This window comes from Chenopodium album, chromosome 6, assembly GCF_948465745.1.
Source record: "Chenopodium album chromosome 6, dcCheAlbu1.1, whole genome shotgun sequence".
Taxonomy (NCBI): Eukaryota; Viridiplantae; Streptophyta; class Magnoliopsida; order Caryophyllales; family Amaranthaceae; genus Chenopodium; species Chenopodium album.
In genome coordinates, this window is record NC_137839.1 from 50568214 (window position 1) to 50640302 (window position 72089).

Sequence of the window (72089 nt, forward strand, 5' to 3'; positions counted from 1 at the left end):
AATAATAACCTGTAATTCCAGCAATTATATTAAATATAATAATTAATAATATTATTATTATAATAACTAATAATAATAATATTATTAATTATTACAATAAGATACAAAAATAATATTAAAAACAAGAATTCAATTATATATATAGATATAAATATTCCCAAACGTAATACAAAAAAAAAAAAAAAGTTGCTTACATATAAAAATAATAGTAAATAAATATATAATGAATAATAAGTTATATGGTTCAAAAGTTAACATAAATAATTTACAATTAAAATGCCATTTACATGTTGAAGGTGATAAAAGACGCCAACATGTCACGAACTTCATTAAGCTCCTTGATTGTCAACGGACCATCCTTTTGGACCTTGCAAAACTTGAAATACAAAAACATTATGTTAAAATTAATTAATTAGGCAAAACAACATGTATTTTATCAAATATTACCTATATGACTTCTATGTAGCCCATTTCCTACATTACTTATCAAATGAACTATTTCTTTCTCATAACATGTCAATGTTGGGTAGTTGTATGTGTGTAAGCCCTAAAATTGAATAGGAGAGCATTTTATTAAGGTTTATGACGCTTTTTACTCAAAATGGCCCGAATATGGCCTATATGACTTTACTTTATCCATTTCCTACATTTCTTATTAAATGAACTTTATTTATCTCATAACATGTCAATATTATCTAGTTATAGGTGTATAAGGAAAGAAATCACATCAAAAGAGCATATTAACACAAAATGGCCCAAATATGGCCCATATGACTTCTATTCAGCCCATTTTCTACCTTTCTTGTGAAATGACCTTTTTGTTTCTCATAACATGTCATTGTTGGGTAATATTAGGTGTATAAGGCTAGAAATCACATCAATATAGCATTTCAATAAGTTTAACAACGCATTTTACTCAACATGGCCCAAATAGGGCCTTTATGACTTCTATGTAGCCCATTTCCTACATTACTTATCAAATGAACTATTTCTTTCTCATAACACGTCAATGTTGGGTAGTTGTATGTGTGTAAGCCCTAAAATTGAATAGGAGAGCATTTTATTAAGGTTTATGACGCTTTTTACTTAAAATGGCCCGAATATGGCCTATATGACTTTACTTTATCCATTTCCTACATTTCTTATTAAATAAACTTTATTTATCTCATAACATGTCAATATTATCTAGTTATAGGTGTATAAGGAAATAAATCACATCAAAAGAGCATATTAACACAAAATGGCCCAAATATGGCCCATATGACTTCTATTCAGCCCATTTTCTACCTTTCTTGTGAAATGGCCTTTTTGTTTCTCATAACATGTCATTGTTGGGTAATATTAGGTGTCTAAGGCTAGAAATCACATCAATATAGCATTTCAATAAGTTTAACAACGCATTTTACTCAACGTGGCCCAAATAGGGCCTATATGACTTCTATGTAGCCCATTTCCTACATTACTTATCAAATAAACTATTTATTTCTCATAACATGTAAATGTTGGGTAGTTGTATGTGTGTAAGCGCTAAAATTGTATAGAAGAGCATTTTATTAAGGTTTATGACGCTTTTTACTCAAAATGGCCCGAATATGGCCTATATGACTTTACTTTGCCCATTTCCTACATTTCTTATTAAATAAACTTTATTTATCTCATAAAATGTCAATATTATCTAGTTATAGGTGTATAAGGAAAGAAATCACATCAAAAGAGCATATTAACACAAAATGGCCCAAATATGGCCCATATGACTTCTATTCAGCCCATTTTCTACCTTTCTTGTGAAATGGCCTTTTTGTTTGTCATAACATGCCATTGTTGGGTAATATTAGGTGTCTAAGGCTAGAAATCACATCAATATAGCATTTCAATAAGTTTTAGGACTTACCTTATCAAGCTGTTGAGTGTCCGTACAATGAGTCACAATGTCAAGCATGAATCTCATCACATACAAAGCACAATCAAGTCCATTCTCTTGTTGTGCGCACTAGAATACGACAAACAAATCACATCAGTGAAACATGCAAAGGAAATGAGCAAATATTTACTAACATAGATTTTCAAGATAATCACAATATCATGTAAATTAACCAACGGTGACTTCCATGTTGGACCCTTTGGAGCACGACAATGTAGCTTCTTTATAACACTGTAGTAAAAAAAAGTACATTTAAATTTGATTAGTCGTATGATTACTAAATTAGTTATTATTAGCAATAATCATCTCTAGGTTGCTATATATATTTACTTTTGCAATATAGACTTCACGAGCCACTTCTCCGATGATCGAGCTGAATCAAGGTGATAAATTGTGTTAGTGGAATTACAAATCACCATGAGGCTCCAATGCTCCCTACATAAGTTCAAAATAGACAAGCAAATTAATATTTAGGAGTCAACATATAATGAGGCCAAATCGATTGAATTTGACATGGTTAGACTTACTCTCTATAACATGGGGCGAATATGAACTTGACTCCCGCACGCTCTGATTCCCTGATACTCTGTTCAACATAGTACAATACATCATGAGGGTTGCCTATGATTCTAGTAGTGGATTACTGCTCGGGGCATAACCACCCAACTTTACAAGGAGAATCAGTGTCAGTTAAGTGCTCCTGTAGTGCTCTGCGTGCATGAACATTGAATAATTAATGAGATGTAGGATAATGACCATCAATTTGAATAACTTGAAAAAAGTATAGATTATGTGGGCATTGAAGTTCCTCATGAATGTTTGAATGAGGGAAATGTTAAGCTTTGCACCACGTAGAAATTCCTTCACATCTTCTTTGCTGATCCATGCAACTGCATCCTCATCATAGTGGAACATTGCCTTAGGAAGTGCAACTTCCATGGGATTGACCAAATGACAATCACGGTTGTGAAGAAAGGTCATGTCAGCAGAGAGCGATTGAAGAACAATGTCTTCAACAAGTGGAGTAGGTGGCATGGGTGAACCTTTCGAAGAGTGCAACTTCGACGCTTGTTCACTCTTGGACCGTTGTTCACTTAGCTTCTTCTTAGGTTGATCAATTCTTTTAGGCTTCTCCACCCTCTTTCTCTTTGAAGTTTTTCTTCCATGCGAAATCTGAAATACACTAGTAGAAAAAGGCTTATTTGCGTCGCTCATTTATAGTGTATTTGCGTCGCTTCTATGAGCGACGCAACTGCTCGCGACGCAAATGACTTTTAAGTCATTTGCGTCGCTCCTAGGCGCGACGCAAATAAGAGTCATTTGCGTCGCTCCTTTATAAACAAGCGACGCAAATGACTCTTCTGATAAACTTATTTTTTGTTATTTGCGTCACTCCTTTATAAAACAGCGACGCAAATGACTTTTCTGATAAACTTATTTTTTGTTATTTGCGTCACTCCTTTATAAAAGAGTGACGCAAATGACTCTTCTGATAAACTTCTTTTTTGTTATTTGCGTCACTGTTTTATAAAAGAGCGATGCAAATGACTCTTCTGATAAACTTCTTTTTTGTTATTTGCGTCACTCCTTTATAAAAGAGCGACGCAAATGACTCTTCCGATAAACTTATTTTTGGTTATTTGCGTCACTTGTTTATATAGGAGTGACGCAAATGACTGAGTAGACAATACAAAACTGTTGTATTTGCGTCACTTGTTTGTTTAATGAGTGACGCAAATGAGGTGAATTTTTTTTTTTTTTTAATTATAATAATTGCTTGTATATGTTTGTAGTACCTGTTTTCCTTGCTAGTGGTATAAAGTAATATTCTAACGCTAATAATTGAAATTAAAATGCAATATTATTGAATGCAAATGTAAATTTCGGCAGAGTCTCCTTTGTATTTTGGCCTACCCATAAAATTGGGAATGACGGCGGCATATTATAAACCTGTCCAATAAATTTACAACTCAATATCATTGACATTATGGTCATCATCCAATACAATCACCAATACCAACCCAAATTGTTGGTAAACCAAATACATTCATGTCAAGCCTAACAAATAAAACAAGAGTCTAATAAGTAAATGGAGTTTGCTAAGTGTAGATCTAAAGTTCAACATAGCATATAAAATAGTCTGCCCAAATATCTTGAATCTCGTTTATCTCCTCCTCTTTATACGGTGTAGATCTTGAAAAATCCTATTAGCACAACACAAATAGATGAGCAAAGGTGTAATTCAAGTGTAGGTACTTCAAATTGTATTTATTAAGTAAAAATGAAATATTTGACAGCTTATACCGTAGTAAAATACTCATTGCTATGATGATTTTGAAGTATTTTGAACAGATAAAAGATTCAAATTACACTATGTGAGAATAAGAAATAATTCAGGTGACAAGCAAAAGCAAAACTTAAATTGTACTTTCTCTATTTTTATTTCATTCTCTTTGGGTTAGGAGTTATCTCTTTCTTTCTCTTTGGGCTTTTAAACTTCTTAAATCGTACTTTCTCTATTTTTATTTCTTTCTTAAAATTTAAATTGCTTGGCACAATTCATAATGAAATATGATTTAGATTTTATTGTTAATTATAATGTTATTTCCTCTTTTTCAAAGAATTTTTATTGTTATGATGGTGATTATTAAAATACAAAGAACTTAAGAAACCAACGTACAAGTGATTGAAATACCCAACAGCCCACTTAATTAATCCCAAAAGTCAGAACATACATTAAAATGTAGCAATAAAAAAGAAATTCACTAGTTCTTAGCTAAATTATCCCCCTGCCAACAGCATATATATTAGCTATTTTTTTACCGTTGCATTTAATCAAAAATATAGTAGTGCATCAAATAAGCATATTGAACTCAATTTAGCAATACTAATGGCTGAAGCTTTTATACCTGCGTTCATAGAGAACACTGCGGCTATAATGACTCTCATTCACAAGGTCTCCAAGCTTCTTAAGCATATCATCCTCCCTGTAAAGACAAGTTATTAATTATAAGAATCCAATATTTATTTATACATAAAACAACAGGTGAAAGAGGATCCTAATGCCCAGCAAATAGCTAAATTCAACTGATCACCTCAAATCCGAGGATACAATCAGGATTCATGAATGAAAACATAGTTGCAACTTACAAGGGCCTAAATACAATTAACAATCATAGACAGTCAATTAAGTACTGCAAATCCAATTGACCCAACACATTCTAATTAATGGTATTATGGCATAATCCATTGCCCGGTTCCTAAAATAACAAGTCACTAAACCTTGGGTCATGCACTATGATGCAAATATTATTGCAATTTCAATCAATTATATCACAATTAGAAATCCAATAACATTCACAATCATTATACCAACCACAAAAAATAAGATAAACTACAGAGAATGGTTAGAGTATATACAACAAGCGAAGACAATGTCGTATGTGTACTACCGCCTCAATTGTTTGTATACAATCACAAACTCGTGGAACTTAAGGAATTCACTTCCACATAGTAGAGAAATCTGACATAAATTTACATATATTAATTAAACCAACAAAAGCCAAACAAGCTAAAAATTATTTTCTAATGAACTAACACCATTTTTGCAATTAAACTAAGTACTTGTTCAAGTTAAATGCTGAAATTTATCTACCATGAAAATATTTAACATAACAACAAGAGCCAATGGGTCGAACTTAGCTGAAATTGACTTCACAAATTGACTGCTACAATGGGTCGAACTTCACGGAACTTTTCCTCTAATTAGGTCGAAATTTCTAGGGTTTATGGGGGTAAAATATAATAAGTTTTTAGGGGGTTTTGCTTGAATTTTCTTGGGTGTTTAGCACTGATTTTGAGCTCGAATTGGGGCATTTTGAGCTCGAATTGGGGCATTTTACTACTTGAGGTTGAGGTTCGAATTTCTGCTCGAATAATTGGGGGGTTTTTGGCTCAAAAATGTTTAATTTTTCTAGGGTTTTTAGGGTACGAATTTGCTAGGGTTAAGGTATGAATATTTGCTCAAATTGGGCGGTTTTTGGCAAAAAAATGTTTGATTTTTCTGGGTTTTTAGGGTTCGAATTTGTTGGGGTTTTAGGTTCGAATTTCTTCTCTAATTAGGGGGTTTTTTTTGCTCGAAATGTTCGATTTTCTGGGGTTTTTAGGGTTCGAAATTGTTGGGGGTTTAGGTTGGAATTTCTGCTCGACTTAGGGGGTTTTTGAAAGGAAATTTTTTTATTATTCTGGGGTTTACATTCGAATTTGCTGGGGGTTTATACACCGAACTTCTGCTCGAATTGAGGGGTTTTTTTTGCTCGATTTGTACGGGGGTTTTCGTGTTCGATTTTGCTGGGGATTTTGGTTTGATTTTGTGCTCGAAAATCAGAGATTTTTGGCTTGGATCTTTCTATTTTTCTGGGTTTGAAAGAATTGTGTTGTTGAATTCAGTTGTTGAAGGCAACAACAAATGGGTTAGCAAGAGTATTTTTTTGTGGGTATATTGAATTTGGAGGCAGCAGCAAATGGGGAGATGGGTGGAAAAATTAGAATTTATTACTAACCTAGACTTATTTGCGTCGCTCATTAATTAAAAAATGACGCAAATAACTTAAATTTAATGAGGTGAATTAACTATTTGCGTCGCTCATTAATTAAAGAAGTGACGCAAATAACTCTCAAATTCATTTGCATCACTTGTTCCAAAAGGAGTGACGCAAATAAGACCGTTATTTGCGTCGTTCTAATAAATAAACGCGACGCAAATAACATAAAGCTGAAGCATATCAGGCATTTGCGTCGCTTCATAGAAAATGTGCGACGCAAATAACTTATAATGAAGCTAAAATATATCATTTGCTTCGCTTGTTTCTACGAGTGACGCAAATGAGGCGACGCAAATGAAAGTTTTTCTACTAGTGATAGTTTGAGAAAGAATAAGTTTATAAGTTGAGAAATGAAGAAAATGACTTTATTTTGATGAAATGGGCCCAAAAACTTTAGAACTTTGCTTCTTTTATGTAATTTCAACACACAATCACTAATAAATATGTAATTATGATATGGTTTGAGAATGTATAAGTTTATTAGTTGAGAAATGAAGAAAATAGGCAAGTGAGTAGCCATTTCGGCTCAAATGACCTTGATTTTGATGAATTGGACCCAAAACCTTAGAACTTGGCAATTTTTATGTAATTTCAAATGACAACCACTTATACATATGTAATTATGATATGGTTTGAGAATGTATAAATTTATTAGTTGAGAAATGAAGAAAATAGGCAAGTGAGTAGCCGTTTCGGCTCAAATGACCTTGATTTTGATGAATTGGACCCAAAACCTTAGAACATGGCGATTTTTATGTAATTTTAAATGACAACCACTTATAAATATGTAATTATGAGTTGTTTTGAGATGCAAGGAGTTTATAAGTTGAGAAATGAAGAAAATAGGCAAGTGAGTAGCCATTTCGGCTCAAACTTGGTTTATTTTGATGAAATGCGCCAAAAAACTGGCAGCCGCCTGTCGAGGCTGCAGCAGACATGGCAGCCACCTGTCGTGGCTGCTACAGCCTTGGCATGCGGCTGCCGGGGATGTTGTGGCCTCGGTGCGGGCTGCCTTCGCTGTTCCGGCAGCGGGGGCGGCTCCCTCGGGTGTCCCGGGGCGGCGAAACTTGCATTTTTTTTTTTAAAAAAAATTGAGCAATTTTGAATCAACTTGGCGGACCTTGCATATTGTAAAAAAAAAAAAAAAATATTTGGCGGTTTTATTTTAAGAGTGCCTAACGGTTTAACACTTACAAAAATTGAGAACTAAATAATTTACCTCCTTATTAATCAACTTCACCCATGCACGTGGCAAATCAACGAAGCTACCTACAACTTGCCAAAGCGTTGTTATCTCAACCTCCTCTATCGGTACGAGTAGTGGGATGTCTTTGAACCCCGCAACCACTGAATCGATCCCAACCGAGTAATGATGTGGCCCCTGCCTTAGCACCCGTCGTCGGCTTGGCACTACCATACGCCACCCAACTCAACGTCGTAATGTTTGCATGCCCCGGGGCTAGAAGTGCACACCGGGTGTCTTCCTACACAAGTATATATATATAAAGAAGATAGTTAAATAGGACTTTTACAACAGCATAGATAATATAACAAAATTCATTAAGGTAGAGGGTTAAAAATCACCTGTAACTCTGGAAATTCATGCGATGTTGGATTTTCAAGCTCCCTCGAGTCCGCATGTGTAGGAGTAGGAACCTGCAACAGTACAACAATCATTGCACCTCAAATCTCAATTAACTCAGTATTTTAAAACTTTTAATAACCCAATTGATTTTACCTCAGGTGGCACATCTTCACCACGTATCTCATCTCCTCCATGTCTATCACCTTCTCCTTGCCCTTTTGGTTCAGAACATGAGTCGACCGGGGTACTCGTGAGGAACGGCAAAGTCGGTAAGTTCATCAGCTTCGCCCAAGCATTCAATTCACCAACTAACTCGTTGCGTACTTGTTCCTTAATTGATGCCACCTTGGCATCCAACTCCCCCGGTGAGTTAACACTGGCTCGAGATCTACCCGATTTTGTGTATTCGGGACCCATTACCTTATTCCATCCAAGCAATGACCCTCCCGAACCTACTACTCGTCCTGGATGGTATGGCCTTCCCAAAGCCATGGTGAAAGGGTCATTCTCCACACTTGGTTCAAATTTGCCCTCCACCATCTCTTGAGTGTGCTCAAGCTATAGCATAAGGAAAAATGAGGTCAGTTAAACAGTTAATGATTTTTACAGTGATTTAGATGCAAAAGTGACTTAATTTCAACAATTCATAGGTAACTTACAAGCTTATCCGCCAGTTTTTCAGCTTCCGGACCCTTGATGACCCATTTTCCGGTTTCCTTATCAAACGTATGGAGAGAACAAAAGAAATCATCGGCACGACTCACCAATGTAGTGATCGTGGAACTAGAGGGTTCCTTCGATGCCACTAGAAGCGCTTTAAGGTATAAACCCGAAAAGTCTTAGGACCCATACGATGGACGTATTCCTTCTTTTCTGCATTCTTTTTATTTTGCTCTCGAAGTTCCTACAAAACTAAAAATGTTAGCTGGATGCTTCAGCATTCTGTTTTTCTTTCTTCCCTCTACATGCCACCTCAAGTTTTTAGCGTCTTTTGGTATTGAGAACAGACGCTTAAACCTTGGAATAATGGGAAGATACCACAACACCTTAGCAGGAGGTCCCTCCGTGCCAGGATTGCAACTCATGCGCTTGTACCGCGACCGCTTGCATCGTGGACACTCCTGCAGTTGTTCATACTCATTTCGATACAAAATACAGTCATTAGGACATGCATGTATCTTCTTATACTCCAAACCAAAGGGACACATGAGCTTCTTTGCGTAATAGTAAGACTTAGGAATTTCATTCCCATCAGGCAACATATCACTTAATGCGGTCAACAAAGAAGTAAAACTGATGTCCGTCCACCCATGCTTCGACTTAATGTTGAAAAGTGTTAGCACGACCGATAGTTTGGAGTATTTTTTGCACCCGGGATACAAAGGCTTTTTGGAAGCCTCCGATAATAACTCAAACACTTCACCTTCAACACCTTGCAACATCTCATCCACTTGTTCATCCTCGACCTCATCCGCCTAATCATCATCGGCTCCATCCTCACCATTATCAACAGTATACTCATCATTCTCGTATTCCTCGTCCACATGAATCTCATTGCTTCTAACACGCACATCATTCCGATCAAGATCCCCACTATACTCTCCACTTTCTCCGTGCCAAATCCACACATGGTATAATTGCCTAAACCCACGACATAATACATGATCTCTAATGATTTCAACACTATTGACCACATTCACATTATTACAATCAACACAAGGACAATAAAGGCCTTTGCCTCCCAGTTTGCGTTGATAAGCTAAAGCCCTCTCGCAAAACTCTTGAACCCCATTCCAAAATTCCAATGTATCGCGTCTACCATACATCCAACCACGATCCTTCTCCATTTAGTAAATTATCTCTAAACATATATAGCAACATATAATTTATAATGTGTAAGTGCTACATATTTTATGTAAATCAAATTCAAGTACAAAACGTGAATATACCATTCATATAGTGAAAAAATGCATGTTTCCAAAGGGTCCTTATCACTCCAACCTAACCCATCCTTGAATGTCTACTCTCACTAGTGAATGTATGTCAACTTTCCAATTTTAAGGAAAATCCGGCAGCATTTCCCCCTAGTTCTCCAAGTACACGATGTAGATAATTAATTACCCACATATGTACCCAGAGAACATAGTGAGGAAATGGTAAGCCAAGATGTTCCTTAAAATCGAAAAGAAAACATACATTCACCACCTAAGTGAGAGTAAACATTCAAGAACAGTCCCAACCGGGGACTATTCAAGACTTTCTCCTAATGAGAAAGCCTTGATCGGGTATCTAGGCATATGATGATGCAAGTATTCTATATATTGTTGTATTTATTTGCAATTAAACAATACACAAGTTGCAATTTCATGAATAAACTTTTATTAAATGGATAAATAGAAAGAAATATAGCTAAGTAAAGTTTATAAGTCATACCAATATAGCAACTACCCACTTGAGCTCAATATGTAGTCCTCAAGCTAATTAAACTCGTGCTTCAATTCACATATGAATCTATATATTAAAAAAACAAAAAACAAAAATTAGATTAAATATTATGTATGTACTTCTTATAACATATTAATTCACTAATTTATTTCTAAGCTAAAACACATCATTCATCGAACTAACAATTGCTAAACTATGTATTCACTACTTTAATTTGTTCAAAATTCATTTTTTTATTCAAAATTGCTAAACTAAAAAGGTTACTAATCTCTAATTTTTTTTCATTTTATTTATTCAAAATTGCTAAGCTAAAAAGGTTACTAATCTCTAACCATTATACCAAACCAAAATTCAACTAATTAAGTAACAAGGCTAATATTCTCTACTTTATTCAAAATTACACATCAAAACAAATTAAATTAACCATTAAAACATACTAATATCCAACTAAATGAGTAACAAGGTTACTAATTTCTAATATTTTCACAATTTCCCAATAAAAAAACCAATTATTGAAACAAATTGAAGTAAAATTATATTCGAACCTAAATTTTAATTTGCCTAACAATTCTTCAACATGCAAAACAAATTAATATAAGTTCATAAATGGGAAATTATTGAGAATAAATAAAAAAAATTATACCTAAAACACTCAAATTGAGATTTTAGTGGTCAGTGGTGCGGTGGTGCGGCAGCAACCTTCAGAAGGGCGGTGGTGCGGCGTCAACCTTCAGGGATGTGGCGCAGGAAACGAAGAGATGAGGTCGGCGTGGAGGTGGTTGAGCTGAGGGGAGAAACACCACGGCAGGGGAGAAAGAGAATGTCAGGGGAGAAAGAGAAGGCAAGGGGTGGCGGCGGTGATGGTGGCCGGCGACTGTTGCGGCAAGAATGCAGGTGAGGTGAGGGGTTTCGTAGGTGAGGTGAGAGGTTTCGGGAATGGAACAGTGAAGAGAACGAATAGAACAGTGAATTGAAGCAGCGAAAATGAATGAAAGAGAAAGAGAAGGAAGAAGGAAAGAGGCGGTGTTTTCTTTTTTGAATTAGGCACCGGTTCATTTGGCACCGGTTCAAACCGGTGCCTTTTACATTTTTGGCACCGGTTCAGGCCAAACCGGTGCCTTTTCTCTTGTTCCAAAATCCCGCCCATTTCTACATTGGTTTTGGCCACCGGTTTGGCCTAAACCGGTGCCATATAGGGGCTACCTATTGCAATTTTTCTACTAGTGACCACCAGGAACTAGCATCATGCGCCAGCCACCTACTTGGCCTCCACCATAGCCAAGCCCAGGCAACCCGTCACCCAACAAGCACCCAGACCCACTCCCCTGCCCCGCCCTTGCTGTCGCTCTCCCCCTAAACCCCCATTAGGCCTGCCACGAAACCCCTCCCTCCCCCAAAAATCCGTAAAAAACAATCCTCCCCCATCTCTTAAACAACCCGTCGCCCCTCCCCCAACCCTCGAAACCCCTATTCTCTAGGGTTCCGAGAATGGGCGAGGTGGAATCGGGGGTTTTTGTGGCAGAAGGGTGGAAATCGAGGGGAGGTTTTTTCAGGGATTTTGGGGGGAGATTGGGTTTTGGGGTGGCGGGTGACGACTAGGGGTTAAGGGGAAGGGCGGTGCTGTTGCCGGCCGGCGTGGGGGAAGTCGGCCTAGGGTCAGGGGCCTTGGTTGCGGCGGGAGTGTGGTGCCGGAAGTGGCTGGAGTTGCTAGGGAGGTGGTGGTGGTCTTTACTCTTTAGTTAATTAATTGAATTTTATTTAATTTTAAATATTTTTGCAAAATTCTCTTTTTTACTTTTATTTTTAGTTTTATTTTTTTTACCAATTACGTATTGACACGTGTTAAATAACTTGTTATAACAAGTTGGATGACTGGTTGGGACCATTGGAAGCAAATTGATATTAAAGTTCGGATTATTAAAAAATAATCAAAAGTCGGGATTATTTTAAGCGATAATGACAAAGTTTGGATTATATTCGTCAATTTTTCCTAATGAACATTCCCTCCGTTTTTAAATAGTTGCTCCAATTCTCTTGGACACGCATGCCAATGCTAATTTTTTATTACTAATATTTTGATTTATCAATAGGTATAACTTCTAACAATTGAAAATTAATAATCTATTTATTGAGATGATCCCAACAAGTACCCACACGACTATATTTTTTCTTATGTATAAATCACAAACATTAGTCAAAATAGGATAAATGAATAGTTCAAAAAATAGAAATGGAGCAAGTATTTAGAAACGAAGGGAGTATGACACTTCATGTTATTCAAATTAGTTTAAATGTTTGAAAAAGCTAACAAGGTTGCAGATTATGTCACCTCGCTAGTGCCCTGTTCACATTTACTTAATTCAGTTCAGTTCAGTTCAGTTCAGTTTTGTTCAGTTCAGTTCAGTTCAACTCCAATCAGTTCAATTCAGTTCAGTTCCTAATTTCCCTCTCTTATAAAATATTCATTTCAGTTCAGTTCAGTTTAGCTCAGCTCCAATCATTTCAGTTCAGTTCAGTTAACTAAATGTGAACAGACCCTAGGTCATACACGAGATATAATCCCCAACATATATATCCCTTTTCGGACATAAAATTTTCAAATTCATTTGACCTAAGTTTCAAAAGTAACAAGCCTAATTGTATTTGTCTATCTATCTTTCTAAAATTTTTATGTATTATCAGTAAATCTGAATTTTATTAAATATTCTAGTTGATTGATGTAAAATAAAAAAAAAAATTAAAATTCAAATTCACATGTTGTCTCCCTTTCGGCAGTGGTCAACCTAAAATAAAACTACTCCTTAAGGGTGTGTTTGGCATTGTTTTTTGTTTTTAGTTTTCTGTTTTTTTGAAAACAAAAAACCAAAAACAAGAAACAAGAAAAAGTTGTTTTCAATTTTTTGTTGTCAGTTTTCAATATTATCATGATTTTAATGGATTTGTCTAATTTTTGTTTTATTATATGATATATATCATATGAGTTTGAAAACCAAAAAACCAAAAAACAGAAAACCACAACGATGCCAAACGAACCCTTTACAATTTGTGTCGCTTTTAAATGTTTCATCCATTAATTGGGGGTGCCCTTATTTATTTATAGTGTTCAGACAGACACTCATTCTTAGATTTCATTACATACGGACGACTGGACGAGTGGTTGGGTAGATTAGGTCTTGTGAAGTCATTTCAGACCCAGGAGTTTCAATATTATTTGCATGTTTTCAACTGATTAAAATAAATAATAATGAAAATTTCAAAAATAAATTAAAAAATGTACTTTTCTGTGTTGACTGATACCAAGATATGTACAAACAACAAGGAAAACTTTAATTTTGATTCTCAAAATTTATGATTGACATACATTATTAATGCTTTTTGTCACCAAATTCTTCCAATTACAGAGTATCATTTCATTGACTATATTGTAGTGTGATAGTCGTGCATTCATCATGTATTAAATGACTTTAAAATTGTATATAAGTCAAAAAAATATTATACTTTCAAAGGAATAATGACAATAGTCATGAATCCATCATACAGCTCCCTTTGAATTTTTCTTCCCAACTTTTTAAATCGATTGCAAAATGGGACGTAGGATACGGGAGAACTCGACCTCTATAAATATAGGAAAACAACGTTTTTATCTTATATTTGCATTTCATTTAATACTGATCACTTTACGAACTCTTACAATGCTTAGATTATACTTCCTCCGTTTTTTATTACTTGATCCGCTTTGACTTTTACACTATTCACCACCCCTTCTTTGACTGTCTTTTGTGAATAATATGTGAGGAAAAATATATTCATACATGATCTCTTTAGATTCGTCTCAATAAGTAATATCTTAATATATAACTTTTATAATTTTTACTTATAGAGAATTTAAGTTATTGATCGTTAAAGTTTTGCATTGACAAGCGTGATAAAAGAAACAGGTCAAGTAAAAAAAGAACAGAGGAAGTACAATCTAATTTACCAATAACTTAATTTTGAGGTACCACTTTTTCTTTTTCTTCTTCTCTCCATTAGAGCTATTAGCACTTGATCCAAAATTGAAAATAAACCTGAACTTAATTATGAACCGACTTGTTTTAACCCAGAAAAATGGTGACCTAAACCCGATATAACCCAACTTGAAACCAACCCTAAACCGAGTTAACTTAAGCATTTGAGATCCGAACCCATACATGAACCAACCTAGAGATGACTTGACCTGAAAATAACCCATAGATTATTGACTTGAACCGAAATCGATTTGGATATAGATTTACCCAAGCCCGTTTTAACTTGTTGAAACCCGAATTTAATCCAACATGTTGCTAACACGACCTAAATTCAACGGTTCAACCCGACCTGTTACTAACCTGATCCGAATTCGATCAACTCAACTTGTTATTAACTTGATCCAAATTCAACCCTCCTTGTTCCTGACCCATCTCGAACTCAACCTGACCAGTTATTGACCCGACCTTATTTCAAATTACCTCAAATTCAATTTAAACCATAATCTAGTTATATAGTTACATACTCTCATATATATTATTTCTACTTAGAATTTGAAGTTCGTAACGCTAATAGGAATATAAGATAATATTGTATTAAATGAATGACAATTCGTATCAGTTCCTTGTGTGCTTGTGCAAGCGAATTATTATGAGAAGTTCAATAGTCAGTAGTTGAATTTACATACTGCTTACTCCTTAGTCCTTACTTAGACAAATTGCAACTATTTTTCTAAGTGTTAGAATATATTTAGCATATATTATCTAATTATTGTATATATATTTATAATTTAGCTAGTCAACATTTGATTAACATAGTTCTAGACTTCTATTAATCAGTTAGCTATTTTAATTAGTCAATATTTATTACCATACGTTCAGCAATTTATTACCTAAAACAGCTAACTGATTGCTAGAACTATGGAAACCAAAGACCCGAACAGGAAATAACCCAACTTGAAACGAACCCGAGACTCGAATTAACCCAGGGTTTTAGACCATAACCCAACATGACCCAATCTGAATAAAACCTGGAAATTATCGACCCGAACCGAACCTGGGAATGACCCTAACCCGTTATAACCTGAATTTAACTTGATCTGTAATTAATTCGACCCAAATTCAACCCGACCTATTATTTACACGACCTAAACCCGACCCAAACCCAATAGATTGCATGACCTATTGTGACCTGACCCAAGCATGACCCAACCCTAACCCAACCTGCATAGGTAGTGCTATTAATCCGACCAGAGCTGACCCGACCCATATTGACCCGATCCGACTCAAATTTGACCCAAATACCCGAATTGACAGCTCTACACTCCACTACCACCAACACTATCATTTAGGTTGACACAAGGTCCTTTTGCAGTACAATACAAGTGGATAGTGAATTCCCTTCGAATACCGACAAACAATATCCCACAAAAGTGGGTAAGGATACTCTAGTTAACAAATTATGAGAATGCTTAAGACTACCAATCTTCAAATATGGAACCGAACCCGTCAATTCATTAAGCGAAGAAATATTTCCTTGAACATTGCTGGTGTTTCGGGTAAAACAATGGGACCTTCGGCTAGGCCCTCCTGAAGTGGTTGAAGACTAGGCTCGGTCCAATTGATGTTGGGCCGAGGATTTCCTGCACAACTAACACATATAAACTGGCCTCGGGGGTTGTGCCGAGGAAGGCCCCTCCGATGCCGAAGTCAGTACAATGTGTAGAGAGAGAAAACTATGCAAGAGAATTAATTGCTTGAGGCTTGTGTGTATGAATATAAAATGGTACAATTGATGGCTTTTATACCTTCACTTGATAAGAGAATGGGGCCTAAAGCCAAATGGGCTTGCCATGTTGACCGGACCTTGACTTGACTTTGACTTGGCATGGGTTAAAGGGTTGAGCCTTTGACCTTGGGCTTGATATTGGATCATTTATGGACCGGGCCCAATAAGGTTAAATTGGACCCAAACAACTTGCCCCCCAGACCCGATTTGGAAGCATAACATATCGGGCTTTGATTGACAAAAAACGAGGGAAGTAAATGATTTAATTAATCCAAAAAAAATAAGTTTAAACTGCAATTAATGACTTAACAGCAGTTAGGAGGATAATGGAGGAAGTTGAACAGATATTGGGCAGTTAATTTAATGGGAACGTGTTTGACGGTTACTTAACGGAGGATTAATAAGAGATTGGAAGCGCAGACTCCTAGAATTCCTTTTTCTGGCAATAAACACCACGTTGTGTACTCTCTCTCCTCATTCCTTCACCAGAAACACCCCCACTTGTGTAAAAAACTCCCTTTCTCCGATTTAAGACTTCACTGAATCCCCGAAATTAGGGCTTCGAAATTAAAATTTGTTGCTTCAAACTTGTTGATCGGCAAATTCTGCTTCAGACTAAGATAATTTTCTTCGAATTTTCCTTGATTTTTCTCTCTTTTCGAAGTATTCTTCTTTTTTTAATTTTTCTTCTTGGATATCCGCCATGGCTTGAGGTCGGGAACGACACCCAAGGGATAGAATCTGGCAGACCGGGGAAGGTTCCCGTGCTGGCAGAGGGGAAGCGATTAAAGTTGTCTCGCTGAATACGGCGCCTCCCCGAGAGACGGGCAAGGATAGTACCTCCAGGGCGGCGACGCCTCGAGGGGTAGAGGAGGCGAGCACCTACAATTAACAAGAGGAGGTGGCCGTCACGGTGTGGGACTTACCCCCAAGGGCTTTTGAATAGGGGAGCCACGAGGATAATTGGGGTCTGATGGAGTTCCCCCCATATCTCTGGTGGACGAAGAACGACGAAGCTTACTACTGTCGAACAGCTTGAGATCTTGTACAACATCTTGGAGGCTGATGGGTATTGGTGCTGAGTGCCTACCCAAACTGATAGGATCCATCGTCCACCCCCAGGCTATTTGGGGGTGTATACTCGACAGTTGTAGTATGGGCTTCGGTTCCCGCTGCACCCCTTCATCACGGAGGTGCTGAGCAACTACAACATCTCCTTGTGCCAGTTGGCTCATGTTAGCATCCGAAGGATCATGTCCTACCTATGGGTGTGCTTGTTCTATCGCTTGCAGCCGAGCGTCCACTATTTTAGAAGCTGCATCGGCTGGTATCAAACACCCAGAGTAGATATGGCGACATGGCCCTAGCTAGTGGAGAATTGAGAGTCTGCCTAGGTACCTGACCATGTGGCCGAACGATAGTTCGGATAAGGATTGGCGAGGTCGGTGGATCTGGGTTAGAGCCCCCTCAGACCTTGGGCATCCAAATTTTTTCATCGCGCCTCGCTACCTGTCGCGGCCTGACCCTAAGATGCAAAACCTAAGGCATGAAGCGGTTGGTGGTGAGGATGACATGTAGCTGAACTATTTCAGGAAAGTGGAGAATCCCGGGGGAACTAGCCGACTGAAGTTCGTACTAGAGACCTGGCTTCCAGATTCCCACTACGTCTTTCAGGAGCGCATGCTCGCTGTTGTCGGCCTCAGTCGAAAATACAAAGACAGTAAGTACCTTTGGCTGGGGCCGATGACCCTTTGTCTTTCTTTTAAATTCTTTTTAGTGCTTCGGCGTGCTTTTTGCTTTGCACTTATGCTTTATTTTCCTCTTTCTCAGTTTTTCACGAGGGCAATGTCAACGTGAACTACCGGAGGCTCGGAATAAACGCTGGGAGGGTCGTGACTAACAACAAGCACTCCGTCACCGATTCCAAGGATCGACCTCTGCACATTCACTCAAAGAATTTTGTTATCACCCAGGCCTTCGAGTATATGAAGAAGAAGCCTTAGTGGCAAAAAGAGGACCCGCTCTTTCGCCTAACCCCTGAAGAGGCCGAAGTTGCTGCCACCGCCGCTAAGGTGTTTCATGCGGCTAAAGTTGTTGACGGCGGAGAGGGGACTTCTAGTGCTGGTGAGGAGCCGTGAGAGGACTCCGAAGACGCAAGGTTGCTGGAGACCACGGTAATCTCTCTGACTTAACAGTTTGCTTTTGTTTTTTTTTGGGTTCTCACATCTTGCCCCCCTGTCCTCTTCTAAAGCAGGACGAGGAGGAAGAGGAAAGAAAATATCCTTAAGGGGAGGATCAGCCTGAACAACAGAAGGATCAGCTTGAACAACAGAAGGTCCGGCTTGAAGAAGAGGTTCCTTCAGATGAAGAGGGGCTGATACTGAACCGCAAAAGAACTGTCATCAACCCCGGGAGATTCTGGGAAGCTTCGGTTCCGAAGAGGCCTCAGATTGACGATGACGCAACTCTTGACCCACAGGGGGTCGATGCTCCTCCAATGACTCTGATCGCCAAAGGTGGTGATCTTGAAAAGACTCCTCCCCCACCTGAAGTTCATGGGGAGGAGGAGGTTACCCAGCAGACCCCTCAGAAAACTGCTGAAGCTTAGGGGGTCCAAGACACCATGCCTTCTCCTCGGCACACAACAACTTCCTTCTTAGCCAAAATTCAATTTGAGGCCGCTAAGTTAGGGTCTACAGCTGAGGAAAAGGAAGATGATCCTGATGTGGAGGTCCTTCCCGAGGCTCCGCACATTTTTACTGAGAAAGAGCATCAGGATGCTGCTGAAGCGCAGGGAGCTTCTGAACAGCGCAAGACCTACAAGCCTCCCTCTTTAGCGGCCGGCTTTTTTGGGACTTTCCACTCTTCTGATATGGGGTTTAGCACTGCTCTAACGGTGCCTTTGCCAACTCAGGCTCGGCGAGTGCTAGATGAATGGCGCCCCAGGCCCTTGTTTATTTGGGGATCCTGCCAACAATTCAGAGTTGGAAAGGATGAAGTTTTGAACTTATGGAGCTACTGCTGGGGATCTGATAAGGTCCCTGACCCTTTTGTCAACAGCCGAAGGCTCTTGATGCAGGTAACCTCTTCAGCCTTCCTTTTCAATCTTGGATCCTTCTTCTTTTTTTTTTTTACAACTCCTTTGCTTTTTACAGCTGTCGCATAACCATTTTGTTTCCATGGCCTTTCGCGATGAGCTGGAGGCCAAGCTGGATGAGGTAGAGAAGAGGAAGGCTGAAGGTGAAGCTTAGGCTGAGGGGATCGTCACTGCCTTCAACACCTTCTGCAACGGAATAGAGAGGGAGGTTTTCCCCTTATTTATCGAGGGAGAGAAGCTGATGAACGAATACGGGGCAGTTGACGTCCCTACTTTTCGAGCTCAGATCGAGCGGAAAGTCCAAGCTGAAGTCGATTCTCGGATGGCTAGCCGAGAAGGTGAACTTGACCAAAAAATCAAGGCATTGGAGTGTGATACATCCCGGCTAAACCAGACCATTGCAGACAAGGACAATTAGCTCTCTAAGGCTCAACTCGCTGCTGAGACCAAAGAGAAGAAGCTGCAAGAGTTGGAGGACAAACTGAAAGGAAAAGAGACGGAATTGTCTCAAGCTCAGTCTGTAACAAACCTTGTCCAAAACCAACTGAAATATCTGACGCATGAGGCAGGCAAGGTTCAGCTCTAGCTTGACGAGACTAAGAAACGGCTGGCTGAAGCTGAGGATGAGCTAAAGGTCAAGATTTATACTCAGGACGAGTATGACGTTGGCTATAACACTGGTTACAAGGTGGCTTGACGCTTTTCTATTCACGTTAACCCTGAGATAAACTGGGACCAAGCTGAAGAATGGGTCTTGAATGGAGATAGCTATTACTTGGATAACGCCGATCCAGCTGAGAGTGAGTTTCTAGCTCGCTGGGATGCCAAGCTGGAGAAGATGGCGGCTAAAGCTGCTGCTTAGGAGAAAGAGGCCAAGGCGCAAAAGAAGAAAGAAGCTGAGAAGGCTCCTGCTCAACCTGCCTCGTCTTCTGCTGGCACAGGCGGTCCCTTAGGTTCCAGCTTAGCACAACCAGACCTCCTTGAAGCATAGGAACTTGGGCAGCCGTCCTCAAAATCTTACGGATCAACATGTGCTTAACCTTTAAACTACCGCGATCTGATTTCAGCCTTTTTTTTTGCCTTAAATGTTTTTTGCTTTAGTCTGCCTCATTGTACAAACTCTTAACTTGTTTTTTTTATTGGACTTGGTTCGGCAACTGTAATTTTCTGCTTGTGGGCGGCTGTCGATGTTTTACCATGTTCTGATACACTTTGAACTTGTAGCTCGGATCTCGAGCTTATTTATCATGCTATGAATCTATTACTTTCTCTCCATTGCTCTGCTTTAAAACCTGCATATTTGCTTTTAAAGGTTTTTTGAAAATTTGCAAAAATTTGCTAAGTAAAAATCTTCGGCTTGGAAGATTTTCAGCTGAAGATGATATGCACTTGTATGCTTATTGCCCCCTAGAAATCTGAAGAATTTATCTTCAGATTTCTAAGATGACTGCTTGTTCTTTTTTGATTCAGACAATTCTTGATACTTAAAAAATTTCTAACACATAATGCATATTATTCTTGGTTTTCGGCTTATCTGAATGAATGGATATCTGAGACACAGCACCAACTTAAGGCAGTGCCTCGGATAATAACCCTCTGGGATACAAGGCTCAGTAAAGGCAATATCCTAGATTCGTCCATGGACTCATTGCCTTGGAGAACAAGTCTTACCGAAGCGTTCGCTTTGGCTGAAAGACTGATATGCTTTAGGAGAGTTTATCAACAATCTGAAACCTGGTGCCCTTCAGGCGAAGGTTTTAGACAGTGCTGAAGAAAACCCTTAAAGAGTAGATAGAGAAAAGAAAAATGAAAGAATAAAAACTTGCAAATATTTATAGAAATGGTGGCTCTGAGGCCTTTCATTAATCACTGAAAATGTACTTACAAAGATTGTTCTGCCCTGAAGGGTTTACACATGATATTTCTTAAGTACATCTGCATTCTAGTGATTCTTTAGCTCAGTTCCATCCAAATGTCGAAGTCGGTATGTCCCTGGCTGAAGCTCATCATAGATCTAGTAGGGTCCCTCCCAAGTAGCTGAGAGTTTCCCATGAATTCGGCTTTTCTAAACTACTGCAGCATTCCGAAGGACAAGGTCCTAGTTCGGATAGGCCTCGCATGGACCCTTTGGTTATAAAACTTATTGATTATTTGCTTGTATGTAGCCATTCTGTCTCGGGCTGAGTCTCTTAATTCGTCAAGGAAATCAAGAGATTCCTTCATAAGATGCTCATTCTTAGCCGAAAAGTGGTGCACTCGCAGACTTTCAGAGCCGATTTCCACCGGAAGAACGGCTTCGATACCATACACCAGCTCAAAAGGCGAGTGGCCCGTAGCCTCTTTTTCAGTTTTCCGAAGTGACCAAAGAGATCTAGGAAGTTCCTCTAGCCATTTGGACTTTTGATCCTCAACCCTCTTTTTGAGAACGTTAAGAATCTGCTTGTTTGCAACTTCTGCTTGTCTGTTACTTTGCGTATGGCATATTGCTGAATATACCAACTTGATGTCGAACTGATCAGTATACCTCTTCAGCAGCAAATTATCAAATTGCCTTCCATGATTAAAGACAAACACTTTTTGGATGCCGAAGCGAGTGATAATGTTTTGCCAGATGAATTTTCTGAGAGTTTGTTCTGTAATGTTCGAGGCTGCTTCAGCCTCGATCCATTTGCTGAAATATTGTATGCTGACTATCAGCCATTTTTTCTGATAAGGAGCATCTGAAAAGGGACCCAGGATATCCAGCACCCATTGGGCAAATTAAAGCAGATTCAAGATCGGCTGAAGATTCCGGGCTGGCTGATGGATAACTGGTGCGAATTTTTGGCATTTTCTTACCAGCTCCTTAGCATCCGAGACCATGGTAGGCCAATAGTACCCTTCCCTTAATGCTTTTCTAAACTAGCTGAGAGTCTGTCTTGAGACATACATGTTCGGCTTCCAAGGAGATGCACAGTTTTAGGCCAGCGATTACTGCCTTATATTCGGTCTCGTTGTTCTAAGCTTTGAAAGAAAATTTGAGTTTATACTCGAAGGATTCGCCTTCGGGAGAGGTTATCACTACCCTTGCCCCCAAACCATTTACGGTGAAGGATCCATATATATTAACGGTCCAGACTTACATTCCTTTGTCTAGCGTCTCCTGGTATAAGCATTCGGCCAGGAAGTCCCCTAGAGCTTTAGCCTTGATGGCTGCTCTCGGCTGCTAGCTGATGCTGAATTCAGTAAGCTCGAAAGCCCACTTGGCCAGCCTACCAAACTTTTCAACTTTGCCAAGGACTTTTTCCAGCGGCTAATCGGTTAAGACCACTATTTAATGGCAATCAAAATAGAGCCTCAACTTCCGAGCGGCTACCAATACTACATAGGAAACTTTCTCAAGTAGGGGGTAGTGGGTCTCGGCATCCGTCAGAGTGTGATTGACGAAGTAGATTAGCTACTAAACTTTTTCTTCTTCATTCAGCAGCAGTGCACTTATAGTGGCTGGCTTATTGCCACGTATAAGTATAGGGTTTCCCCTTTGGCTGGACGGGCCAGCGTGGGAAGCTGAGCAAGATGCTCCCGAAGCAGCTTGAAGGCCTCTTTTTGTTCGTCTCCCTGGACGAGCTCTTTTGTTTTTGGGAGTTTCAGGGCTTTAAAGAAGGGTAACCCCTTGTCCGAGGCTCTAGAGATGAACCTTGACAGAGCTGCCATTCTTCCGGTGAGCTGCTGAACATCCCTCTTTGTTTTCGGCTCGAGAAGATCGAGCGCTGCTTGCACCTTAGCTGGATTGGCATCAATCCCTCTTTTTCTAACCATGAAGCCGAGGAATTTCCCAGACTTCAGGCCGAAGAAACATTTCTTCAGATTTAGCTTCATTTGGTGCTTTCTTAAAGAGGAGAATGTTTTGGCTAGGTATGTAACATGGTCTTTATCTTCTTTACTTTTGACGCTAGAATCGTCAACGTAGATTTCCAAGTTTCGGCCTTTTTGATCGGCAAAAACTTGATCCACTAGCCTTTGATATGTTGCCCCCGCATTTTTCAATCCGAAGGACATCAGTTTGTAATTGTACACCCTAGCGTTCGTGATGAAAACCATCTTTTCTCGGTCGTCGGGGTGCATGATGATCTGATGATACCCCGAGAATGGGTCCATGAAACTAAGCAGAGCATGCCCACTTGTCGAGTCAACCAACTGATCGATCCTCGGCAAAGGATAGAAGTTCTTCAAACAAGCCCTATTTAGGTCCGTGAAGTCAACGCACATTCTCCGGGTACCATATACCTTCTGAACCATCACCACATTAGCTAGCCATTCTAGATATTTTCAGGGTTCGATGAAGCCTACGTCCCACAATTTTTTGACCTCAGCTGCGATGTCTATGTTCTTTCTTGCGGAGTAATTCTGCTTCTTCTGCTTAACTGGCCGACACGTGGGGTCGACATTAAGCTTATGAGAGATGAGGTTCGGATCAATTCCAGACATTTCAGCTGCCGAGAAAGCAAACACATTTTGATTGTCCCGAAGGAGTTGCATGAGTTCAACGCGGACTTTCGGATCGAGATCCAGCCCGATTGTAACACATTTTTCAGCGTCCCCTTCGGCCAATTCAACCGTTTCAGTCTGCTGATCCAGCTCCATTGCTGTGGGGCTAGATTCTTAACTATCGGGTCTGCTGTCAATGTTAGCAGGCTTCCCAAACTTTTTCTTCGGCTGCTCTTCTGAGTCTTTCGGCCCAGATGAAGAACTATCCTTCTCTTTCTCTGGTCGCTTTTCTTTAGCCATAGAATCTTGATCCGAAGCGTTTAGGCCTTTTGGATTCTTCACACTTGGCCCCCTTTCTTTTTCTTTTTCCTCCTCATCCTCATCATCGTTGTTTTCTAAACGACTAGTGGATGGCTTGAGGTAATTGCACCTTTGGGCCTCCTTTTGGCTTCCCTCGATTCTTTCGGGGTAGCCGGCGTTTAAAACATATGTCATCATCAGATGGTACGTGTAGACTACCCACTGAATCTCGTGAATCAATGGTCTCCCCATGATCACGTTGTACACTGAAGGAGCATCGATGACAAAAAATTCGGCCATGACATTCATGGCTGCTTCATCACAGCCGATGGTGACAGGGAGGAGAACCTTCCCGTCGGGAAACGTTGAAGCCCCGTTGAATCCGAATACTGGGTAGGGTACGGGCGTGAGGTGCTTGGGCTTCAGCTTGATTTGGTTATAGGCCTTTCGGAACAAAATGTTTGTTGCGCTGCCACCGTCTACGAGAGTTCTCGAGACGCTGTGGTCGGAAATTGTAGTGACGATCACCAGAGGATCCCCATGAGGGAACGTCACCCTCCGTTAGGCGGCGGTTGAGAACGTCATGTTTGGCACCGGCGACAGGGGGGGTGGCACCGGCGACTGGGGGGGCAAGATGTCAGCATTGTTCACCTGGTGGGTGACAGGGTAAAGTCGTATTTCCTAATCAAAGGTAATTTCTAAATCCTCTAACTAATGTAGATAGGGAAGTAGGGTCGAATCCACAGAGAAACGAGTCTTTCTATTCCTAATTAAATATAGTAATCTAAATTATAAAGTAACCAATATGTAATTTTGGACAATAAACTAAACTACGGAGATTAAAAATAAGGAGAAAACAATATACAAAATGGATCTAGGGCATAGGTGCACCAATAAATAATATTCCAGGGTAGAACATAATAATCAATCATCAATGCATACATTAATCAGATCATAAAGGGCTTTCGCTACGTATTACAATCACACAATTAATTTACCGGTATTAAATCTCATCTTTCGAATCTCGACTCAACCATTTATAAATTAACCTGCCTATTGAAACTAGACCTAAACATCAATTCTCATCTGTCGAATCTCGAATCAATATTGTTAAACTCATGCATAAAAGATCTGCTCAAATCTAGTCACAGAGCATTAAATCAATCAATAGGAAATTAATCTAGCATTGATAATTAACAACATTAAATTACCCCTTCATATTATTTATGGATCCCCATAAACCCTAGAAATAGAACTACTCACACATAATAAAAACTAAACTAATCAAAGCAATAAAACAAGACATGATCAAAGGAATAAAATAAATAACTAAAGTTAAGAGAAGAGAAATCGTTACCAAAGAAATCTAGAATTAAGAATAAAGTTAAGAACAAAGTATATGAGAGAGAAACTAATCTAAAAGCTAAGTAGAGAGAGAAAATCTAAGAAATAATTAAGAGAGAGTAAAGAAGAGTGTTAAACTCGTTTTACGGAAAAGTATTTATACTCCGTAAGAATCCTAAACTAAAACAAACTTAAACGACAAATAATTAACTCCTAACAATAACACGCGCCTGATCAGGCGAGGCACCGCCCGATCGGGCGCGCCTTTTTCCTCCAAGTATGAAACTTGCGCCCGGTCGGGCGCGACTTCGGGCACCGGCCTTGATTCCCTCGCCCGGCCGGGCGCGCCTCCAGGTGCCAGTCTCTTTGGCCGGGCGGCTCTCTTGGCCACTATTTGGACTATGATTGGGCTCCAATTCTTCGGGCCAATCTGGATTTCCTCTTCGGGTCTTGAATACTTGGTCCAAATGCCCCGGTATCAAATATACAGAGCCCTTAATCACCGGTTCGATGGCTCCAACCGTCCCTGAGCTATAGAAACTGGTCGTGCTTTCTCCAATGCTCGTAATTGCTCCATAATATCTCGGGAAAATGCTCCAAAAGTTCAAATCCTTGCAAAAGTCAACAAAATCTACGAAAACACTAGAAAACACCAATTAGTAATAAAAGTGGCTCTAAAGAGCCAAAAACACTACTAATTATGACCAAGGGACGGGGGTAAAATACTATATAAAATAGACACATCAAACTCCCCCAAGCCAAACCTTTGCTTGTCCCTAAGCAAAGATCTCATCAATGAATAAGTAAATATGTTTCACCCCAAAAAATAAAAATCAAGCATAAACAATTCAGGGTAAATAAAATAAACATGCTTCAAAATCAACCAATCAAATCCATCCAATTACCTTTCCTCCCTAGCAATTGTCAAATAGAGCTAACCACAAGAGCATATAGAACTCAAGACTAGTGCTCACACACTCAACTCTCATTTATGTGGCGAGTAAAAGATGTAATGGATCGCTCTTCAACCAACCCCTTTATGTGAACAATGCCCTCCCAACTCACACTCTCGTGTGTATAAAAAGATGTACGCTCAACCTACTAGTCGACTCGAAATATGTCAAATCATAACTTGCATTGATAAACAACACTTTCACATTCATACAACTCTATGCACAAAGGTTGGAAGGTCTTTAAAGCTTGTAATGTAAGGCTAGGGTAAAGGGTAGGAATCATTTGGGAACAAGTGAGAGAAAAGCTATGCTTAAGGGAGCAAATCCTAGTAAAACCCATGATCAAAATAAATAATGATCAACATCTCCTACATAACCAACTCTAACAAAAATCCACCAAATATACTCCAATCAATATAAATAATCCCAACTCTTACAATTTCACTCATAAGATATAATAATAAAGAACTGGAGTGAATAAACAAACTTTATTTTCCAACTTGAATATTTTTCATAGAAGCTCAATTTTTTCTTCCTTTTAATCAACCTCCAACTAGAACATTTGAACATTGAACAAGTTTTTTTCTTTTGATTTTTTTTCTATTGAAGTTCACTTATTTTTTTTCACTTTTTTTTCCTTGAACTTCTCTTTTTTTTTTTTTTTTTTTTTTTTTTTTTTTTTTTTTTTGCATAACATCATGCTTTTTTTTTTCTCAAGAAAATATAACTTTCAAACTCATAAAAACTAAACATGATAAAAAACAAAACAACTTCTCAAATCCCACCCAAATTGTGTAAATAATAAGCACAGTACAAACTCCCTCACCTCACTCACTAATAGCTCCCCCAAGCCAAGCTTGGGACTAGTAACCAATGGGGCAGAATAGGCTTGTAATGTGGCTAATAAACAACAAAAAGTCAAGGAAACAACATGGGTAGCAAAAAGGAAACAAATGTATCTACAATCATCTTGAGGCTACCTAAAAGAATGAACGCCTTCGTCCTCCACAATGTGCATAATAATGAGTCATACAAACACTACTTATAGTTGCAAACCAATACTCAAATTCATTGACATACCAGGAACTAACACACATTCCTAACCAAATCAACTAATCAAGCACTATATTTACAAATAGTTGGCAAAATTGACTCATGTTAAGGTTTCAAGGCAATCAAATATCAAATCATGATCAACTAATCCACTATGCTTATCATCATATACCAAGAATCAAAACAATTTTTTCAAGTAAGGGGCACATGGAAGCATGATTTATAAGTCATTCGAACGTATTTTTGATTTTTTTTTTATTTTTCAATTTTTTTTTTAAAAGAAAAGAGAAAAAGAAAGATATCAAATCCAACATCTCTCCCAAGCCAGAATCAGACAATGTCCTCATTGGCTCGGGAACTAGCCCAGCATAGCTAGTCCTGAGCATCCTCATCCATGGAGCCGAACCCTGCACCTCCACTGCCACCTGCACTAGAAGAGCTACCACCAAAATAGTCAGCATGAAAACTCCCCCGAAAGGAATGCCCTGGCAGTACCCATGGAAGGCAGAATAGTTAGTATAAATGCCATGGGCAGTGGGATCCCTATCGTATCCCTGGGGTGGAGGCTGAAACCAGTCAGGGTAAATAGCATCGTCGGGAATGTTGCCCCGACGAGCATAATCATCGTACATAGGGTAGAGAGCTACCCTGGTTCCTCTCCAGGTACCTTAACCTCTGGTCTATGGAGCCTACTATCCTCCTATGGTTAGTGTGAGAATGCTCGATACGGCCTAAAGCCTGACCTATACTCTGAAGGTCCCAAACTGGGTCAGAGTCAACATGGGGGACGGAGTGAGACATGCGAGGTGGAGAAAACGTTACCTCGGGCTGAGGCTGGGGTGGTGGAACTGGTGGTGGTACTGGTGGTGCTTGCCCCCTAGTGTTGGAAACTAAAAGGTCATACGTGTAGGATGGTTGCCCGGGGGAAAAAGCGGTCAAGTTAGGACTAGGTAGGGGAAAGATGGGCAAAGGCTGCTCGATCCCAGTCCTAATACACTAGTGGGGTGTCTGCTCACTGTCCAGTCGTACCCACCCAAACTCCTCAAAATACCTAGCAGTCATATAGGTATCCGGTCCACAGTTGGTCAGTTGGTGGGGTCCACCCTTAACAAAACCGACCTTTTTCACTGCTATTCTAGTGATAAGGCCTCCAATACGAATTGGGGTGCGAGACTGGGTACTAGCTGTGGCATGTCTGCTCAAATGGTGGATGATGTACCTACCCATGTTTAGTTTCCCAAACCCAAACACATAGTGTCCTATAACAGCTAATTAGTTGGTTTGGGCGTTATGGGGCTCATTCTTAGCTAGAAAACACAAACCCGCAAATCTTTGCCAGATTTTTGGGATAGGGTGATGAATAGGTTTGGTACTAGCATGTTGGGGGTCGGGGGTAGGCAAACCAGTCAGAGCATAATAAATGTCACCCATTTTATATTCAGCATGCCATTGGTATGGTAATTCAGAATTTAATTCAAACAATTTACAAAATTCCACGTAAGTTAAACTAATATTTCTATTGTTCAACCTAAAAAGTAAATTCGGTCCATTTCTACTATTTACAACTTTCAAAGAAGACAAGAATTCACAAGTTAATCGACGGTATGTAGGATAATGCATATCAATGAATTTTCTCATTCCTATGTCATTCAAAAACCGTTTAACAAAATCGTACAAACCATAAGTTTCTAAAGTAGGGCGGTGTAACCACCGTGAAGGAATTACCTCGCGCTCGGCTAGGTGTACTAGCCGCTCCTTTTGCTCCTGGCTAGCAATACGGATCGTTAACCAGTAGGAGAGTTGTAAATCCGGATCATACTCCTCCCTCGAGCTAGAACTCCTCCGAAAATAGATCGAGTCCTCTTTGAAGCCATAGTATAAAATGGGTATGAAAAATAATTTGAATGAAATTCGAAAATTTTTATATAGAATTGTAGAGGATGAAGAGAGGATTAATAAAATGTAAAAATATTTAGACTTGGGTGAGAAATGGAGAAGAAAACTTAGAGAGAAGGTAGAGGTTTTAAGGTTTTAAAGAGAGAAAGTTATGGAGGAAAGAGAATTAGAATGAGAAAAGAAAGAAGAAAGAAGACAAAGAAAGGGAAGTAACCCCGGATGTGCGTCGCACCTGGTCGGGCGGGCGTTCGCCCGATCGGGCGATCAGGATATTTTTCTGCTATGCTCTCGCGCCCGGTCGGGCGGCCTTCGCCCGATCGGGTGATCTAAATACCCGATTTTCCTCTACTCTCGCGCTCGGTCGGGCGATCTAATGCTAAAAAATTACTTGTCTCTTGCGCCCGGTCGGGCGGCTTCCGCCTGATCGGGCGGAAAAATATGTCCGTAAACGTCAAATCTCGCGCCCGGTCGGGCGAAAATTGAACTTTTTCCACCCTTGCTCTCGCGCCTGGTCGGGCGGCACTTGGCCGATCGGGCCCGAGGCTAATTGGACGATTTTCTTATTTTCTTATTTTCTTTAAATTTTGGCTAACTCTTTTCCTTCAAACCTGTATAAACACTCATAAAACTCATTAAATTCCCTCATCTCTCCTCTAATAAGAAAAAGAAAGAAGAACTAGTCTAAAAAAGCATTAAAATATGGGTTGCCTCTTGAAAGCGCTTGTTTATGTAGGTCCTGCACGACCTTCTTACCAAGTACAAGAACTAGGACCCTTTGCCTAATGCTTGGTCGGGCGGTTTCTCACCCGATCGAGCGGTGTTTAGGCTACGTCGCGGCTTCCTGACATACCCTGTGGGACGCCAATTCACCTTATCTGGTGGATCCTCCTTGACTTGGATTGGGGGCTTTTCAATGCTACGCACTAAAGATCCCTCTTTGATCGAGGGTTGCTTCAAATTGTCATTGCATTTAGCACTTGCAACTCGATCTGGTGGAACATTCTCCGTAGGCTCAATTTCCACAACTTGCTTGATTGCTTCCACCTTTTCGTCCTTAAAACCAAGACCGACGGTGTAGAGGGCTCTTTCTATTGCATCAACTTCCTTCTGCCATTTGTCTATCTCATCTGAAAGGGATGCAACACAAGATACCGCCTCCAAGGGATCTTTTTCAAGAGCTTGGGGCTTGTTAGAATAATTCTGAACCACATTAACACTAAAGCACTTCTCCTCTGTCATGGGGCTTTTAGGGGTATTATTAAGATTAAAAATAATTTTATCATCCCCTACTGATAGTGTTAATTTATCACTTCTCACATCTATAATTTCTCCTACAGTGTTAAGGAATGGTCTACCCAAAATGGTTAGGGTTTGCATATCCTCAGCCATATCAAGAACAACAAAATCAACAGGTATATAAAATTTACCTACTCTAACGGGAACATCCTCTAAAACACCTAAGGGGTATTTGAAAGAACGGTCAGCCATTTGTAAAGTAATATTAGTAGCTTTTAATTTACCCATATTCAACTTGGAACACACAGATAATGGCATAACACTAACGCTAGCACCCAAATCACACAATGCATTATCAATCATTAGATTGCCAATATGACAAGGGATAGAAAAGCTACCCGGATCTTTTAATTTAGGTGGAGATTTATTTTGAAGTACGGCACTACACTCTGCAGTGAAAGCTATTGTCTCTACCTCACTAATAGACCTTTTTCTTGTCAATATTTCTTTCATAAATTTTTCATATGCAGGAATTTGTGTGATTAATTCAGTGAAGGGAACTGTTACCTTCAAATCTTTTACCATCTCCAGGAACTTACCAAACTACTTATCCAAATTTGTTTTCTGTTGACGATTGGGGAATGGAAGTTTGATAATTGGCTTTGGAGCATTATTGCTCTTATCTGGAGTGGCCACCTCCTCTGGAGTCGTACCCTGCAATGTAGAATTAGATATATTAGTACTATGCTTTAGCCCTGCAGGGCTATTAGCTACATTGTCTGGTTTAACGGAATCAAGATTAGAATTATTTATTAAACAGGTTCATCAACTCTAGGCATAAGGGGCCCTTCATAGTTTGAACCACTCCTTAGAGTAATTGCATAGGCTTGATCCGTAGGCCTGGTCGGATGTGCTGGCAGAGTTCCCTGTTGGCGGGCTTGTAGAGTAGCAGAAAGTTGCGCAATTTGATTATTTACAATTTTATTATGTGCTAGAATTGAATCAATTCGGGCATCTCTACTCTCCATGTGCTTCTGCATATTAACAAGCATCGCTCTAATTTCTACCAAAGCAGGGTCGGAAGATGAGGAGGGTTGTTGTGGTTGGTTCTTCTGGCCGGCATTGGGGTGGTAATATTTCTGCTGTTGTTGCTGTGGCGCCTGTGGTTCTTGTGGTGGTGGATTCTGAACATTAGTACTCCGGTAGGAAAGGTACGGATGATTCCGGTACCCAGGATTGTAGGTGTTGGAGTATGGGTTATTCTGCCTATAAGCTTGAAAGACATTAACTTGCTCCACGGACCTAAAATTCCACAATTTTCATAGAAAGCCTCATTAGCATTATTATTAATTGCAGAAACATTAGCTACATTAGCAGTGCTAAGATTATCTAATTTCTGGCAGATAGAAGTTAATTGAGCTTGCAGAAAGGATACAGAATGAACACTATGCTTCCCCTTGTTAGCAAAGCCTCTAGGATTCCCATATTGGGAATTATGTATCGCCATATCTTCAATAACCTGACCTGCATCATCAACATTAAGATTCATAAACCTCCCACTAGCTGCAGAATCTAAAATTATTCTAGATGAATTTCCAATGCCATTGTAAAAGGCTTGGATTAACTACCATTGTGCCAAATTATGGTGGGGACATTCTCTTTGTAGGTCCTTGAACCTCTCCCAAGCCTCATATAAAGTTTCATCGGCTTCTTGGGCAAAGTTCTGAATTGCACTCCGTAGTACGACTGTTCTCTCTCCAGGATAATACTTGTTATAAAAATTCAAAACAAGAGTTTCCCAGTCAGTTATACCAAGTGCAGTTCTATTTAAACCATTGAACCATAATTTGGCTTTTCCAGTTAAACAGAAAGGAAAGAGAATCTCCTTGATTTGGTCTTGTTTGACCCCGGCTTGCCTAATGGTATTACAATACTGATAATAGTCTGCAATGTGAAGATTATGATCTTCACCCTTAGCTCCACTAAATTTCTTCCTCTCTATCATCGTTATAAATTGGGGCTTAATCTCAAATTGAAGCCCATAGAGCCTGAGTGGGAGTGAGATGTGGAAAATCTGTAAGCTTTGGTTGTGAGTAATCACTAAGCTTCTTTGGAGCCGTCATCTCTGATCCTGGATCTGATGATACCTCTAAATCGCTAGAACTAGTTGGAGGATCTCAGTGATTATTATTATCACCAGAATCTGCCAGAATTTGCTTGTAAAGATTCTTCTGTTTATGGAAGGATCGTTCGATCTCAGGATCGAATGGGATGTAACCTGATCTGGAACACCTGGGCATAAACAAAAAAAAACTAAAAGCAAATATGAGACGAAAAGAAATAACCTAGATTCCCAAAAAAAAAAATAATCAGAAACAAAAATAAAACCGTTTCCCCAGCAATGGCGCCAAATTTTGACAGTGTAAAGTCGTATCCCCTAATCAAAAGTAATTCCTAAATCCTTTAACTAATGTAGATAGGGAAGTAGGGTCGAATCCACAGAGAAATGAGTCTTTCTATTCCTAATTAATTAAAGTAATCTAAATTATAAAGTAACCAATATGTAAATTTGGATAATAAACTAAACTACGGAGATAAAAAATAAGGAAAAAAAATATATAAAAGGATCTAGGGCATAGGTTCACCAATAAATAATATTCCAAGGTAGAACATAATAATCAATCATCAATGCATACATTAATAAGATCATAAAGGGCTTTCGCTACGTATTACAATCACACAATTAATTTACCGGTATTAAATCTCATCTTTCGAATCTCGACTCAACACTTTATAAATTAACCTGCCTATTGAAACTAGACCTAAACATCAATTCTCATATGTCGAATCTCGAATCAATATTGTTAAACTCATGCATAAAAGATATGCGCAAATCTAGTTACAGAGCATTAAATAAATCAATAGGAAATTAATCTAGCATTGATAATTAACAATAAAAAATTACCCCTTCATATAATTTATGAATTCCCATAAACCCTAGAAATAGAACTACTCACACATAAAAACTAAACTAATCGAAGAAATAAAACAAGACATGATCAAAGGAATAAAATAAATAACTAAGTTTAAGAGAAGAGAAATCGTTACCAAAGAAATCTGGAATTAAGAATAAAGTTAAGAACAAAGTATATGAGAGAGAAACTAATCTAAAATCTAAGTAGAGAGAGAAAATCTAAGAAATAATTAACAGAGAGTAAAGAAGAGTGTTAAACTTGTTTTAGGGAAAAGTATTTATACTCCGTAAGAATCCTAAACTAAAACAAACTTAAACGACGAATAATTAACTTCTAACAATAACACGCGCCCAATCGGGCGCGCCTTTTTCCTTCAAGAATGAATCTCGGGCCCGGCCGGGCGCGACTTCGGGCGCCGGCCTTGCTTCCCTCGCTCGGCCAGGCGCGCCTCTGGGCGTCAGTCTCTTTGGCCGGGCGGCTCTCTTGGGCCACTATTTGGACTAAGGTTGGGCTCCAATTCTTCGGGCCAATCTGGATTTCCTCTTCGGTTCTTGAATACTTGGTCCAAATGCCCCGGTATCAAATATACAGACCCCTTAATAACCGGTTCGATGGCTCTAACCGGCCCTGAGCTATAGAAGCTGGTCGTGCTTTCTCCAATGCTAGTAATTGCTCCATAATATCTCGGGAAAATGCTCCAAAAGTGCAAATCCTTGCAAAAGTCAACCAAATCTACGAAAACACTATAAAACACCAATTAGTAATAAAAGTGGCTCTAAAGAGCCAAAAACACTACTAATTATGACCAAGGGACGGGGGTAAAATACAATATAAAATAGACACATCAGTGGGTCGGAGCCCTTAGGTGATGCTTATGCTCCATCCGAGAACACATGCCCCCGTAAATGACAAAAATCAGGGGAATTCTTTCTCAGACTTCTCAGCTTCTTTTTTCTCGCGGTGATCCGCGATATATTTTTTCAAGTATCCCTTCCGGACCATATCCTCGATCTGGTCCTTCAGCTGGATACATTCTTCGGCGTTGTCTCCCGGTGAATCGTGGAACTCACACCATTGGTTTTTATGCTTCTGCTGATACCACGGTGGAAGTGGTCTCGGCTTTCGGTAACTCTTCTCCCCCTTCGTCACGCTATAGATTTTAGCGCGTGGGAGGGCGAACGGAGTGTAGGATTCATATTTTCCCAAGTAAGGTGCAGGCTTTCGCCTTGCCCTTCGCCTTCTGGCCATGGCCTTCAGACGGGGTCAGTTGTTTTTTTTGTTTCCCACCCCCGGTTTGAGGATAAGCTTTCTCTTTGTTCCACTCTTCAGCTCGGATGAATTTATCCGAAGCATTCAGAGCTTCCTCCAAGGTCTACGGGGGATGCATGACCATGAAGTCGAGAAACTTGTCAGGCTGAAGGCCGTTTTGCATAGAAAAAACGGCCAACCCTTGATCCAAATGAGAAATGCTGGACGACTCGTTGCTAAAGCGAGTCAGGTAGTCGCGGAGGCTTCCAGCCTCCCCCTGCTGCAGAGCCATGAGCTCTGGGGTTGTTTTCTCTCGGCGGTTTTCCATGGAGAATTTGCTTTTGAATTTGGTGGACAGGTCGTCCCACCCCGTTATTGAACCTTCCTTGAATTCTTTGGAGATCTACGCTTGCGCAACCCCCTTGATAGTAGTTGGAAAGTATTTGCACCAGGTCACTTTGGACCTGGGGTTCAGATGCATGTGCCCCTCATAAGCGAAAAAATTGTCCTTTGGATCCGAAGTACCATCATAAGTGGTGTGTGATGGGATTTTAACCATCGGCACATGCTCTTCCAGTATCCATCGCTCAAATGGAGAGCTAGTGGGTAGAATCACAGCCTTTCCTTTGTTCTTGGCCGAAGGGACCGCGTTTCGCCCTCTCAGAGAGGTATAAGTGGTTTTTGTCCCCGGCCGGGAAGATTTAGGATGAGCCTCGGCCTGGTCAGGAAAAGAGAGGCGACTATGCACACTCGGTTCCCTAACGCTGAGACAATCGTAAACATTTCGGTGAACAGTCTCTGGCCAAGAGGCAGAGCTGTTGCTTTTGTTGGTTCTGCTATGAACAAGCTGGGCGTCAGACTCTCCGAAGAAATGCGGGTTTTTTTCTTTTTTCCCGCTCGGTTCTCCATGTTTCTTCTTCCCATTGATCCTCCAATTCCTTAAAGGATTGGGGCTTTCCCCCCTCTTGCCCAATTCTCCTCCGCTGATGCCTGGTATGCGGAGGTGATCGGTCACGAGGAGGTGGCATCATTCCCACCTTCATGGCCACCATGAAGACCGCTACAACCCTCGCTATTTCCTCAGTTGAGGGTCCCGTCTAAGGGGTCCTCCGTTGATTTTGAGAGAGAGAATGAATGCTTAAAGGTGGACTTCGAACGTCAAAATGGTTCAGACGTTGAGAATTCATCCGATGAGAGTGATGAGAAGGAGAACGAGTTCTCTCTCTTAATGCCCCCCTAAACTGGCTCCCCGAAGGAGTGCCGGCTCGGCGATGGCGACGGGGATGGTGGGTCTAACGGTCTTTTCTCGGGCGTCAATTGGCCATTCTTGGCTGAAGAGCCATTGTCCGATTTTTTGTTCTTGCAATTCTTAGCCATTGCACTAAGACTAGAGTAGAACGATTAAGATTGGCTTAAAGATTTTTTAAAAGTCTTCCCCACAGACAGCGCCAAATTATTTCGGGTAAAACAATGGGACCTTCGGCTAGTCCCTCCTGAAGTGGCTGAAGACTAGGCTCGGTCCAATTAACGTTGGGTCGAGGATTTCCTACACAGCTAACACACGTAAACTGGCCTCGGGGGTTGTGCCGAGGAAGGACCCTCTGATGCCGAAATGAGTATAATGTGTAGAGAGAGAAAGCTATGCAAGAGAATTAATTGCTTAAAGCTTGTTTGTATGAATGTAAAATGGTATAATTGATGGCTTTTATACTTTCGCTTGATAAGAGAATGGGGCTAAAGCCCAATGGGCTTGCCATGTTGACCGGACCTTGACTTGACTTTGACTTGGCATGGGTTAAAGGGTTGAGCCTTTGACCTTGGGCTTGATATTGGATCATTTATGGACCAGGCCCAATTAGGCTAAATTAGACCCAAACAGTTGGTATTAGACCTATTAGTCCAACCCTAGGTAAGATGATATAATCAATTTTTAATTGAACTAGTGCGAATGCACCGCGCGCGATGCGAATGCACCGCGCGCGATGCGCGCGCACCGGCTTGTAAATTTTATAAAGAAAACCTTAAGCAAAATGTATAAATAAGATAATTAGTTTCATTTTTTGTTAAGCTTACATGATTTAAATTATTAGTATGATATATATGTAAGTTAATTAGTTTATTTTGTTTAAAATTGTATGTTAGAAATTGCTGCATTATTGTGTAAAGTATCATTAAGTTGGACCAATGTATACTAATATTATTATTTATTGATTGCATATATAAATTGTAGATGTATAAAAGATTGTATCATGTTTATTTGTTCATGATGTTATTCTACTCATGAATGTGTCTAATAAAAGAATGGTTATAGCCCAACAACTTTGTTATATGCATATATAATACTATAGGCCCAATTATAACACTTTTAAGTAAGCCCATGAATAGACCAATATATATCCAATTTAGCTAAGAAGATCAGATTAGATTTAATATATCAACATATTACATGTTTTATGTAAATCTCTTATGTTTTTAATTATTTATCAATAATATGATTTCCTATACTAATGGTTGCAAGATATTTACTAAGTAAGAATGAGATGATAAAAAAAAACTAAAAGAATGCTAAGCTACAATGTTAGGAGATTAGAAGAAAGAGCTAAAATTAGTTGAAAAGAATTAATTCTCCATAAAAGGACATATATATTGTAATTATTAAGCAAATTAAAAACCAAACATAAATTAAAGAAGGCAAAAAAGGCAGGAAAGCATTTACAAAAAAACGTTATAATATTACATAAATATTAAAGAAATATAATTTAAATTTTTAGAAAATGTTCATGTAATTGTTTTGTATACCAAGAATGGGATATTTATTTTTGGTAATTCTAAAGGCATTCTCTGTTTACGTGCATTGGGTGAAACAATACAATTTTTGCTTTTTTGCATGCTATGAAATACAGTCGAAAAGACACCATAAAATTGACGGTTAGATTTGCAAATAAATACATCGAATCCACATTCCTCTACAACACAAACATCTTTTCATTTCTCTTCAGCAGCACTTCTTTCATTTCTCCACTCAACACTGCAAATTCACTATTCTCCATGGCTGAACACGATGATGACACTATATTTGATGATTGGTATCGAAATTTCCTTGTGAAAAGGAAAGATAAACTCAATGGGAAGTATTTGGCTTATGATGAAGTGCGCATAGAAGCAACAAAAAAGCTTGATATGCTCACAAAGGAGATGAAAGACATCGATGGTCAAATCGCTAAATGCGATGAAGTTGCCCGACGAAAAAGAAACAAGGGTAAGATTTCTAAAATTGGGAGTTCTTTCGACTGTCCTATTGAAATTGACAGCGATACCGATGAGAAACCATCTAAAGTGACGAAAATTGAAGGGTTTATAGGAATGTCATCTAAGAGTAAGGGCGAGTGTAGTAAGCAAATTGAGGGTAATTGTGGTGGCGTGGAAGGTGGGGAAGCAGATATGGATATTAGTGGTGAAGAAGTAGTAGAGAGACAGGTCATTTCTTCAACAGTGGTTGTGCAGGCTGAGCAAGTTCAGGAACATAATGCAATTGGTGGAAACAATGTCAATGTGATAGAACAGGAACAACAAGAGCCGCATCAGGGGGGTCAAGATGACGATGAGGAAGAAGATACAGAGGAAGAAAGTGAGCATCAGCAGAATGAAGAGAGTGAAGAGGATCCTTGGGATCTTCAATCAGAAGAGGATCTTGGTGTTCCCTACCACTATCACTCTCCTGAGGGTTTTGGAACTGATGATGATGCATATGGCTTTGATTCTGATTGAAGTTTGTAATCAGTTTATCTTAATTTAAGTAGTTAGCAAATTAGGGACCTTATAGCCAATTGTAATTATATATATTATTAAAAATGCAATGTTGCTTTATGTATTGGTCTCTTTTTACTTATAAATCTTTTGGTTAGGGTGTTTTGTATTGTAAGATGTATGAATATTTTGGTTAATATTTGCTAATTAGTTATATAATATGAATTGTCCTGAATGAACTACTATGTTTTAAATATTTGATGCACTTTCGTTAAGCTATTTTTGGGTTGTTCTTGTTTAAGTGAGTTTAGTGTTTGGTGCTGGCTTGTCTAAATTAAATAATTAGATAAAAAAAGCCAGGTAATGTTGGTAGCATTTTAGCTTAAGTGTAATTAGGCTTATTAGATTGCTAACTTAGTATGCCTATTCATATGCTAAAAAGATTTATTTTGTTAAGAGAATCGAAATGATTAGAATGAAATTATCACATAATAACATGCCATGTATATACATAAACGAATGTAAATTAGAATGTCTAATTTGCACTCAATTTTGTCACACCAGATTGTTTGCAAATTAGAAAATGAGTTTTCTTAACTTCCAACTTCCTTAGTGACATTTATTTATTTATTTATAAAATACAAATAGAAACTCATTGAAGTTTCAATTTGATAGTGACTTTTGCATAATAAGAGTCTTCTTTTAGTAGTTTAGTGTACTAAATCATGTTGAAATGCGGGAAGTTTAACTAAGTTATAAATCAGTCAACACTAATCAAAACACATGTCCTAATACTTTAAGATATTAGCACATTTCAAGGGTTTAATATTTAATGTTTTGAAAATTTTATATGAATTCTTTGTATTCATTTTTAGAATGATCTTCTAAATAATAGATGTAGCAGCCTGTTTTGCAATTAGGAAAAGAGCTAATGCATAGAAATGTAGCTAGTGAAAGTGCAATAATAGCCGTTGTTAGTTTTCTTCCTTCGTGTGTCTTCCAAATAAATCACAACTCCAAGAATATCTGCATCAATTATTAGAAAGCCAATAAAATCAGAAAACATGTCATAAAATAAGAAACAATACAAATCACAGAACAGAAAGTACCAAAGCGACCATCTTCACTGCTGGTTGGGGGCACTTCAGCTATAGGAGTGTAGTTTGGTAAAATAGGACCAGCATTAGGGTTAAGAGGCTGAATTGCAGTCGAGCCTCCAAATGACAAGTAATATTCACCTTCTTTATGGCGGTACATTGGATTGGTGTTTCTGATTGGTGCATCTGCTATCACATATTCTTTCTCATGTTCTAATATACCTTCAAAATTCTCAATTTCATCATCAAACAGAGTTCCCCTTATCCTGTTGCCCTGTATGTGCACCCAAAAAGCACATCAGATCATATTTAATACAAACACGTAATATAAGGATTATATAATGCCAACAATATACCTGATCATCCTCAAAAACAAGTTTTTGATAAGCTTTTTTATTCTCTGGATACTTTGCTGGGGACTTTTCCTTAACCTTAACCTTAATCTTGTACCTTTTGTTCTTAGGAGTTAACTTATCCAGAGGAACATATTGAGGCTTCATCTGTTATTAAGCAATGCTACAAAAGTGCTAGTCAATAGTTGTCCATGATGGAAGCTATGCAGTTTATCATAAGACAAGCATTAAAAGAATGCTTCCATGCATGCAAATATAATGCAGAAACATAAATAGCAAATTAAAGTATGACATATGCATTAGGGTTATAGTGCACAACCACCCTTACTTAAATACTAATTAAAATCCTAACAACTGTTACATGTGCTTAAGCAATTAACAAGGAAAAAGAACTAAACACAGCATGAAGAAACTAACAGCATCAACCAAACATAACTACATCAAGTAATTCAGATGTATATGTATGAAAATAGCAAACCATCATGATTAGACTACAGATCCTGAAGCCTGATTATATAGACAACTAACAACAGAAAGCAAGCAGCAAGTGTAGATCTACAGCAGCTTGTGTAGGAGCCAAAAAAAAATCAGAACAAAGTCAATCCAGTTACTAAAACAACAAAGACCAAGCATGTACAACTATAAATTTCATTTACATCAAATGATGCTTGACATGTAAGTAAAGTACATGAAAATGACAAAAAATTAGTTCAAATAGAATGACTAATAATACAAAGAAGTATCAAGCACACAGAAACATTATATTTACTGCCATAACAAGCCTAACAACTTCAACAATATAACATGGACAACTTAAATGCATTATAGCAAGATATCAAATCAGGGTTTTATTCTATAACTCAATTAATAAGCCATGCTATTCTGTGCACGACTAACAAAAGATATGCTCTTTAAAAAGTGAAAGAACAACAACAGCTAAACTACTGAGATATGGTAAGGAATTTATTATAGCAGAAAATAACAATAAATGCAAATAAACCAGAATTGAATAGTATAGAAATCATGATATAAAACCATTAATGAACTAACCTGAGCAGCAGAAATCAGAGAGAATAATCTGCAAAAAAACTTAGCTCTAAAAGAGGAGAATGTTCATGTTTTGACAAGATAAGGAATCTTTACATAGAATAGATGAATTAATAAGGTTAGAAAAGTAACCCTGTGTAATATCCACTGGAAATAAGCAAGGTTTTATTTTACCTGGATAATAATGAGCTGCATTTTCAGGTTCTCCAATATTACAAGTAATGTCAACTTGAATATACTTTATTGAGACATGTGATTAATTTGATTTAGACTTTTCTGCCATAAAACTTTATTAAAATATTTTGTACCTATAATGTTAATACTAAACTACTATATTTATTATTCATTGCATATAATCTATTGCTATTTTAAAAATCTAAATTTGAAGAGCTAAGCATATAATATTTAGTGATAGGTAAATATAAATTTACACTGCAACAATACAAAAGAAGTAAATATAAATATATAAGAAGTCAAATATAAACAACATACATATCATAAGCAAAATCATCATTAATTTGGCAAAAGTTACAACCACATATCTAACCAAAAGCGGACGTATATTTCTAAAATAAGTTCAAATGTTATAAGCTAACTTGTGAAATGCAATAGCCTCACCAAGTAAATTATGCTCATAAATAAACCTACATAATGTCTGCAAATTCAAGAAATAAGATCAAGTCAATATATAAAACTAAAAATAACAATTCTAAAATGGCTAAATTAGTCAATGTAAAGAAGATATCATAATTAAAAATAGCTTAACTTACCAAACTTCACATGTAATAATATTAGCCAATCGTAGCACATCATATGATACGATATTCTTGACACTGCTTCCAGTACAGGTTGCTGGTGGCTGGGGTGTATAGACAGATACATTATCAGATTTCTTGGCACGAGAAAGGGCCACATATAATTGACCATGAGAAAAGCAAGGTTGTGGCAAGTATATCAGTACTTGGCTTAATGTTTGCCCTTGAGACTTGTTTATTGTCATAGCAAAACTTAACTTCAGTGGGAATTGCTTGCGTTCAAACTGAAAAGGATACTTACAAGAAGATGAGGGTCTTAAGTTAACCCGTGGCACAAAATATAAGGTCCCTTTATAATGACCTAATACTATTTCACAAATAATTCAATTAGGAAGAAAGCGTCTACAAATAAGACGAGTGCCATTACACATGCCCTTAGAAGGCGCTAAATTGCGCAGCAAAATAACAGGGCTTCCTATCTTCAGTTCAAGCTGATGAGGACTCATTCCTCCCGGACAAAGCGTGTTTAGAAATTCAGTAGGATACAGTGTACAACTGTCATCAAGTATTGAATCATAGCTTTCATACACAGTAGATGTGCCTGGAAACAATTTAATCATATATTCATTGATGGCATCAACATCCTCATTCATTGGTGTAAGAATTGCACGTTCATTAAAAATATTGCTATCAAACCCAGGAACAGAAATTTCAGGGAAAATTGTAGCAGCCAACTTAGAAACAGGATCATCATTCATAGCATAATACCTAATAATGTGTTGTGGAATCTGCACATAAGCACTTTCAACTGACTGTAATTGTCCATTTCCAAGAGCAAGCAAAAAAGCTGAATACACCAGATCTTCTCTAGCTCTTATGTTTTCTGTTAATCGGAATTTTGTCAAAATAGGCCAAATGTAGGAACTAAGAACACTTACACCAACAACTTCCTTTTGTGTACGGCGAGGCAGAATAGGCAACACTTGCCTAAAATCCCCTCCAAAAACAATTACCTTCCCACCAAAAGGCTGATCAGGATAACAAAGATCCCGAAGTAATAGATCTAATGATTCAATGTTTTCTCGCCGTGCCATTGAAGCCTCATCCCAAATAATAAGAACAGCCTCTTTTATCAAAGCAGCCAAACTTCCTTGCTTAGGAACATCACAAGCAAGTGATATTTCAGAATCTAATGGTATCTTAAATCTTGAGTGTGCTGTTCTGCCAGAAGGAATATTAGATGCTGCAATACCTGATGTAGCTGTTGGCAAAACTATTTTTCCTGCCAAACGAACCTCAGCATATAAAGCATTATATAAGAAAGTTTTCCCAGTTCCACCAGGACCATCCACAAAGAAACACCCTGGTTTGCCATCTTGAATATAACACATAATACTGTTAAATGCAGCTGCCTGAGCTGCATTTAATTTGTCTCGACAATCAAGACACTCTGGAGGAATAGGTGCTTCTAACGCATCTGCAATATCTCTTGTCACACGCATCCCATCTTGCGCTTCCTCTACTAAGTGGCCTAATTCAAAATATTCCAACGTTTTCCCCATTGCTTCTAAGCTGCTCTCTAACTCTTTCACAGTCAAACTCTTTACTTTAGATGGGCAGTCTGGATATTTATGCTTGAAGTCTTCAGATAAAGAAATATAGAAGTGCAACCAAAGTGCATTTGGATTACTTGGCTGGCAGAATATTAACAGGGTTGCAAAGAGTTGCCTCATCGCTGAAGGCATTTGAGCTTCTGCTGCCTCCTCCAAACATGCAGTGATGGTATTGTCTTCTTGAAACAATCCCAGCTTAATAGCAGCTTCTTGAAATGTTGAGTATAAAACTCCAAAAACAGTTTTTAGATGGTCAAATGAAACAGGACTTTTAACTTTACCCAGCAACAAGCGCAAGAAGAAACGCTCACCTACGGAAGGAACAACAAAAGCCATCCGACCTACATTATTCTTTTTATAACTTTTCTTAATCCACTCCTTATTGCAGCTATCCCATCTGTATTCTGTAATCATTTCAGTATATGTAAGGCCTGTGCCTCCAGGCAGAGATGCATTTTTGCTAAAAAATTCAGTCAAAGCAGTTTTGCACCTCTTTTCATTTCCAATGACTGAATCAAGCTGTTCATGAGCCCTCATGTAAACAGTTTGCATATTTGGCATGTGCACAGGTAACAACATGACTGAAGGGGTCATCTCAAACAAATCAAACCCAAATATTCTCCAGGCTGCCTCACATGGAGAAACCCATCTACCAGCCTGAAAATTCTCAATCTCATCTACACCTTCATTGCCTTCTCCAGCAACATTAAAAGAAACACGGTCATGGCCCTTATAGACATACTTATACAAATATTTCACTGCTTGAATAGTAGAGCACACCTCAACATTTAAATGGCAATCAAATAATAAAGATAGGTATGGATTATATGGGATAACCCATCGATTATCAAGATTAGCACCACGAATCCTAACATGTTCTCCTGTGTTCCGCCTTCTATATAATGGATAACCATCCTCATTAGTAGTAGTTTCTTCTACATATGACTTTGGATAATTATATTTACAAGCAAATTCATCCTTAACTTTCTTTTTCATGCACCCACACTTTGGATTTAAGCTACCACAAGGGCCATGCATCATGTGCTTGAGTATAATTTTGCGCAACTGAGGAGAATCAGTAGAAGGTATTTCTGCACTAACAAATGTATCATAATCTGCAGGACCAGTAAGCTTGTACCCATGATCTAAGATAATAAGAAAATGAGCATGTGGGAGACCTCTTTTTTGGAACTCTACAACATACACCATAGCCACAACCTTTCCAAAAACTTGCTCTTCTGTGATTTGCTTTTTCAAAGCAATTAATTTACTTCTGAATACACGAGCAACAACATCTGGACGATCAGCTGCAGTTTCAGTGTCAGCAAGTTCAGCTGTTATCTCTGGCCAGTTAGCGTTACATGTCATAGTAACAAAAAGATCAGGCTTGCCAAACCGCTGAACAAGTGCCATAGCATTTAAATAGCGTTTTTTCATATCACGGGGCCCACCAATGAAAGAAGGTGGCAAAATAACTCGTCGGCCAATATTGTCTGCACTTTTCTCTCCATCATCAACAGTGTCTAGGATACCCTTATACATATCTGCTCTGATTGTTTGCTGATTCCTTCTAAAAAAATCAAGTCTAGTATTTTCAATCTTCACATACATATCAACAATGTACTGTTGGAAACAGCGACCTCCAAGAAGAAGCATGTTCCCTGGCCTGATCTGCAACTTATAAGCATAATATTCTCTAGTAGAAATATGCCTGTTAGAGGTGCCTGAACAGTCTGCTGAACCTGTATGTCAAAAAAGACGCCACATTAGTTAAGTTATAAAGTAATGCACATATGAGAGCTAAATGAACTAAATTAACAATGTGCAACTGAAAACCTACGTTTAGCCTCTTGTTCTAATAAACTATCTTCTGAATGAACGACACATGAAGAAACAGGACTAACGTCCATTAAAGCCTTCTTCTGTGTACTTTTATAAGTTTTTCTCAAACCCTGAGTCCAGCCACAGTCACCATATGGGAAGAGCAGAGGGTACTGCAATGGGTCATAGCATCCATAATAATGACATATTCGATGCTTCCTAGTAGACTTCCCTGATACAATTATATGCGGACCACTATAATCGCTTGATGACATGCTATCTGGCCATATAGCAGCAACCTCATCAGTGGAAGGTGCATTATACACTCGCTGGTCTAACACTGTGCTTTGACTAATGACAATCTGTGTACTATGGGTAACAGTAAGATCTCGCAATGACCTGAAGAATCGAGCATACGGATTTATACTTGTAACGCGCATAAGTATGTCTACTATGTCTCTCCTAACTTCAGGGAACACTTTTGATCTATTCACAGCTTCAAACTGTGCATCATAGAAGTAAAGCTGCAAGTACTTAGGCTTTTCATTTCCAGGAAGTAAATCAGGCAAATTGTGATAGATCTGCCCATGCAGCAAAAAGACATAAATTCCCTTTTCAGTCTTTGCATTATAATTACCTCCAAGTGAGCAAAATGCAAACAAACTATTGTACATGCGAACATATTGTCTAAAGTGCAATGCATCCTCGTCTTGAGATGTAAAGAGTCGATGAAGTTCAGGAGGAAAATCGTTTGAAGCAATCTTAATACTTCCATTCCCGCAACAAAAATGGAGCCATTCATATTGAAATTTCTTAGCTCCGCATTTAAGACAGACATGAGGAGCCTCCATCTGTAACGGAGCTGTTGGAAGTGGCTGGCCAATTGCAGCAAGTGGTTCTTCTGGAAGCAATTATTTAAAAATCAACAACTGGCTAACTCAAATAGTATATACTAATCAAATAAAGAATGAATTAATATGCATACTCTTCTTTTTTGGAGCAGGTGTCTTCTTTTTGGCTTCCTTAGGCTGTCCTAGTTTAGCTTGATTTCTAAGTGCACCCTGCGCACTGCTCTCTCCAACCTCACTAATGTCACAAATACAAACACAACAATAAGACAAAGAACATGTAAATTCTATTAGCTAATATTAATAGTTAATGGAAAATGACAACCTTACAGAGTCCATTAATGATAATCCATTTATTGGCTCTAAGTAAGTAACAGCAACAATTGCTCCTTCTATAATAAAAAACCTGACACTGTCAAACAAACCATAGTACAAATCTCATCTATAAACTTACACAATCAAACAAAGATACTTACTTGCTTTCCTTGGAGAAGATTGTTTAACTTCCTGTCCTGAAACTGTTTTTTTCTTCTTCTTAATATTAGTACACGCTTTCCTCATAATATTGTCAGCCACCTGATTATCCCCATTGATTGCTCCCTTTATAACATTGTAAATCATAGGTTAGCAATGACTAAACAGATAACACTTAAGCAAAAACAATGCCAGATAAAAAATCTCACTGGATTTCCTTGAATTAGGCTGCTTAGGAGCTGCATTGGCATTTATCTTTTTCTTGTCATTGTTCATGCGTGCCTTCTTTGCATTGTTGTCAACCACCTGACCATCTCTAACAATAATAAACATGTAACTGTAATTTAGTGCTGAACCATTTCACATATAAAGCTACAAACTTAATAACTCAGCCCAACCTGATTCCACTTAGTTCTGAAAGAGCATCAATTGCAAGTGAGCGTTTGCTAGCACGCTGCCTTACGTAAGTCCCATAACTTTTAGCTTTTTCTGTCATATATTTTTAAAGCATTTTAGAAATAATCAGATACAGGACTATTTAAATTCTTACAGAAAAGTTCTATGTAATCTGTGTTTTTTTTAAAGGCTAAATTAAGGCCAAAATCATACCCATGAAATAATAAACTGAGTCAACAACTTGAATTGAAACAAATTAATGTTTGCTCGTATTCTGCAAGGCTTGCAAAATTCAAAAGAAATAAGAATGCATAAATAAAAGAACAACAACTAATATGTACAACATGATAATAATGAAAGAATTCAGCAAGATATACAAAAGAGAGAACCAACATAGATAATTCCATTCAATTAAAGCAACACTGCATTGCATACAAAGACACTGTCTTAAACCATAAGATTACATCCCATTAGCTAACACTACAAAGAAAGGCAAAAGCAAGCTGGGATGACTTAGCAATACAATTTCCACACAAAAAACAACACATTATGCCAACCTAACATAGACTCTTAGATTAAGTACTACAAATTCCCAGCTGAATTACAAGTTTCAATCCAAGCTAATCTAAATCTTCCTACGCTTAAACACAGTTTCCAAGTCATTTGGAACTGGAACAAATAAGCCATCAGGTATTGGAGCAGAGCGTGCAGCAGCATGCTGGCCAAATGAAGAAGAAGCCTTTGGCTTGGCAGGGGCTGCTGGAGGTAAGGCAGGAGTTGGGATCCTATGATAGCCTGACTGAGGCGTGAGGCAGTCACTTCCACCAATATAAGGAGCTAAATGCAGCTCTCCTTGCTTTCCAAGTGCACGTTCCCTCACTGACATATAACTCTCCCTGGCCAATGCACACTTAATACCAGAGTAAACCCCTTTTCCATAATTAAGATCAATTATGTCGACATTGTAGCGAATGCGCAAGACCTTAACAGCCCGCTTAGCAGCATCTTGCTTTGCTTCCTTGCAAGTACTGGACAAAGCACTATAAACACATTCCAAACCAACATTGTCACCAAAAAACACTGTCAGCCAAGACACCCACTTTCCTGCAGAAAGTTCAGCAACCTCCACACCAGAAACCCTTGATTTAGTTGCAACAACCAAAACACGCAGCACATCTATGTAGTCAATGCATATGCACTTATCTCCAGTAAGCTTGGCTGGCGGAACAGGCCACTTAGCCACACCCTTTGGCAAAGGCTTATTCAGCGAGTTTAATGCAATGCGCTTCATCTCATAAAGAAAAGCACATAAATCAAGCCTATACATAGCATCAGCAGTTAAATCATGAATCAGCAACCCATAGTCTGCTCGTAAAAAACGAACAGCTTGTTCAGCAGCATTTTCACGGGAAGCATCCAAGGTCAGAGCAGAGCCACCCTCAAACGTATAAGGGGAGAGAATACAACCAGTCACAAGAGAAAGTTCAACAGCATTCCCAGATTCACCAGTTAAACGGTAAACAGGTGGTGCTAGCTTTAGGAAATCAATAACCTGATTCAACAAGCATTAAAAAGAAACGGCAACTTTCAATGGCTCTGTCCCCATAACCTGTGGCCATGATCAATGTATACCATCAGAAGCTAAGCAGCCACAAAACATCACCTAAGCAACTTATAACCCTTAGAAATGCTCTAATGTACACACATAGCTTCACTATATAAACCCGACCACACCCTTAACAAATAATCCTTATGGTAACCACACATGCATACCTACTAACAGCAATCAAACTAACATCTCATAGCACTATAAGAACATAGAAGACAAAAACCCTAAAACAAATCAAGATACACTGTAACACAATCACACCTTATTCAGATTAATCTAAATAGCAACACAAATAAGAAAGCATAAACACATACAGCAGGTTCTGAAGCACCAAAAACTGCCACCTTAGATGCTGGATACCTACATAAACAACCAAAAACAACAAAGAACAAATTAACCAAATATCCTTTAAGCAACCCAAAATATAAGCAAAACAATACAACATAGCAAAACAAAGCAATGACCATAATCAGAACCTAAAAAAAAAAAAAAAAAATTAAAAATTTAAAAAAACAAAAACAATAATCAACCCAACAAAATTATTTACATAGCATCCCACATAACCAGCACAAAAAAAAAAAAGGTAAACAAACTAAAAACAGTCAGCACAATAAAACCAACAAAATTATTTGCATAATATATACCAACAAATATGCACTATAACAATATTATTAATTCAAAAGATCAAAAATTTTGATTTCCTTGACTAAGCAATTATCAAAATAATGCTAATCTAAACAATGATCAAATCATCATCTGATATAATAACAAATAGAAGCATCAAAACCAGATATAAATTTTTCCATCCATAAACCCCTTAAATTCATAAACAAAAATAATCAAAAGTCCATATTGCAAGTTCAATCAGTACAAGCTTTGGTTATCAATGAATTTGTTCTTTGAAAGTCAATAATTTGAGCCCAATTTTAATGTGATATCAGAGCAGTACATCAAGAGGTAATACAATATTGTTTCTGTACAATGCTGTGCAATTTAAGTCAAATTAGTTAACATTGTATAGCATAATAATTGAAAATAATCTAATATGTTTTTACCAAATTCTTATATTTTCCTTTCACCCCCCGTTTTTTCCCCTTTTTCTTGCCTTTGTTTTGGTAATTAATCACCATAACATAAGTGGCTTTTATACATGGCAACACCACAGCATAAGACCTTCAAGTACAAGATCAAGTAGCATGCGAAGACACCTGAAAATCCACTGAATAATAACTTGGGAGATGCAACCCACCTTAATATCTAGATTATAGCCGAATAACCACTGGATAAGCAACTGCACCTTACTTGGAACTCCCAAAAACAATCTCTTTCTGCACCTCATCTTATTATCCAGCTAATAGCCAAATAACCACAATATAATGGGCTACATTACTTATTATCTACACCCCTTTTACAATGGAACTTTTTTTTGAAACCAAAGACATACATAATACAAATTCATTAGTAGTACATAATACAAATATAGTAATTAGTATCAATCCAATATTCTGTACAAATTCATTAGCAATCCTCTAACAGCAATGTTAAGCAATTCTCTAACAGCAATGTTAAATGACATGCAATCAGAAATTCTCAACTAATAATAATAAAACAATAAGACCATGCTAATCAAAATGTTTAAATTATACATTATACAAGCAATATTATATAATTATGCATCAAAAACAAACATAATGAGATAATAATGAGATGAAGATTCTCTAACAGCAATGTTAAATGACATACAATCAGAAATTCCCGACTAATAATAAAACAATAAGACCATGCTAATCAAAATGTTTAAATTATACATTTTACAAGCAATATTATATAGTTATGCATCAAAACAATCATAATGAGATAATAATGAGATGAAGATTTAATACAATGTGTAAATCATTTTATACATTGACAAGCAAACCCAACATCAAACCCAATATTTTTATGCAATTTGATTCAAGATTACAAGCAAAACCAAAATCATAAGTACACAAAACATATCAAGAAAATCAGTAGCTTTCTCTATGCACTAATCCTAAGCTAAACTTGATTGTCTTCATAAAACCACGTGTAAACATCTTCAATCTACCACCTCTTCAACTTGTCACCACACGTGTACCTCCATCACCTACCAGCACACCAAAAAGAATTATTTTTTTGTAAAGAAAGAAGCAGCAAGAAAGAAAGAGGGCAAAAAAGGAAGAGAACCATTGCAGCAGAACCAAAAAAAAAAATTTGACAGGGGCAAATCCGTCCTCACACTGTTCATAAGGAAAATCCTGAAAGCAAAAATTCCCCACCCCAATTTGGCTTTTATAAAGGGTTATGGATATATATAATCACTTTATAAATCAATGTTTGGTACAATCATCTAATATGGAATCAACTTTCTTGGTGTGCACCGAGCTTATTTTAGAATTTTTAATATGCTTATATCTTACTATTACCCATTCCCAAGCAGCCTTTCTTGTGTATTCGTACCAGTTTTCATGCAAGAGGTTTTGATCCGATATAGGGCGAGGGCGTCTTTTCCTTATCTTAACAAAAAAATATATCTTAGTTCTATCTATGTGGTATCTTCTTTGAAATTGTATGATATTAACTTATTGTAAACACATACTTTTAAGGTAGAGTAAAGAAAATGTAACTTATGAGGACCACACCCTTTATTTATTATTTACTCCCTCTATTCTAAATGTATACATTTGGTCGACACTAAGAGCTTGTTCTCATTGACTGAACTTAGCAGAACTGAAATGAACTGAACTGAACTTATTAATTAGTGATTTTTAACTACAGATTAGTGATCAATGATTATTTATTATTATAAGTATGAGTATATATTATTATTATTAAATATTATTATTATTATTATTTAAATGTTATTATTAAATATTAGTATTTTTAAATATTATTATTATTATTAAATTTTATTATTAAATATTATTATTATAATTATTAAATATTATTATTATTATTATTATTATTATTATTATTATTATTAGGCGAAATTGGCCTCAACAGCACGAACTTTTAACAAGGTGCAAATAGCAGCATGAACTTTGACTATTAGCTATAACAACACAAACTCCTTCATTAGGTGCACAAAATATCATAAATGTAGCTCGATACCAAAAATTTTATCGAGACATGGTATCTAACATTTTATTATCATAAAATATCGTTTGGTCTCGTGCCTCGATTTGTATGAGGAAAAAAATATTATCAAACGAGGTTTTGAAGGTCAATTTAGTCAATTTTGAGATCAAATTTATTAAAAAATTACAAAAAACATCAATTTTCGTGCTATAAAAAAGTCTCGGTTAGGGTTTTGGGTCAATTTGAACCTTGAGGATTATATATGATATCAAAATTTGCAAAAAGTTAATAAAATATTAAAGATTCCACGTATTCGATAAAATTTCTGGTCCTAGGTGTCATTTATGATTTTATGATGTTTTGTGCACCCAATGAAGAAGTTGGTGCTGTTACGGCTACTTGTCAAAGTTCATGCTGCTACATGCACCTTATTAAATGTTTGTGTTGTTGAGGCCAATTTTGCCTTATTATTATTGTTGTTGTCGTCGTCGTCGTCGTTGTTGTTGTTCTTATTGTCATTGTTGTTGTTGTTGTTCTTATTGTCATTGTTGTTGTTGTTGTTCTTATTGTTGTTGTTTTGTTGGTGTTCTTATTGTTGTTGTTGTTGTTGTTGTTGTTGTTGTTTTGTTGGTGTTAGTAAAATATTGTGTAAGAGAGTAAAAATAAAGAATTAATTCAACAATCCCGTTAAAAAAAAAGAATTAATTTAACAACTTATTATATTTAAAAGTAAAGAATTTAATAATAGGAGAGAACTAGGTGACCGATACAAAGTTTTAAGAGAGAAAAACGAGAGTTAGTTTAACTACTTATTCAAAGTAAAGAATGTAATAATAGGAGAGAGATAGTTATGAAAAGGAAGTGTAAACCTTGAGATGTGATATATATTGGAATGAAGGAAGAAAATGGAATGTTGACCTTAGCATATTTACCCAATAGGGCGTGAGAGTAACCGTTGATTTTAATGATAGTGATTAATAAATAAATGGAATGCTTGACAAGCCGCACCACCACAAAAATGGAATATAATGTCCAACCTAGCACACAACCGAGCAAATTTTAAGTTAGAAGTTCACCCGATCGAGCGAGGTACACCTGATAGGGTACGAGAGTAATCGTTTCTAGAGATGTTCCATCGCTCAGTCGGGCGCGTGAATGTGTCAGGTTACTGTTATAAGCTCCAACTCTTTCTCTTCCTCTTCTCCTTGTAACTTCCTCTTAAATCCCAATTAATGGGAGGTTAAAGGGGTTGTTAACATGTCTTAATCAGAGATTAAGGATTGACAATATAGCCTTTTGTACTCTTGAACTTCTCATGCACATTATATATTTCATAGTTGTAAAATTAGATAAAGATACAATCATCAAATACATTAAGCTAAACACATTCCTCTTTTTAGGATAAGTTTATGACAGCAACCTCTCACCTTAAAGTGCCTTTGTGTGAGAGTGTTGTGTGATTCTTAGGGAACGTGCCGGTGAATACAATTGAGCACCACAGTTGCACCGGAATATCGTTTTTAAGTCATCGATTTGCATCACGACACACCAAATTTGTTCCATTATTTATAAGATTAATTCTTTCGATCTTATTGTTCATTTCTTTCTCGTAGTCTTGAAATTAAAATACCTTAATTTACAACGATATATATGAATAATAAAACAAAAAAAAATAATAGATTTTTGAAAGAAAAGGTTTAGCAATTACAGAGTACAAAAAATGAAGGGCGTATCAAGAAATATAGGGTGCCAGTTTATAAAAATTTAGTAAAAAAGAAAGCATTAGCATATGTGTATGGGCCATAATATAACCAACACCACTACTATTTTCATTCAACTTTCATTGTAGATAGGTAATTTATTAAATAAATATTGAATAAACAATTAGGTGTAAGATGAAGTAAGAGTTAGTGTAAAAATGTGGGTGGGTGTAAGCAAACCCACAATGGAAAACTCACACCCTCCCACAACCTATATTTCAAGTCACTGATCTCCTTTGATACACGAGTCCAATGACAAACAAGAAGATCACAAGTGGAACTCTACAATTTTTTTTTTTTTTTTATTTTTTAATTGAAGAAATAATGGTAAAAATATAAACTAAGAAACTATGTAAACCTAAAAAACATCAAAAGTCAGAGGAACAAAGAAACTATTCAACTTAATCCGATACTGGTTAGCTATGTGGTGGGAGAGATGAACTTCTGCTCTATCAACCTTGAGGATGATGCAATGCTAAAAAGTGCTTACGATCTGGGCAATCTCCTTCAACGCCCAGAGAAGGTGAATATCTTGGGTCCCTTGCTTTTAAGTAACGTGACAAGTAAAGCAAAGTCATTTAAGATCTTAGTTGACCTATAACTGGCCCAATTTAAAGCATAAAGACAAGTCCAACCCTTTGAGGTCGCTAATCCAGAGTTGCCCCTAGCCTCCATTTCACCATGGTTAGGCATCTCTATCATCCATCCTACCCCATTAATATTTAATATTTTTATTGTAATTATAATGGATTGGTGCACCATTGTACATGTACATGTATATATATATATATGTATATATATGTGTATATATATATACATATACATTTGATGAGCATTTAGGTTGTTTTTATCTTTTCATAGCTTTAGATTCTCCAAGTTCTAGATCTTGCGCTTTCAAGCCGCGCTTTCATGAAGATGGGGTGTTGAACCCACTGTCAAGTGCTCTTTGGGACTTCTACTCTTGGTGTCCATCATCATCATTTGGTGCGCTCATTCGAAGCCATCAGCGAACGCACGAACCCTCTAAATGAACCGAAGAAACCCAGAGGAGCATTGGCGCGCCTCCCTGATTTCCCACTTTGCTCGGTTTCGTTTTGCGCCTCCTATTTAAACCTTTGCAACCTAATTTTTGTAAAGAGACTTAGATTGAAATTAGATCATAGTTTTATCTTAGTTGAGAGTTTCTTTTTCTAGTTTTAGGGTTAGTTTAGGAGTAGATTTTAGAGAGAGAAAGTGAGGAATTTCAATGGTGATTGAGAGATTGATGATTCAATGGTGACAATTGTGTTGAAGATCATCTCTATTATCAACGAGAATTTCTAACTCTATCTCATTTTATTGATTTGTTTAATTTTCAAGTTTGTTTGGATTGATTTTGATGTTTGATGCTGTAGACATCTACTTTTAGCCTCCTGTCCCGACAAGAAGTGCAATGACGATAAATAAAACCATCTTCATGTTGGATCAAAGTAAAGAATGCTTATGGATAACTGGTTAAGCCACAAAACACAAAAGACTAGCCCAGATAAAAGAACAAGGGCAACACAAGGTCCAAATTAACTAAACCCGATCATAATTAAGCGTAAGTCCGTGCTTAAAACCCAATAATGACGGATTTAGGAGCGTCTAGGTTAAAATAAAAGCTGTCGCGGAAAATATCGCGCACATCTCACAAAGTCGCGCTCAGCAGTCGCGCGCAACTCGCGGCAGGCCACGCAACTTTCAGAGATGTGCTCGCGTAAGATTCAGAATATTAAAATATTGGAAAATCGAATCTTACCATAGAGCTACACGCAAGACAAATAGTTGCGCGCGTATACCGCACGCGACCTATTCACTTGTGCGCGACACCTGCTACGGCAGACTGCTCTAAACCCTTAACCTAATCACTCCCTATAAAAAAGACCCTAATCCAAGGCTTCAAGACACATAAAATTAACCTAAACTTTGGCAGAATACTTGTGAACTTGTGCATCCAAACCCTCTTATCCTAAACACTCACCCTTTTCAATATTTTGTTACTACGGTGGAGGTTCCCCAACAAGAAGGAGTCCATAAGTGTTCTAAATAGAGATCTAGCAAAGAGAAGTGGCAAATTCCCGAGCACTTAGTTAAATCACCATTATTTTTATTGTTTAAAAGAACTTTAATTAATTAATTAGTGTTGTTTGATCGCCTTAAAATAATAAATTAATTGATTTCACATAGTATTCTTTCGTTAATCAAGATTAGAATTGAATAAAATAATTGTTGGTTGATCACCTAAGTCAAGGTGAATATTGTTTATTTTATTGTTCTTTTCACGAATTTGATTAAATAAGAATAACGACCTTACAATGTAATTTCTATGTGAATTAATGTGTGTAAATAAAATCAATTAACGTAGTTTTTAGGTATCACGTTGCATATATTTCTTGGCAATGAAATTGTGCAAAGGAAGAGCTAGTAGAGGCCGCACTTGGGCTAGGATCACGATTCCCCTCTAAAGGGAACGTTATCTTAGTACCCTCGCTCTTGAACTCATTTCTGGTTTTCTAGACCAATTTGGGCATGGGTAAACTTATGATTCATGCTAAATATCCCTTGAACTCTACTTGGGAGAAAGGCATGAACGAGGTTTATGGGTTTTTCTTAAAACTCATTGGCGACTCCTACTTGTTTCTTACAAAAAAGCGTATATGATAGAATCATCTCTAATTCAAAGGTCTCCCAAACAGTCAGGAATTCAAATCCTAATACACCCTAACAAGTGTAAAGTCCTAGGCTTTAAGGGACCATGGGCATCTAAGGAGAAGGATCCCCTACGATGGGAACACCCTCCTTACAGTGGCGACTCCACTAGGGACTTAGAGATTACATGATTAGTTCGTAGTTATGGTCCAAGGTATCCAACACCAGGTTACCTATGGGTTATAATGAGAGCTAACTTGGATAATCTCTAGTTAGAGAGCGAGACTTGAACGCATAATATCTTCCTTTTGCACAAAACTAAAAGTCAAACAAGCAACATTGCATCATGCATAAGTATAGCACACTTAAACCATGGAAATTGGCTCATTGACTAGGGGTTGCCAACACCAGGCTTCTATCCTGAAATCAATAACAATCATCCCACCCATATCACCAACAAAACGTTGGGAGAGCGATGTCATGAGTCAACTCGTTGAGTGATTGATTTGTGCGTTGTTTCTTAAGATATGGTACCTTGGACACCCAAGCCTTTTAGACCTTAGAATGGCAATATGTGGATTATAACTTGTGGCATGCTTATGTGATTACATGACTATATGCAATGTGTTAGGATAGATTTCTTACTTCTTTTTAGCTTGGTCTAGGTTCCCAATTACGAAGTCGACTTTTCGTAATTTAGAGTCATATTCAACGGGTAACATAAAAAAAAATAAAAATAAAAAAAACAAACAAAAAAAAAGAACGATGTAAAAAAAAAGAAGGGAAAATAAAAAAACGCTCGAACAAAAAAAAAAGGTCATACGAGCAGGTGGCGCGCGCAACTCATAGAGTTGCGCGCCCATGCCCAGCGCAAGAAAATTAGTTGCGCGTGACATCCGCGTGAACCTCAATTACTTGCGTGCACCCACTGTACGAATCAGTTTTGATTTTGCAAAAAACAAGTTGATTCGTTAAAACGATATCTTTATTTAAGAATTATTGGGGGCAATGTTATCCGTTCGAATATATCTTGTGTCATTTTCTTTTTTTTTTTTCTTTTTCTTTTCCTTCTTCCCCTTCTAAGCAAGCATATTGGTTTACTTATCCTTTCATACTTCTTTAGGGCCGGTTTCCAATCTTGGGAAAGAAGAATCCCGGGCGCTCGCCTTCTACGTTTACCACCTAAAGATCCAACCCTTTCAAACCATTCTCCTTCGACAACTAGTCCTACTCCAATAATGATGTCTACCATTCAAGAACTTCAAGAAGAGATTCTTCGTTTCAGAGAAGAAAAGGCTCAAGAAGCCGAGGAAAAGAGAATTAAGAAAATTGAAAAGGCTAGTAAGAAAAATGTTGAAGCTTTAGCCTTACAAGAAAAGATGGAACAATTATCCATCAAAGAAAAGTCGTTAGAGAAGCTAGTTCTTCGTTCTATAATGGTGAACAAGTACTTTGACGTAGAAAAGTTTGCTCCTCTCGCAGTACTTGCTTTACCGGAAAAGTTCATAGATACGGACTTACCAATATTCAAGGTGACCAATAATCCACAAAATCATTTAATGTGTTTTTCTGGCACCATGGAACTAAAGGGGGTTGATCATAAGCTTTACGCTTTGACTTTCCCCTTGTCTCTAGAACCAACCGCAAGAGAGTGGTACTATGGGCTAGACCCAAAATTCAAAGCAACATGGGAAGATGTAGTTTCGGCTTTCATTACCCAATATGAGAGTAACGTAGAGTTTAAGTCCACTCTACGTGAACACGAAATGCTTAAGCAAGGCGACGATGAAGGTTTCCTTGCTTTCTATGGTAGATGGCGAGAAAAGCGGCCCACCTTGCCCAAAGGCCGCCCGAACTCGAGCTAGTACAAAAGTTTATTGACAATTGTCATGAAAAGTATAACAAGCATCTACGTTACCTTGGTTTAGACACTTTCCAAAAGGTCTATTCTGTGGCTACTAGGATTGAAGATGATCTTGCTAAAGAAAAAGCAAATAAGCCTCATCATCATCAACCTAAAAATAAGTACAAGAAGGGGAATGATGGCTCATCATCCTTTATTGATGTTTTTGCGGCCTCCACGCAATACCACAACACAAATCAATATAATGATCCTAAGAAAACATGGACAAAAGAAAGAAAATTTACTCCATTTCCTATAAGATATAAAGAATTGTTAGAAAAATTAAATAAAAAGGCTTACTTGCACCAACAGAACCAACACCACCCACTCCACCAAAAAGAAGGTTTCCTAATTAGTATGGTAATGCTTATTATGCTTATCATAGAGGCAATGGACACGACACTGAACGTTGCTTTGTCTTAAAACATAAAATACAGGATTTGGTAGACGATGGGAGAATTCTCACGCCTAAACCAAACAATAATGCGTCCCCCTTGGGGGTCACATTGATGAGGACCATATGGGAAGCGATATGTTCAATCCATTGAACTACATCACACCTATATGAGAACCTCTACCCACAATACTCATAGGGGCAACTAATGAAGTATGTGGGCTATGGGACGACGACTTTCAAGACTTATATATCTCTAAGTATGCCGCCGTCCCACCTCCATCTTGTTTAAAAAATGAAACAAATGGAGCGCTTGATTGGGATCATTTCTTGGGGAGGTCACAAGAATTATAAAATCTCTCCTTGGATGAACAATGACATCAAGCTCAACTCATGGAAAATCTTGAAATGGAGGCACGCTCAAAGCCTCTAGAAGAAAGTTGGTTCATAAGTCCTACGACTAATCCAAACGAGATAGATCATTTAACTCGTTCTGGACGAATTTACCAGGCACCACCACCAAATGGATCTTCGACCACGCAAAATCATGGTCAAGTACAAAATACAATATCACCTCCTCTTGAGGTGAAAGATCCATTGGTCAAACAACTTCGCCAATCCAAGGTGAATGTTAGAATTTGGGAACTCCTAAGTACTTCTAAAGAACATAGGAATTCCCTTATGAACGCTCTAACGGCTTTGTCTGTAAGCACAGACACAACCCCTTAAAATCTCGTTAGCTTGCTTACTAGCGAGAAATCTGACAAGTCAATCATTTTCACTAATGATGATTTGCCTTCAAAAGACACTACCCACAACAATGCATTATACTTATCTGTGGGGTGCAAGGGATATAACATCCCTATAACTTTGGTAGACAATGGGTCAGCTTTAAACGTATGCCCATTGCGAACTGCAAAATATTTAGGCCTTAATCAAGAAAAAGATTTTCAATCAACAACACAAAGCATTAGGGTCTATGACAACTCGAGAAGATCGGTTTGTGGAACTGTTAAGCTACCAATTACCACAGGCCCAATACAAAAGATGGTTGAATTCCATGTTATGGACATAAAACCTACATTCAACCTTCTACTTGGACGTCCTTGGATACATGAGCTTGGTGCAATACCTTCCTCACTTCATCAAATGATTAGGTTGAACTATCAAGGGCTTCCTATGACTATACATGCTTCTCCACTAAAAATAGCAATAAACGATCAATCACTCCTAGAAATAAACCATGACAATGATGAAGAGGAAATGTGGGGATTCGCCGCGGAGCCAATCTGCACAATAGATATGGAAGAAGACTTGGAAGAACCTATCAAGCTTGATCCATATTCCACCCAGATAGTAAACAACATCTTATTTAAGAGTAGTTACTTTTCTGGGATGCCTTTGGGAATAGGAATGAAGAAATCTTTCTTACTTCCTATCCCAAAGAAAAGCTTCTCCTGTGGATTGGGATACAAACCAACTAAAGAAGAATTGAAGTCTCACGATGCCAAAAGAAAGGCACGTAAAGATGACAACAACAAGGGGATAGTCACTTTACTCCCATCCGATCAACAAACCCTTAATGGACAATTCATTAGGGAGGGAGAAGACTACCCATGCTATGACTTTCCAAAACCATTGGTTTTGGAAGGAATCAAGAAGCCTGGATTCGAAATATTTCACGATTGCTACTTCTCGGATGACGATTTTAGTATCGTTAAATCAAAGTACCCAACTCCAGGGTGTTATGATAGGCAAGCATTCAACTTGCTATTTGGACTAGAGCAAAATCATGTCGCTACAATGACCAATCAAAATGCCATCCAGGATGAAGCTTTTGACCCAACTTCATTGATCACCCCTTCTAATGAAACCTTGGAGCATGGATGGAAGAAAACTTTCAAATGGACCAATCACAAAGGCGAAGGGAAGATGTTTGAAGAATCGGACGATGAATCTATTATAGACTCTAGGGAAGCTGAAAATTTAAGCCTTGTGGCCATTACTGAGTCTTTATTTTCTAGTTCTAAGGATGAAGATCCCAAAAAGTATTCTTCTCTTAATGTACTTTCTTTTGATTCTAATAATATGAGCTCTATTTCCGAGTATATGCCTTCTTTTGAATCTTTTGAATGCTATAATAATCAATCTAATGAAGATGATAACATTAATAAGTTGGTTGAACTAATGAATGAACGAGAACAAAAGAACCCTATCATTGAAGAAACCGAAACAATCAATATAGGAACTAATGAAAACAAAAGAGAAGTCAAAATTGGCTTAACTCTAAATCCGGAAGAGCGATCGACCCTCATATCGACGCTCAAAGAATTCAAAGACGTGTTTGCTTGGTCATACAAGGACATGCCTGGAATCGATAGGGAAATCGCGGAACATACCATTCCCTTGAACCCTACCTCTAAACCAGTAAAACAAAAACTTCGACGAATGAAATCTGACGTCGCACTAAAAATAAAAGAAGAAGTACAAAAACAATTGGACGCAGGTTTCATTCGCGTATGTAATTACCCAGAATGGGTAGCGAACATCGTCCCAGTCCCTAAAAAGGATGGACGACTTTGCATGTGTGTCGACTTTAGGGACCTTAATAAGGCTAGCCTTAAAGACGATTTTCCTCTACCACATATTGATATATTGGTAGGTAACACGGATGAACATGCGATGTTATCCTTTATGGATGGATACGCAGGTTACAACCAAATTTTAATGGCAAAAGAAGACGAAGAAAAGACATGCTTTATTACCCCTTGGGGGACGTATTGCTATACAGTCATGCCATTTGGTTTAAAAAATGCAGGAGCTACGTACCAAAGAATGGCTACGACTCTCTTGCATGATATGATGCATAAAGAAATAGAAGTGTATGTGGATGATATGATCATAAAGTCCAAAGATAGAATGGGACATATAAAAGCTTTACGCAAATTTTTCACTCGCATAAAAGATTATAACATGCGATTAAATCCACAAAAATGCGCCTTCGGGGTAACTTCTGGCAAGTTACTCGGATACGTAGTAAGCACTCGCGGTATTGAGATTGATCCCTCTAAAATAAAGGCAATTGTTGACATGCCTCCCCCTTAAACAGAAAAAGAAATTAGGAGGTTCCTTGGAAAATTGCAATACATTAGTCGATTTATTAACAAATTGACTATGACTTGTGAGCCAATATTCAAAAAATTGAAAAAAGAAGAAAAACATGAATGGGACGATCAATGCCAAAGGGCCTTTGAGAAAATAAAATATTATCTCAAAAGTCCACCAATTTTAGCACCACCAGTTCCAAACTACCTCTTAGTATATACATAACAGTTACAGACACGGCCATAGGAGCCATGTTAGCACAAGAGGTAGAAAAAGTCGAGCGTCCAACATATTACATAATTAAAAAATTCATCCAATATGAAACAAAATATAGCACTCTAGAAAACACGAGTCTAGCATTAGTGTGGGCAACTAAAAAATTACGACATTATATGCTACCACACACCACTCATGTGATTTCTCAACAAAATCCGATAAAGTGTTTGTTTGAACAACCACCTATACAAGGAAGAATATCCAAATGGTTGGTGATGTTGACCAAATTTGAGTTAAAATATATTCCAGAAAAATCAATGAAAGGAAAAGTAATTTCCGACTTTCTGGCTCAACATCCAATTCAAATAAGTCATGCAGAAACTACTCATCTTCCGGATGAAGAGATTCTCATAACACAAGATGACAAATGGGTAATGTACTTCGATGGTGCATCCAACCAAAAAGGATGTGGCGTAGGAGTGTTACTCATAAGTCCAGAGGGAGCACATACTCCAATCTCTGTAAAATTAGTCTTTTAGGTTACTAATAATGTCGCGGAATGTGAAGCGTGCATTATTGGATTAGAAGCAGCAGCTAGCATAGGTGTGCAAAAATTAGAGGTATATGGAGATTCCAATTTGATTATAAATCACATACTGAAAAAATGGAAAATAAAGAACTCCACAATGATATTATACCAAGCACACCTAGAGCAACTAATCGAGCATTTTGAACATATTGACTTCAAATATCTCCCTAGGGATGGTAATCAATTTGCGGATGCACTAGCAAAATTAGCCTTAATGATCAACATTCTAGATAACTTAAATATGATGCCATTATGCGTTGGTAGAAGAGAAGAACCATCATATTGCAACGCAATAGAGGAAATAAATGACATCAAAGTATACAATCCTTGGTACGATCATATCCTCCAATATATTACTCATGGCACATATCCCGAAAATACTTCATCGAAAGACCAACGAGCCTTACGAACACTTGCGGCTTAATACAGTCTATTAAATGGTCAATTATGCAAAAAAGGACCTAATGGTCAAAGTTTGTTGTGTATAGACCAACCCAAAACCACACGCCTTATGGAGAATACTCACAAAGGTGTTTGTGGACCTCACACGAATGGTAAAATGCTCGCAAAAATAATTTCACGACAAGGGTATTATTGGTCCACTATGGAACATGATTGCATACAATATGTCAAGAAATGTCCAGAGTGCCAAATGTTTGCTAATTTACAACACCTTCCACCATCTAAACTATATAATCTCACTTCCCCTTGGCCCTTTTCAACTTGGGGAATTGACATAATTGGAAAGGTCTCTCCAACAAAAGCAGGAGGGCACGATTACGTATTAGTAGCCATTGACTACTTCACTAAGTGGATTGAGGCTGCTTCTTACGTTAATATCACTTCTAAACATGTCGCAAAGTATCTCGAACGAAAAATATTTTGTAGATATGGAGTTCCACACGAACTAATTAGTGATCAGGGATCACAATTCAAAGCTGAAGTTGAGACCCTCTTAACTCGTTATAAAGTAAAACATCATCACTCATCCCCATACAGACCTCAAATGAATGGAGCTGTAGAATCGACAAATAAAAATATAACAGTAATCATTAAGAAAATGGCAGAAAATTATAAAGACTAGCCGAATAAACTACACTTTGCACTATGAGGTTATAGAACGTCTATACGAACATCAATAGGGGTAACTCCATACTCCTTAGTTTTCGGAATGGACGCAGTTCAACTAGTCGAACTGGAAATACCATCCCTACGCATCGTACTCGAAAGTAAGCTGCCGGAAGCTGAATGGGTAAGAGCGAGGTATGAAGAGCTCTTATTGCTCGATGAACGACGATTCAGAGCTTTGCATCATGTACAAGTCTACCAAAGGCGCATTGTGCGTCATTTTAATAAAAGGGTAAAACCTAGAAACATAAAAGAAGGTGACTTTGTACTAAAGGAGGTTAGGGGTCCACCTACTGATCCAAGAGGAAAATTTAAACCTAATTGGATCGGTCCCTAGCGCGTGATCCTATCAGGAGGAGCCGTCAGATTAATGGACATTGGAGGAGATGAAATTCACCAATTAATAAACATTGATCGACTTAAAAAATATTACATATGAAATCCGGATTACTCGTTCATTCATACAACCAACTTTAAATTATCATTCAACTAAAAGATTCTAAGTGTTATGTATTTTATCGAACAACACGATAAAATACATAACACTTGGGGGGGTAATTCAAGAATAATAAACCATTCTAAGTGTTCAGATTTTCTTCGAACTTCACGAAAAAAAACTTCAAACTTGGGGGGGGGGGGTAAATAGCACAAAAATTAAAAAAAAATTGAAACACTCGTAGTACAGGTGTCGCGCGCAACTGGAATAGTTGTGCGCGGATACCACGCGCAACTGATTAAGTTGCGCGCGACATTCCCGCGCAACCTCAGATGTTTCCCGCGCCACCTAACTGTCAAACTGCGAACCTGAACTTTTTTGTTTGAATGAAGTTGTAACTTCTACTTACAATGAAAGAAGGGCGTTTCATAAACATAAACGTATACTCGAAAAATAAAAAATTAAAATTTTATTTAACTCTCTATTAAACAAAGTTTGATTAATTTTTTCATTTAACTTTTACCTAAGGAGTTAAAGAAAAAAATAAAAAAAAAATATACATAAAGAAAAAAGAACTACGCAATGACCTGATTTCGTGATGCGAATACGTAGGCAATCTATAAGATTCGGTCATATCAAAATATCGAAATATAAAGCTCATTTTATTTCATTCAAAAAAATAAATAGAAAGGACATTATTGAACTAAATTGTAAAGCAAAAAAAAAGAGGCATAGTAGTGATTACACTTTATTAAAAAAAAAAACATAAGAAAATTGTGTAACATTCTAAGGCTTCACTATATCCTCGATTGTCACGGATAATGGAGGAGTAGTTTCCATCGCAGTATTTTCAAAAACCTTAGAACTCTCCCCTACATTCTTCTTCTTGACCCATACAATGTTCTTCAATTTAGGAATAGGAGCCTTTTCAACCCTTTTTCCTTTTTCCGAAGCTTTTGTTAGAGTCCTTTTTTGGGTTTGTTGCGAAGGTTCCTTGATTATCACGCCTTTTTGTGCGAGTTTGGAACGAGCTTTCCTTTTGGATTCCTTCCAACGCGCCTTAGGAGATGAGAAGTCCAATTTTCTTCTCACTCCTTTGTTTTGACCACTAGGAGGAGTAGTGGTGGTCGAATGCATTAGAGGCTTAGGTGGATTGCGAGTTGTGGCAATTTGATATTGAGAACGGGCTTTGTTTAACTCACCCTTGTCCGCCGCATTCATCCAAGCCTTATAAAAGGAAGATAATGCAATGCTCGCAGTAGGATTTTGTACTACCCATCTTGGAAGACTTGACCAATACTCTATCCAACGGAAAATTCGCTCAGGTCTAAAAGACACATCCTTGGGTGCGTCACAATCTTGCAAGGGTATAATCTGTTTCATCCCATATTGTCTCATTACCCTGCAAAGAAAGATGTAAGTAGCGCTAGATAGGCCTAAAAGCCTAATGTAAGGGCAATTTTGACTACTCCCAACCATACTATTTATGTTCCACCAAGGAATCACAAAGCGTATGTTAGGAACCCCGTGACAAAAGAACGACGTCCACTCCTCTTCATTCTTATGCTTGTAAAGGATTCGACGTCCAAGGAATGTCCGCACTCCGTTGGCCTCAATGTTTTGTGGCTGGTCGACTGTTCGCAAACGCTCCATGAGCCAAATCTGAAAAAAAAATAAAGTAAAAAAAAAAATCAGTTTGCGATTTTACACGAGCAGGTGGCGTGTGCATCTTGAGAAGTTGCGCGCGCCATCCATGCGCAGCATAGGAGATTGCGCTGGAACTCTTTAACATGCGCTCAAAATACGAAAAAAAAACTTACGTATAATAGGAGTGGACTCCCCGTGAAGCCATTTTCGTTAGGATCTCCTCTAAGGCGATTCAATCATAGAATGGTTTCCGCCAAAGCCAAAGGAGCGGGTGAATGACATCCCTCTATTTGCTCAACCACAGACACCAATGAATAGTCTCCATATTCTTTGCCTGTCCTAAGTAAACAGTTGACAACAAGACAATAACATAAAGCACGAATTTTAAAGCGTTGTTTAGTCATGTTGTCACGAGGGGCGACGAAATGTTCAATATATTGAATTAAATTCACGCCTTCATCCGTTCCAATATTAGTCATGTCATTGTCAGACAAGCCGAAAAATCTTTGGAATACAGGTTTGGGATCTGACAATGGAGGCGAATAAGTCACGGGGAGAGTATTTGTAAGGAAGCCTAGCAAGGCCTCAAACTCACCAGGAAGGGGAATAATTTCGTCCCCTTTAAATAAGAAAAGATGGTGGTTGGAATCCCAATGATTAACCGCGGCATGAAGGAAGTCAAAATTAATCACTAATTGCATATAGTTCAATAGAGGATCTAGGTGATAAATTTTGAAAGCTAGTTTGTCCTCGTTTGAAAGGGAGGTGACCCATTGCTTCAATCGTTGTTCAAAGGTTTTTACCATTGTTCAAAATTATAAATAATAAAAAAAAAAAAAAAAAAAAAAGATAGAGAAGAAGAAAATAAGAATTTTGAGAGATTATTTCTTTTAGTTCTTATAAAATTACTAAGCGAATGAATGCGAGATGATCAGAAACCTATACGAAGCCATGCTTAAATAGACCCAAGAGGGGCAAATTATCGGCAATTTTCGCCCAAAGGAAAGTTCAGAATCAGGTGGCGCGCACAACTCATGAAGTTGCACGCGACATCCGCGCGCAACTAAATCACATGCGCGCAACAGCCGCGCGCAGTTCTTTCAAATGCGCGCGTCTCCTCTGTCGCGACATGTGGTTTAGGATTATTTCCGTATTTTGATTTACATAATAACGGAATCTTAACGAAATCTTAAGACTAATATTATGCTTGCCTTTTGCTAACTCTTGTGTTCTTTATTTCTTTTTTTTTTTTCTTTTCTTTTTTCCTTTTTCTCTTTTTCTTTCCTTTTCCTTTCTTTCTTTTGTCATTTTTTCGAGGGGGGTAAGTCGAGAACCCTTTTCCTCCCTCGGGAATTTTTTTTTTTTAAGTACACATGGAAACAAAAAAAATAATAATATGACATATTCAAAAAAAAAAAAAAGAAAATGTGTGTCATATGTAAAACAAAAACAAGAAATATATGTACAATGTTTCCTAAAAAATAATAATAATAAAATGTGTACAAAAGGGCTCAGGGTGCTCTGCGACTGCTAGACGGTTGCTATACATCCTGTAAAATCCCAAATCGAAGATAAATACATGCAATGTAATAACTTCGTCAAAAAAATATATAAATAAAACTTACCGTAATCATCCGAGGATCATGGCATGACAAAGTCACGAGGGCTCTCCGATAAGCAGCTCGGAAAGCACGTAAGGTCCTCACCATGCCGTTCACGGTTTCCCGCGGAACCTGTTTAAAAAAAACACAAGGACATTTAATAGATAAATGTATATGAAACAAAAATAGCAGTATTTTACGTACATATACAAAAGGACATACCGACTCAACCGTCTCAGGAACAAACGGTATCCCCTCATCATCCTCCGCTACTGGAAGGATCTCACGAATTATCGATTTAATGGCATCGGTATACGTGATCGATCTCCGCTGAAGGAGGCACCCAACCACCTAGCTCGACCCGCTAAAAAATATAAAAAAAATAAAACGATAAAAAAAATTGGGTCGAAGTTGCGAAAAAAAAATATATAAACAAAAAAAGAGAATCGAGATACTAACCGGAATAAAAGCAGGGAAAGGAGTCAGCCTGGATGCAATAAAAGCCAGATTAGAAGCATCCGGCAACACCAGCTGATCCGCTGGATAACCAAGGATCGCCTGAGCTCGATCCTCGGTCGACAGCAAATCCGGACGTAGCATCCGTACCGGAGGATCCATAGGGACCACAAGCTCCTCTAACGAATGCTGCCAAAGAACGCGCTCGCCTAAAAACCAAGCGTCCGTCCTCTGCAGCACTGGAAGTCCCGAGTAGAGAGCCCGGAACTGGCAACGAACCATGCCAGACCGGATATCCTCATGAAATCCAACGATCAAACTCCAAGGAGGGAGATCGATCTAACACAATCACATTAAAATCATCAAAACAAAATAAAAAAAAGAGATATACATGTGTTGTCTAAATACTCACCGACGCACGAGTCGCCAAAAGAATCCTCTGGCGAAAGTCGTCGGCTGAAGTAGCTCGCTTCTTCTTAACCATGGTTAGTCGATGGCCGATAGGAAAGCAAGCTGCCCCGAGCCCCTGGGGGCTAAGAAAGGCAGGTAGGAGTATCCCCAAGCCTAAACAAAAAGAAAAATGGCTAAGAAAGAAAAAAAAATGTATATATGAGTTAAAAGGAAAATTTAAAGGTACATACCTCAAGGATACGACCATACCATGTAAGGGAAATCCGAGGCACCTCAATAGCTGCCGCAGGATCCACTACCCGGGTCGCCTTGCCCATAGCTCTAAGCATATGGGCATACGACACCTCTGCCCAGTTCAGGCTACTTACCTGCCCCAAGTCTGAGAGGCAAGTAAGTAACCCGATAGGGAAACGCTCTCCCCGATCACTCAAGAGAGTGACGGAAAGAATGTAGGCAATGTATATCCAAGCCAGCTGCTCAGGTGTGCACTGCCGATCAACCTCATCAGCTAACAACTCGTCGGCAAGAATCGAGTACGGACAAGTCTGAGGATACACATGAAGGACCGCTAGACGATCCCCCACGAGGTCCCTAAGTCTCGAGTCCGACCCCGCTACGGTCTCTATAACTACAGACTCGCCTACAAAAGGGAAACCCATAATAATAGAGAAGTGTATGGGGTGACCGTCATCTCTCTCAACGGAAAGTTAAAAGTGTTGGTGGAATCCCCACCAAAACTCCAGCAATCCGCGAAGGAAAGCTGACGAAGCAGACTGACTTGACAAGTCCCGAAGAGCCGCCAGCGCGCGGCCATTCCCGGAAAGCTCCATAACGTCCCCGTACAGTCTCATACTAGACTCACCCTAAAAAAATAGAAGAAGAACCAAGATGATAAAAGACGGTTCCTAAAAGAAAAGAGGGAAAGGAAAAGAGGCGTAAGAAATTCACGATGCCACGCCACCCTCGAACCGAGACGTGATGGTCTGAGTCCCACTTAAGGACCCTAGGGTCCTAGTTTAGAGGAGCCTCCCAGACCACATCCTCCTGGCGACGCCGATCAGCAGCGGCACGTCGCTCTCGAACCTCCTCATGAGGCCGGGTCACCCTCTTTCGAGGGCGAACTACCTCGTCAGGACCTACTAAAATCTCCTCAGCATCGACGAATGGAGGCGAGTCCATGCTATGATAAACGAGGTTTCTCTATTAGTTTACTTTCTAAACTAAGCTAATAAACGTGTTCTAGATCCATTTCGGCAGCCTAACAGCTACCGATAGGATGAAACACGAAAATCGACTGCCAGCCATGCTTGGGGGCTACGATCCTGCAATTAAACTCAGTAAATGGGGGCTTTCAAACATCCACAAAAGCCATCTTATACCAGTTTCAACTAAGTATTTCAAAATCTCAAGGAATCAATTATTTTCAGGCAAAATAATAGTAACAACAAAACACAACTATCGTCTACCAAACAATCTTGAAGTTCAAATATGGCAAAAAACAAATTAAGTATATACTTCGCGCCATTTTTCAATTTCAAAATTTATAAAATTTGAATTATGAATGTAATGTTAGTTCTAATATTATAATCTACTTCATAATCAACAAGTATAACCAAAATGAGCAAGAAAAAAAAAAACAAATTCAAGCAGAATTCAAGCAAAAAAAGTCAAGAACGAACTAAAGCGAATAAATGCTCATACAAGAATAATAGACAAAATCGAAAAACCCCAAATTCGAAAATTGGGGTTAAACGATTCGAAAATCTTTCAAATTCAGCCAAAAAAGAGCGAAAAATGGCAAAAGACTTACATTGGATTATGGCAAAAATGAGTTAAGAACGAAATTTGCTTCCTTTAGCTTCGAAAATCAAGAAAATCCGAGCTCTATAGAGAGAGAAAGGGGCGAAAATGGAGGAAGGAAAGAGAGAGAAAGCAAAATGAAAAATCGCTTCTGCGATTTTCTTTTTGCCGAACTGAATGTCGCGCGCAACTTCAGAAGTTGCGCATGACATATGAGCGCAACTCAGAAAGATGCGCGCGCCTGGCTAGCGGGACCTACTGAGTTGCGCGCGGATACTGGTCACTAAAATGACCAGTATCCGGATTCTGATTCGTATGATCATTTTTCAAAGGTTTTCGCTCGTTATTAGACGTAATAGCACGCAAATTATCAAAATCCTTTTTAAATTGCTTTGCATTTGTAGTTTATTTTCTTCTTTGATAGATTTTTGCATCATCTTTGCATGCACACCGTGATTTGTGCCTTCCCCAAGCATACGTTTTGAACGTTTTTCGTAAGCGATCCTTAAGACGTTCCGTGGTGGTGCATTACGTAAAAGCACCCATAGACAGGTTTGTCATTTTACTATACTGACGATATAAGTGTCCGGGTTTTCCTCTTTTTCACGTACGAAGCAAAAGGAAGGCGTTTTCATACAGCGTAAAAATGCAAATGGCGTAGCGTACAACGTAAAATTGTACGGCGTAGGTGTTGCGTAAAATTTCACCACAACCCAAGCTTTGCGAGATCTACCTCTTGGAACTAAAACGTAGACTATTTACTATAGGCGTTAGCTCACGAGTCGACAGGCGCGCCGAACCTTCAGGAACAGGCACTTCGTGAAGGGAAGCAAATACGGTAGTTAGTGAGCTTACTAACTTATCGGACAGTTAGGGTGTTCGTCCACTTCCTGTATAAAGAGCGACGGAACGATGTCGCACCCATGTAGTCACGTGCCCCCAGTCCAGAGACACGTGTACTCATCTTGTGGACAAAACTGCTGAGAGAGTTGCTGACTTTCATCTCTCTCACTGGATTTCGATATATGCCTCCAGTCCTGAGACATGTATTTCTATCTTATGGACATCCGGCTCGAATACTGGACCCGGCTCGAATACCGGACCCCTTTTCGATTCCCATATCGAAAACCCCTTTTCATTCTTTTTACTTTGTTAAAGTCAGGCTAAAGTTTCAATGACATATCGAGGGACTTTAGACCAACGATGACATGATTGGGAGGAAATCATCCCTTTTTAGTCTTTTAAAATCGATCTCTTCTCATGACTTGACATCACCCAGAACACCTTTACTTATAAAAGCGTTCTACAATTGCAAAGGATCAATCTAGATTCTTTAGCGCATTAAGACTAGGGGAAACTTTTTCTAGCCTCAATAGCTATTTGTTTCAAACACTTAGCAACCCAAGGACTGTTTCAACATCCTTAAACCATACTGAAAGATTCTCTAACCTTAGAGAACTTCGCAGAATAAGTCTCGGATTTTTCCTTGACTACTTTGATCATCGTTTATTCTAGACTCGATCAAAGTGGGGGCTAACTGTAGACATCTAATTTTAGCCTCCTATCCCGACAGGAAGTGCAATGACGATAAATAAAACCATCTTCGTGTTGGATCAAAGTAAAAATGCTTATGGATAACTAGTTAAGCTACAAAACACAAAAGACTAGCCTAGATAAAAGAACAAGGCCAACACAAGGTCCAAATTAACTAAACCTGATCATAATTAGGCTTAAGCCCGTGCTTAAAACCCAATAATGACGGATTTAGGAGCGTCTAGGTTAAAATAAAAGCTGCCGCGGAAAATATCGTGCGCATCTCACAAAGTCGCGCTCAGCAGTCACGCGCAACTTTCAGAGATGCGCTCGCGTAAGATTCATAATATTAAAATATTGGAAAATCGAATCTTACCATAGAGCTACGCGCAAGAGGGAAAGGAAAAGTTGCGCGCGTATACAACGCGCGACCTATTCACTTGCGCGTGACAGCCGCGCGCAACCTACTCTGTTGCGCGCGACACCTGCTGCGGTAGAATGCTCTAAACCCTAAACTGAATCATTCCCTATAAATAAGACCCTAATCCGAGGCTTCAAGACACAGAAAATTAACCTAAACTTTGGCAGAATACTTGTAAACAGTTGCATCCAAACCCTCTTGTCCTAAACACTCACCCTTTTAGATATTTTGTTACTACGGTGGAGG

General features: G+C 38.3%; 2 protein-coding genes and 1 non-coding gene across 3 annotated transcripts; 1 reads left to right on the forward strand and 2 right to left on the reverse strand.

Annotated features, from left to right (window-relative positions):
• Positions 1-21515: 21515 nt before the first annotated feature.
• LOC145636943 (uncharacterized) lies at positions 21516-24068 on the reverse strand. Its single transcript, XM_081688474.1, has 2 exons — positions 24011-24068; positions 21516-22165 (listed from the first exon to the last, which is right to left on the reverse strand). Exons 1-2 carry the CDS (start codon positions 24066-24068, stop codon positions 21516-21518), a joined length of 708 nt encoding a protein of 235 aa, XP_081544600.1.
• An 8263-nt stretch (positions 24069-32331) lies between these two features.
• Positions 32332-32438, forward strand: LOC145637566 (small nucleolar RNA R71). Its single transcript, XR_014114337.1, has one exon. It is a non-coding gene; the product is annotated as a small nucleolar RNA R71 (small nucleolar RNA).
• A 9861-nt stretch (positions 32439-42299) lies between these two features.
• LOC145636944 (uncharacterized) lies at positions 42300-47168 on the reverse strand. The gene is made up of 7 exons (XM_081688475.1): positions 47071-47168; positions 46865-46988; positions 46675-46798; positions 46524-46590; positions 46336-46436; positions 45370-46251; positions 42300-45271 (listed from the first exon to the last, which is right to left on the reverse strand). The coding sequence occupies exons 1-7, from the start codon at positions 47166-47168 to the stop codon at positions 42300-42302; spliced, it is 4368 nt and encodes a 1455-aa protein (XP_081544601.1).
• Between the last annotated feature and the right edge of the window lie 24921 nt (positions 47169-72089).

Bases quoted from the DNA above. Each gene is read 5' to 3' on its own strand.
- LOC145636943 (XM_081688474.1), bottom strand. From the start codon at position 24,068: ATGGAGCTGGATCAGCAGACTGAAACGGTTGAATTGGCCGAAGGGGAC. The intron at 22,166-24,010 runs GTGTTACAATCG...GTCCCTTTTCAG, and splicing joins CGAAGGGGACGCTGAAAAAT to ATGCTCCTTATCAGAAAAAA.
- LOC145636944 (XM_081688475.1), bottom strand. From the start codon at position 47,168: ATGACAGAAAAAGCTAAAAGTTATGGGACTTACGTAAGGCAGCGTGCT. The intron at 46,989-47,070 runs GTTGGGCTGAGT...TATTATTGTTAG, and splicing joins TCAGAACTAAGTGGAATCAG to AGATGGTCAGGTGGTTGACA. The intron at 46,437-46,523 runs GTTGTCATTTTC...TTGTGACATTAG, and splicing joins TCATTAATGGACTCTGTAAG to TGAGGTTGGAGAGAGCAGTG.